The following is a 71,595-nucleotide window of genomic DNA, read 5'->3' as shown; positions in this document are numbered from 1 at the left end:
TCATCAGTCATTAGTTACTAGCAGTTCTTTGTCTGAAAATTGGTCCCCACAACATTTCCCCCTTCCATATTAGTATGTCTTTGGTGTTTTCATTGTTCACATCTTGTATAGGCAGCCATATTGTTGAGGTATCCTAGATACAGATCATCAGCCCTGAAATCAAATGCACACAAGCAACACTAACAATAATAATCAAAGAAAAAGAGGTAAAGTCATGAATTTGAGAAAGTGATGGGAAGGACATAGAAGGAGTTGGAGAGAGGAAAGGGGAAGGAGCATGATATGATTATATTTTAATTGAAATAAAATGTAACAAAGAGAAAAAGAGGATTCTGAAAACTAGTAAGAACATAGTTGGGTGGGAAAAAAAGTTAATGATCGCACCAGAGGAACTGCAAATGTCAAAGGATAGAAGTTTTAAATAATTGGATGGACTTAAAGCAGATGTTTGCCATTGCATAGATGAATAGGATATAAAGGTGTGAGGGTGTGAGTATTCAAGAAAGCAAAGCAGAGTGATACACCTTACTGCAGAGGTAGTATTTGGGCAAACAGAGATGGTGTCATGATCTTTATACTGAGATGGTGTAGTGGACAGTGTTTTAGTTTCCTTCTGTTGTCGTGATAATTATGACTAAAACAACTTAAGGAAGAAAGTATTTATTTGGCCTCCACTCCTATGATCCATCACTGAAGAAAGGGCATGAACTCAAGGCAGGAATCTGGAGACAAGAGCCATGAAAAAATTGTCTCTCTCTCTCTCTCTCTCTCTCTCTCTCTCTCTCTCTCTCTCTCTCTCTGTGTGTGTGTGTGTGTGTGTGTGTGTGTGTGTGTGACTCATAGGTTCACACTTATCCATCCAAGGATCACCCACATAGGAATAATGCCACCCACAGTTGGCTGGATCTTCTGAATTGATTAACAACCAAGACATGACCACAGACTAACGTGAAAAAGACAATTATCAACTTGAGGTATTTTCAAGTGATCTAGATGGTATCCAGTTGACAGTACTAAACAGGAAAAATTGTATAATAGCTTCTGAAGATTTTTATTGTCCCAACCTCTGTTATTGGGGAATGTTACTGTATATACCCCAAAGGACTTTTAATACCTGATTATGTTAAGAACCGTGGGATGAAAAGTTATTATGTTTCATGTAGTTGAGCCCCAAAATATGCTCACAAATAACCATACAGAAGAGAAGTAAAGGACTGAGGACACAGTTCAAAGGTAAAGAACTTGACTAGCATATGCAAAGTCATGTATTTGATTACCAGAATCTGGGAGTGAAGGTTGACTATAGAATGAGGAATTTGATATAATGAGGAAAGCATATTTTGAATGTATATGCTTTGAAGATGGAGAAATGGGTCTCTAGCTATGGAATATTGGAGTAAAATGCGTTTTCTCCTTTACGGTCTCCAGAAGGAACTAGCTGTTCCTGACATCTTTACTGTAGCTCCATAAGATTCTGGGGTTCTGGAGCTTGAGTAATTCATGGCATCATAAGCCACTGTTTGAAGTTGATTTTTACCATAGCAATAGGAAACTCATATAAAGTATATAACTCTGAGAATATAGAATTGAAATCCTTGCTCACTATGGTGTAGTTCCAGGAAGTTGATTAAAAATTAATATTTTTCTCAAGGGTTGAGAAATATACCAAAACCCCACTAGTAGAAATAAATGTATGACTTGTAAATTTATCTCAGATAAAATTTTGATGCACACATCTTGGGCTCACATCATCTGTAACTTGCTAGATGCTATGTGACCTGGGTCCATTACTGAACCTTTCATTTGGAGAAATATTAACTATTACATATACTTCCCTGAGTTGGTTTTAGGGTCCAGTATGCAGAAGGACAGGGACAGGGCCCTGTCTGCTAAGGTCTTAGAACACAGCACACATCTAACCACACAGGACAAGGCCAACAGGGAAACAGAAAATACCTTTGTGGTTATTGGTTTGAAATGAAGCTCAGACAATGGAGCTATACAAAGACAAGGTCGCCTGGAAAAGAAAGGTAATGAGAGCTGGAACAACTAGAATGGGGTGGGGACAATGCATTCCCAACAGAGATGGCAGCACTCATGAAGGAAGCAAATCCTTCAGAAGTTGGGGAGGCCACGAGAACAACAAGCAAGAAACTTTCTTCTAAAAGTTTGTTCTAGAATGGAGCTGAATGGCTCAGAGTGAGGTAGGACTAGGCTATTTCATTTCCCTAGAGTACACAGCAGGGCCATTGTGTGAGACGGGGCTGAGGGCGGTGGAGGCATGGTCCTAGCTTTAATTCCAGAAAGGCAGGACAGTAACTACTCAGACCCCGAGAAAGCACTCACTGGATATGCCTCTGAAGAAACAACCTCATTTCTTCCTTCACCTTGACCTTCCTCACTGTAAGAGCCACAGATGACCCGAGATAGCCCAGACCTCCAGATACCCCAGACCTCCAGATACTCCAGACTTCCAGATACCCCAGACCTCCAGACACCCCAGACTTCCAGATACCCCAGACTCCAAGCATGTTGAGCACTAGAACTCCCTAAGTGGGGAGATGGAGAAGTTAGAAGACCAGAGCTAGGAAATTGTGTGTTGACCCTTAGGTTCAAAACTCCTCTTTCTTATAACTCAAATTGGAGAAAGTTCCAGCACTGGAATAATCTGTCAGGAAACCTACATGCTCCATGTTCCTTCTCTGGAGGCCTTTGGATTCTGAGTCACCACCTCCCATTTCTGAATTCTAGGATGAGCAGGCATTTCCCACTTAGTATATAGAGAAGTCTCTGGATGACCAGAAAACTACACCTCACACACTTGCACACACAGGGGATAAGATAGGGGAGGGAAGCTATCTGACTCAGCTGTGGCTAGACGCTGGGCAGCCTGTGCTTCCCACATTATCGTACATCTGGCTTTTTGAAAAAGAAAAGGGCATTTCCTCCTTGTGCCGATGTTGGAGATTTCTTCCTGTTCTCCAGCAATATAAAAGGATCGAGTGGCCATCCTTTACAATACCTCAAGCCACCATCTATCATCCAACATGAATCTAGCAGCAAAAATCGGCACACTGCTCATCGTGACCTTATCCCTTCTCATCTCCGTGGAGGGTGAGTTTCCACCGTGGGAGTGGAGGGAGGTCTTAAGGTGCTATTATCTAAACCATTGTCCTCCAGGCACACTCAGGCATTGCAGCTCAAATTTGAAGACTGAAGTTCTAAGCATTAGGGAGATCTTGTGATATACTAACCAAGAAGAAAATAGAAGAATCACAGAGAAACAGGACAGCAATTTTCAGACCTCCAGTTTTTGAGATTTTATTCATAGCTTTCCACTTTATTTCCCCCTTTCTTGAAACACTGCTGTCTGTGTCTACTCAACACGCTCCTCCGTCCCTTTCTTTTCTCCTGTGACTCCTCCATGTATTGAGCAGGTGTTCGGTCAGCAGGGATCTTTATTTACCTCTTTATGAATCTCAGGCTCACAAAGCTCAATACTGCTCACATAGACCGCCCCCCTCCCTCTCCCAAGGCTCTATTTACCATGTATAGCTGAAAAGAGCAAGCTTCCCTCCTCAGGCAGATCTCTGCTGAGCCTGGGTCTTATACTAGTGAATGCACACTCTGCTTCAGACTTGGCCTTGACACATAGCTCTCCCTCATGACTAAATGAAAATTAATGACTAATCCCCACTATTTCTACTTATTAAATGTATCCAAGGTACAATGCTGCTTCTATTTTGTTCCTTTTTACTACTAAGAGATGCTAAACCACAAAATATTAGAGAAAATGTAGGATTATTCTTTTACCAATTTGGAAAAGACCTTTCCAACTATAACTGAAAACCCAAAAGTTCTTAAAAGAAAGAACACATGAATTTGAAAGAGAGCAAGGAGGGGCTGTGTGGGAAAGTTCAAAGGTGGAAAAGGGAGTAATCTCAAGAAATAAAAATAATATAAAGAAAGAAAAATCAAAAAATTTCCTCATAGCAAAAAGCACAAAGTCAGTTCATGTCATGAGCAATTGTCCCTAATATGTAATGACTTTCAATTAAAAAAATTAAAAATACACTAACAATCTAACAGAAAAATAAGTCAAAGCATCAAAAGTTCACCACACAGTAACTACAAATGACTATTAAATATAGAAAAATGTGCTTATTCTCACTCCTTATATAGAAGAAATAATATTAAAAAGAACCTATCAGATTGTCAGCATTCAGAAACTAAATAACATGCTTCAGTGTCCTAGCTGTAGTGAGATAAGAATTGCCTAAAAATTAATAGCAAGAGTATCGTTTCATTTCATTTAAAGTGCATTTTGCAAATCTATGAAAATAATAGTTTAATTTTTATCCAGCAATTCTGATTATATGAAATTATCTTATAGATATAATCACATGCAAATGAAATTATATACTAACAACCTCAATATATTGTAATTAATAGTGTTCAGGATTGTTTACTGTGGCAAGTAATATCAAAAAGTAGAAATAAATGTACATAAGGAATTGATTGATTAAAGCTACAAATTGATTGATTAAATGCTACAAAGCTGCAATGAAATATTTTACTATATTATATATTGCTCAAAAGAAATCAAAGTGGAGATTATGTATAGTGTATATCCATCTCACTGAATTATAAAAGTGAACTCACTCCAGGTCTGCTCCTGATACCAAAATCCATTAATGTTCAAGTCCCTGACATAAAATTTGCACCATGTTTGCCTCTAACCTGTGCACATCTTCCCATATGCTTTTAATCATCATTACTTATAAGTGGACAAGCTCTTGGGTCGATCAAAGACAATTAGATTTGTCATTGGGTATTACTAGCAACATTCGTACAGGCAGTTTTAGTGAAGCAGTGAGTGTGCAAAATAGAAGACAGATGTTGTGACTCTGTCTTAGGAACTGGATGTAAGTCAATGGCATGCAGGAACTCTTTGGCTCCACATAGATTCAGACTCAATAATCTTGGAATATCTGACATGAAAAGTTGAAATAATGTACTCCCTTTTCTCTCCACAAATATTGCTTGATCCTAAAAGCTAAAGTTGTCACAGTTTGACGTCATCTCCACGTCCTGCTTCTCCTGCCCTTTACTACCTGATCACAGAGATTCCTGAATCATTTCTCTGCTTGGTGACATTCAATGAAAAGAGAGAAAGTAGGACTGAGCTAGGTGAAGTCATCAGCAGAAAATGTAACCTCAGTCTGCTCTGAACATTTCACTGTTATTCCAGTCTCAAAGTTCTTCCTGATAAGACCCTCCAGATCTAACCTACATCTCTTTATCTCCAATAGTCAACTCAAGTTGAATCTGTTTGTTACTATACTCAAATTGCATTGTACAATTTATCCAACTGAATATATATATATGCATACATATGCATATATACATATATATAATCTTTGATACTTATTTTTATCTCATCTTCAAATATAAGTAGGTACTAACCAGGTAACAGAAATAATGTCATCATTACTTTAATCCACCCCTTAACTCACAAAGCTGTGTTTAATACTAGCTGATGGAGTAAACAGACAGTGTAGTCCATGTATAGCACTGAAGCTTCTCTTTGATCTTGTACTCACTCATTCCCATAGCCTTACAGTTTATCCTGAATATCCTATTCTCTCCTTACTCAGCAAATACAGGTCTGACCTGTAATGTTTGTGAGTTCTCAAAAAATTCAAGATGTAGAAGTGGCCAAGATAGATGCCATGCAAAACATGGTCAGTCATGTGCTACCATTTCACAATTTTATGGTAAGTGGGGTTGACGGAGACTCCAAAAAAATGCCTTCTAAAGACTCTTACTCCTACTAGTACCTCAGATAAAGAACTTAACTTTGTTGAGCCTTGCTAAGTGGTAAGGCAATGAGTAAAATGTGGGGAGGAGGGAAAAGAGTACTTTCTAATTTATCATTGGGGGTGGAGGAACTTGACATCCAGAGTCAGAGTCAACATGGGAATGTGACCCCAAGGAGTCAGAGAAGGGGATCCAGTGTGAAGGAGTTTTCCTCTTAGCAGTGACTTTTAGGAAGCTGTATTAAGATAATCTCCACAAGCATGTGTAACAGGCTTCTTCTTTATTTTTAGGATCAAGGCATCTGTCCTCCAAGCAATTGTGTATGTTTAACTGCAAGGAAAGACAGATTTACCATAAAAAGAAATTAACTTACTATATGTGCTGTGACAAAAACTTGTGTAATAGTTTCTAGATGAAGAAGAGTCTCTTGAAGATCACCTTCTATTCAAGATCCAAAATTGCATACCAAGCATATGAGGAACTTGCTTTCCTACACTGTTCCCACACTGGCCTGAGATTCCTGAGATAGCAACAGGGGCTGTGTCTTCATTTGAGTGAAGGGCTCCTAGCCATGCCATTAGACCCTTAAAATCATGACCATTGCAAAATGACCCCATGCTTATCATGTTATTTTTCTCTTCCAGTTTGCAATTTCTAGCCCTGTGATAGTCTCCCAAGGATTTTTATTTTAATATCTAGAATCTGTGAATGCTGCTGTAGATAGCACAAGAGACATTGAAAATGTGATTTAAAATCTTATTAATGGAAGGTTATTTTTAGATTGTCTGGGTGTGTCCTAACTGAAAGTACAAATGTCCTTATAAGATGGGGCAGGAGTGAGTTGACTGTAGCATGGGATCGTATGATGGTGGAGGCAGTAATTGGAGTTATATCCCTTGAAGATGGAGAAAAGATTCATGAGCCGAGAAATACAGAAGGCCACTAGAAGCTAAGAAGGACCGTGAAATTAATTTTCGTTGGTGCCATGCTGATACTTGATTTTATCCCTATAACATTTATTTCTGACTTCAGAGTTCTACAAATTGAATAAATGTGTGTTATTTTAAGCAACTAAGTTTGTAGTAATTTATGATCTCAATAACAGGAAGTTAAAACAATCCAAATAAGTGTCTGTGAATTAAAAGAATTGGTAATCCTGATCCCCTACTCAATAAGGCAATAGAGAATTCTTTGTTCCAGGTTTAGAGTAGCCTGTAAGAGGACAGGTGTCTTAGTTTCTATTGCTGTGGAATGACACCTTGACCATGGCAACTCATGAATTTTTAGAGGTGTAGTCCATTATCGCCGTGGTGAGAACTGGCATGCAGGCAGACATGGTGCTAGAACAGGAGCTGAGAGTTCTTACATCTTGACTCACAGGCAACAGGATGTGGTCTAAGACACTGTGTGTATAGCTTGAAAATGGGAGATCTCAAAGGCCATCTCCACAGTTACACATGTCCTCTAACATACCTACTCCTACAAATAGTGCTGTAGTCCTGTGGGGGTCATTTTCTTTCAAACCATCACAAAAGGAATGCAGAGTAAGTGCTATGGGTGAATGAAAGGTGAGTCCTTTAGAGTTCAATCTCACCACATGCTGCAGGTAATTCTTCAGAAACTTTGAAACTAATAGTATTCTACCACTTTCTAAAGCAATCAAACATATGTTGCAACAGATTAACTTATAGCTTCTCACTGGTTCATATACTGACTGCACCTTTCTAGCTCTTCTGGTTGTTAGGTTCTGTACACATACTTTTGGTTTGCTTTCATTATGCTGATATTTTTATATTCAAGTCCCTAATCTATTGCGGGAAGCCACTCACAATACACTGTTGAGGAGAAATATCAATAATTATTTTTCTTCATAGAGTAAACTTTCCTGATATGCTTTGCTACAAAAAGAAGTGAACCTTTCATTTGTGTTATTGTTTTATAATATATTGAAAAGGGAAAATCATTGTTCTTCCTCTCTTTCACACACAAAATTTCTGATATCAAAGGTATGAGCATCCCCACACAAATAAATCACCTGCATCTCCAATGGACACTGGCAGAGTGTCCTACAATTTAACTAAGCTCTGCCATGAACTGCCAGCTTCTGTTCCAACAGAATGTGAGCAAAGCCACTTTCCCAGCACACAAGTACGTTCTTTTTTTATGATAATATTTTTTATTTAAATTTGAAACAAACTTATTTTTTCATGTTAATCCTAGTTAGTTCACCATCCTCTCCTCTCCTGTTCCCAACCCCAACCCCCAACCCATCCCTTTTCTGCACCTCAAGGAGGGTGAGGCCATCCATGGGGGATATTCAAAGCCTGTCATATCATTGGAGCAGGGCCTATGCCCTCCCCCCCCCCCCATGTGTCTAGGCTAAGAGACTATCCCTCTATGTGGAATGGGCCCCCAAAGTCCATTCATATACTAGGGATAAATATTGATCCACTATCAGAGGCCCCATAGAATTCACAGTCCTCATAACTAACACCCACATTCAGGGGATCTGGGTCTGCCCTGTGCTGGTTTCCCAGCAATCAGACTGGAATCCATGAGCTACCCATTGTTCAGGTCAGCTGTTTCTGTGGGTTTCTCCAGCCTGGCCTTGATCCCTTTGCTCATCACTCCTCTTGTTTGGTGACTTAATTCAACCTCCAGCCCCTCTCCTATCTTCCCAGAGATTGGGGAGGGAGGAAGGAGGCTGAAAGTTCTGACTCTTAATCACATTGGTTGGTTCCCCCATGACCAATCCCAATTCTGTAGCTATCTAAGTGATTTCCCCCAAACCATCTCCCCAGTATGAAGTTGAGTGCACCTGAAGTTTGTTATCAACAGTGAAAGACACGGAGATATTTCAGGAGCTGAGAACAGAAGGCCAGATACTCCAACACAAGGTGTTCCTGTTACTTTTACCACTTAGGAAGTCACAGTGAGTTTACTGCCAGAAGCCATGCACAAATACAACTGCTCTCCAACTTATGGGGGTAAATACCCCCACCTCACCCACTGCACACTGGAACTATCATGCAGATAAAACTAAATTTAATATACTTATCCTGAGCAACTTAGCTCAGCAACACAGTGCATTAAAGGGTGTTCAACATTTGCCTTCTGAATGTGGTGCTAACTGGGGGGGCCACAATTCCCTGCTACAGTTTAGTATTACAAAACAGTATTAAACTTTGTGTCATTGACCCAGAAAAAAAATATTCAAAATTCAATGTTTGATGTCTATCAAATAGCATCCTCTGACATTGTCATAAAGTCAGAAATTGAGCGATAATGCATGAAAAACTATTTGCATGAATTTTGTGTGATATCACTAGACACACCATTCTACTTGGTTGTTTATTTGTGTTATGGTATGAATGTGTCAAAATTCATATGTTGAAACCTAGTTTTCAATATAATAATAGTTGACAAGGTGACTATACCTTGAGAATGCTCATGAATAGGAATGGTGACCTTATAAGAGAATCCATAGGAGTTTCTGCCCTTTCCAACATGGCAGAATTCAGCAACAAAGCACCACCTGTGGTTTAAAAAAAAAAAATTAAAAAAAAAAAAGGCAAGCAGGGAGAAGCCTTGAATCCTAATCTTTGGCTACCCAACCTTCAGAATTCAGAGCAACAAATGTATGTTGTCTATACTACATATGCTCTGATGTTCTTGTGATAGCAATACAAAGTTTAAGATAATTTTATTTTTGAATGATTACTATAACATTTTATCACTAGGATCTTCTATGTCTAATTAGAAATGCCCACTCATTGTGACATTTTTTTGTCTACTATCAGTCAGTTCCAGTGTTACTGTTTTCAACATGCATGAAAGAAACTTCAAAGTGAAAAGACTTATTTTAGCTCACACTTTCAGAGCCATGGTCCCTTGGATCTAGTGATATGGGGACCATATAAAGCAACAGCATCATGGCAGCATGAGTTATGGGGTAGCAGGAATCCATTTAATCTCATTGCAGACAGGAAGCAGAGCAAGAGACAGGAAGAATCAAGATTCAAGTTATCCCCAAGACCCTCTCCTGCTAACCTCATCTCTAGAACCTCTTAAATACCACTCATTGGCTAAGAGCACTTGTTGCTCTTGCAGAGGACATGTGTTTGAATCCCAGCATCCATATGAAGGTTCACAACCATCTGTAACTCCAGTTCCAGGGATCCCAACACCCAACATCCTCTTCTGTCCACTGTGGACACCAGGTAGACATGTGGTGCACAGACAGACACACAAGCAAACCATCTATATACATAAAATGTTTTTTAACCTAGGTTTGAATATATCTGTCTTTGTAAGACATTTTCTATGAAAACCATAACAGTTCTCTTCCTGTCCGTTATTGCTGTCTTCTTAATTACAGAGCATTGATGGCCTTACAGATGCATTTCCTCTAGGGAGAAACAACTAACATGAAAGGCCTTTAAAAAGTCATATAGGAATCTATTAATGAAGAGGATTCTTTAAAATAAATGAGTACACATATATATACATACATACACACATTTAAACTATATATCTCTATTATATATGTACATATATACATACACATTTAAACTCTAACTCTATTATATATAATTTACATATATATACATGTACATTTAATTCTGTCTCTGTCTTTCAAAGAGAGAGAGAGAGAGTTTAAATGGAGTTACAAGTTGTGAGTTGTCCTATAATGGGCCAACAATGCCCTTACTAGAAACAACAGACTAACAAACAAAAATATTGATAAATAAGAAGTCAGGTTTGGTTAATCTCATAGGAGCAGTCTCTGTTGGGGAGCAGTCTTCAGGCTGTAAATATCCTGAGGAAGTAAGCAATGGTGGAGATTTTCTGCATATACTATCAGCATCCACATATGGACCAGAGGAAGGCTTTGTCATCCTTCTGAGACTCACCCTGAGTGTCTTAGGATTTCTACTGCTGGGTAAAGAGACACCATGACCACAGGCAACTCTTATGAAAGAAAGCATTTAACTGTTTCAGTGGTTTAGTCCATTGCAATCATGGCAGGGATCATGACAGCATGCAGGCAGACATGGTACTAGAGAAGTAGCTGAGAGTTCTACATTCAAATTCGAAAGTAGGAGGAAGAGAGATATACTTCCTTCAACAATCCTTTCCAATAGTACCAATCCCTGGTGACCAAGTATTCACATCTATGAACTTATAGGGGTCATTCTCACTCAAACCACTACACTGGGGTAGTGAGGCTTTGCCATTTTCCCATAGGTCTGGGGCTAAGGTCCTTAACATGGTCTGCTCATGTCAACAGCGCACATTCATTCAGGTCTTCATGTGCTCAGGTCTTTCTCTACTCTCCTCAAAAGAGATTTTTTTTTTAATCTTTTGGGGCTGGAGAGATGGTTCATTGGTTAAGAGCACTTGTTGCTCTTGCAGAGGACCTGTGGTTGAATTCCAGCTTCCACATGAAGACTCACAACCATCTGTAACTCCTGTTCCAGAGGACCCAACACCCAACACTCTCTTCTGCCTACTGTGGGCACCAGGCACAAATGTGGTGCACAGATAGACACACAGGCAAACCATCTATATACATAAAATGTTTATAATCAAAATTACATGTTAAAAAACAACTTGTGGTATGAATTAGAGCCACCATTGAAAGATGCTTACAGTGTAAAAGAAAGGATGAAAAAGCAGTGACTTAAGGATCCTTAAATTAAATGTAAAGAAAGTAGAAAAGGGGGCACACAAAGAATAGAGATAGACCTGGGGAAATGGCTCTGTAGGTAATGAACCTGAGTTCAGTTCCCTAGAACCTCTGTAAAAAGCCAAGCATCATGGTATGTCTGTGACCCTAGGGTTTGGGTGTAGAATCAGGCAGATCCTGGGAGCTCTCTGGCCAGCTGTTCCAACTGAATGTGGGAATGCAAGTTCAATGAGAGACCCTATTTCAAAATCTAAGGTGGAAAGCCAGGTGTGTGGTGGTACACGCCTTTAATCCCAACACTAAGGAAGCAGAGGCAGGTGGATCTATGAGTTCAAGGCCAACCTGATATACAGAGATAGTTTCAGGACAGACAGGATTACACAAAGAAACCCTATGGGGGTGGGGGGCATGGGGAGTTATCAAGGAATATGAGGTTGAAAACCAACATAAACCTCTGGCTGCAGAGGCATGTGAACACATTTGTACACATACATGTGCATGCACACACATTTACACACAGACAGAGAAAAGTACAAATAAATAAATAAAATGGAGTGATAAATTAATTTTAAACTAGATAGAAAATTACATTGAATGGATGAGGTTGAAGTCAGGAAATTTTAAAGACTAATACATCCAACACATTTCTCATGAGAGTAATCAAGAAGGGAAGAAGGTTTAAAAAAAAAAAAAAATACCTGTGGATGAGACCTGTTTTGTGGCAAAGGGAGAGTTAACATTCCAAGTAGATGTGAAATTACTAGTCAGCTGACTTGGAAGGTAGATTAGGTGGGACTACATGGGCCGTCCCAATGTTATCACAAGCAAGAGACACAGTGTGGGAGTGACACACTGTAAAGAGGCACAACCTTTACTGGGTTTGAAAATAATAAGAAACTGTTAACATAAACTGTCTTGAGAAACCAAGTTTGTAGAATCCGTCCTTGATTCCCTCCCCAGTTTCACCCTTTTACTGTGTAGACTCATAGCACCATCTCCTGGAAACTCTGGCCCTCACAATTCTGTTGCACAGAAACTTCAGAGAGTGGGGAAGAAATAAACGGTAGAGTGAATTGAGATAAATGTATTACTGTATCTTGTAAATGGCACTTTATTTGGGAAGGAAAGAGTGTCTTTGCAGAAGTGATTAACTGGGTGGGCCTTTAATGTAATAACAAATGTCCTTAAAATGATTAGAAAGAACATACATCTCTTTGACAGACCAGGAAACCATCTACTGACAAACTTTGTGCTATATATGCAAATATTCTAATTAACCTGCCTGCCTCCCTCTCTCCCTCCCCTCCCCCCTCCCTTTCTCTCCACCCATCAGCCCTGGCTTCATGACAAGGGTCTATCACAAGTTAGGCGACTTCTCTAGCACCTTATAGCACCCCAAACCTGTTTTGGTACTTTTTGACTAGCTCAGGGGTTATCAGTCTGTGGGTTGGGCCCCCTTGTTGGGGGGAGGGGGTAAGATTGAACGACCATTTCACCAGAGTCACATATCAGGTATCCTGCACCTCATATATTTTTTTTTTGTTTTGTTGTTGTTTTGCCTTTTGTTCTTTTTATTTTAGTCTATTTCTTTTCTTTTTTATATTTTATTATAAAATGTCTTATTTTACATATGAATCCCAGTTCCCTCTCCCTCCCCTCCTCCCATATCCCCCACAAACTCCCCCATCCCATCCCCCATCCACTCCCCAGAGAGGGAGAGGCCTTCCTTGAGGGATCATCAAATCTGTCAAGTTATTTGGGGTAGTGCCTAGGCCCTTCCCCATGTATCTAGGCTGAAAAAGTATCCCTCCATAAGGATTGGGCTCCTGAAGTCCCTTCATGCACTAGGTTTCATCCTGGTTTCACTGCCAGAGGCCCCATGACTGCCCAGTCCTCCTTGCTGACACCCACATTAATGGGATCTGGTTTGGTACAAGGTTGGTTTCCCGGCTGTCAGACTGGGGTTCATAAGTTCCTGATTGCGCAGGTCAGCTGTTTCTGTAGAATTTCCCAGCATGGTCTTGACCCCTTTCTTCATCACTCCTCCCTCTCTGAAACTGGCTTCCAGGAGTTTGGCTCAGTGCTTACCTGTAGATCTCTCCTGTTTTCATCAGCTACTGGATGAAGGCTCTAGAATGGCATTTAAGGTAGTCATCATTCTCGTTATTGGGAAAAGTCATTTAAGGTAGCCTCCCCACTACTATTAAAATTCCTAATTGGGGTCATCCTTGTGGATCTCTGTACAATTCCCTAGTGCCAAATTTCCCTTTAAACCTATAATGGCTCCCTCTATTGATGTGTCTGTTTTCTCATTCTCCTCTATTCATCTCCCCACTCAATCTTTCTGATCCCTCATGTTCTCCTCCCCTCCTCTTCTCCCCTCCTCTTCTTCCTACCTCTCTCCCCCTAGCCCCCATGTTCCCAATTTGTTCAGGAGTTCTTGTCCCTTCCCCCTTCACCAGGGGACCTTGTATGTCTCTCTTATGGTCCACTTTGTTTCCTGGCTTTTCTGGCAGTGTGGATTGTAGGCTGGTGATCCTTTGCTCTATGTCTAAAATCCACATATGAGTGAGTATGTACCATGTTTGTCTTTTTGTGACTGGGTTACCTCATTCAGGATGGTTTCTTCTTGTTCCATCCATTTGTCTACAATTTCAAGATTCCATTGTTGTTATTGTTTCCACTGAGTAGTACTCCATTTTCTGTATCAATTCTTTGGTTGAGTGGCATCTAGGTTACTTCCAGTTCTGGCTATTACAAATAATGCTGCAATAAACATAGCTGAACAGATGTTCTTGTTATATGAATGTATATCCTTTGGGTATATGCCTAAGAATGGAATTGCTGGATCTTGAGGTAGATGGATTACCATTTTCTGAAGAAACCACCATACTGATTTCCAAAGTGGTTGTACAAGTTTACACTCCCACCAGCAATGGAGGAGTGTTCCCCTTTCTGCACACCCTCTCCAGCATAAACTGTCATTGGTGTTTTTCATTTTAGCCATTCTGACAGGAGTAAGATGGTATCTCAGAGTTTTTTTGATTTGCATTTCCCTGATGAGCAATTTCTTAAGTATCTTTCAGACATTTTAGACTTCTCTATTGAGAATTCTCTATTTAGTTTTGTAGCCACTTTTTAATTAGATTATTTGGTGTTTTGGTAACTAGCTTCTTGAGTTCTTTGTATATTTCGGAAATCAGCCCTCTGTCAGATATAGAGTTGGTGAAGATCTTTTCCCATTCTGTGAGCTGTGTTTTATCTTGTTGACTGTGTCCTTTGTCTTACAGAAGCTTCTCAGTTTCAGGAGGTCCCATTTATTAAATGTTGATGTCAGTATCTGTGCTACTGGTGTTATGTTTAGGAAGTGGTCTCCTGTGCCAATTCATTCCAGAGTACCTCTCACTTTCTCTTCCAAGAGGTTCAGTGTGGCTGGATTTATGTTGAGGTCTTTGATCCATTTGGACTTAAGTTCCAAAAGTTCCTTTATTGTACAGGGTTATTTTGGTTATTCTGAGTTTTTTGTTTTTCCATATAAAGTTTTAAGGTCTGTGAAGAATTGTGCTGGGATTTGGATGTGGATTGCATTGAATCTGTACAGTGCTTTTAGTAAGATTGCCATTTTTACTATGTTTATCCTACCTATCCAAGAGCATATGAGATCTTTCCATTTTCTGGTATCTTCTTTAATTTCTTCCTTTAATGACTCAAAAGTTCTTGTCAGGTCTTTCACCTGTCTGGTTAGAGTTACCCCAAGATATTTTATGTTGTTTGTGGCTATTGTAAAGGGTGATGTTTCTCTGATTTCTTTCTCAGCCCCTTTATTGTCTATATATAGTAGGACTTCTGTGTTTTGTTGTGTTTTGTTTTGTTTTTAGTTAATCTTGATGGGAGATATCATTCTGTATATGTTTCTCATACTGGTTAATGAATAAAGCACTGTTGGCCAATAGGAAAGGAAGATAGGAGGGACTAGGAGACAAGGAGGAAGAGGAAGTGGTAAGGAGGAGTCAGCATGGAGAGACCGGGGAGACCAGATGCCTGCCCCACTCCCCGGTAAGGAAACCACGTGGAAATACATAGAAATGGGTTAATAATGAAGACAGAGCTATCCAATAAGAAACAAGTAACTGGCCAACAGAATTGTATCTAATACAGAGTCTCAGTATGTTATTTGGGGCTGGCGTGGCGGCGGGACAAGACCTACTCTTTACATAATCTCATATCCTGCCACTTTGCTAAAGGTGTTTATCAGTTGTAGGAGTTCCCTGGTAGAATTCTTTGTGTCACTTATGTAAACTATCATATCATCTACAAACAGTGAAAGTTTGACTTCTTCCTTTCCAATTTGTATCCCCTTGATCTCCTGTTGATGTCTTATTGTTCTAGCAAGAACTTCAAGTTCAATATTGAAGAGATATAGAGAGTGGATATCCTTGTCTTATTCTGGATTTTAGAGAATCACGTTGAGTTTCTCTCCATTTAGTTTGATGTTGGCTGTTGGTTTGCTGTATATTGCTTTTATTTTGTTTAGGTATGTTCCTGTTATCCCTGATCTCTCCAAGACCTTTATCATGAAGAAGTGTTGGATTTTTGTCAAAGGCTTTTTCATCATCTAGTGAGATGATTATGTGATTTATCTTTTTCATTTTGTTTATGTGGTGGACTACATTGATGAATTTTCATATGTTGAACCATCCCTGCATCCCTGGGATGAAGCCTAATTGATCATGGCGGATGATTATTCTGATGTGTTCTTGGATTTAATTTGCCAGTATTCTATTGTGTATTTTTGCATCAATGTTCATAAGGGAGATTGGTCTGTAGTTCTCTATCTTAGTTGTGTCTTTGCAGGGTTTGGGTACCAATGTAATTGTAGTTTTTTAAGAAGAGTTTGGCAATGATCCATCTGTTTCTATTGTGTGGAACAATTTGAGGAATATTGGTATTAGTTCTTCTTTGAATGGTAGAATTCTGCACTGAAACCATCTGGCCCTGGGTTTTTATTTTTGGTGAGGAGACTTTTGATGACTGCTATTATTTCATTAGGGGTTATAGGTCTATTTAAGTTGTTTATCTATTCTTGATTTAATTTTGGTAAGTGATATCTACCCAGAAAATTGTCCATTTCCTTAAATTTTCAAATTTTGTGGAGTACAGGTTTTCAAAGCATGACCTTATGATTCTCTGGATTTCCTCAGTTATCTGTTGTTATGCCCCTCTTTTTATTTCTGATTTTGTTAATTTGCATGTTCTCTCTCTGCCTTTTGATTAGTTTGGATAAAGTTTTGTCTATCTAGTTGATTTTCTCAAAGAACCAACTCTTTGTTTCATTGATTCTTTGTATTGTTTTCTTTGTTTATACTTTATTGATTTCAGTTCTCAATTTGATTATTTTGGCATCTGCCCCTTTTGGGTGAGTTTGCTTCCTTTTGTTCTAGAGCTTTCAGGTGTTCTGTTAATTCTCTGGTATAGTTATTTTTCAGTGTCTTCATATGGGCATTTAGTGCTAAGAACTTTTCTCTTTGCACTGCTTTTAGAGTATCCCATAGGTTTGGGTATGTTTTGCCTTCATTTTCATTGAATTCTATTCATTGAATTCAATGAATTCATATTCATTGAAGTCTTTAATTTCTTTCTTTATTTCTTCCATGACCCAGGAGTGGTGCAGTTGAGCATTGTTCAATTTTTAAGAGTTTGTAGGGTTTCTGCAATGTGATGTTGCTGAATTCTAATTTTAAGCCATGGTGGTTCAATAAGGTACAGGAGTTACTCCAATTTTTCTTTTTTATCTGTTGAGGTTTGTTTTATTGCCAAGTATGTGCTCAATTTTAAGAACGGTGATGCTGAGAAGAAGGTATATTCTTTTGTGTTTGGGTGGAATGTTCTATAGATGTCGTTAAGCCCAATTGTGTCATAACTTCTATTAGTTCCTTTGTTTCTTTGTTAAGTTTCTGTCTGGTAGTCCTGTCCAAGGAAATTTGTAAGCATTCTGCTTAATATTTAGAGAATTTGTTTATGCATTGAAGAACTGTCACTTAAAAAGGTGTCATATGCAATAACATGCTGCCAAATTTGGTGGATATCAAAGGCTGTGTCATAAGGACAAAGTAACAGAACTATAAAGTAAATTTGTCTTCCCAATAACAATAATCTTTAAAAAGGGAGTTCCAATTAAGATTCTAATTATTCAATTCAGATTATAGAAGCTAGTTGTGTAGGAGCATATTTAATAGGAAGAAAATCAAGTCATACTGATGGTGAGTTTATTAAGCAATGTATGGAAAGCATAACAGATATAACATTATACAAAGATATATATATATATATATATATATATATATATATATATATATATATATATAAATGAAGTAATACTTGGGAAAAAAGGCACTTAGGTCATCAGATGTCATATAGCTGATGGTGGAAAGGCACCTGGTGACAGGTGATGATATAACTGCTTTGGCAGCAGAGGCAGGCTGCTGCTGCAGCAGCAAAAACTAACATTCCTCTTTTTTATTATACAAAGGTCAGGAACCTGGTGACAGGTGATGATGTAGCTGCTTTGGTAACAGAGGCTGGCTGCTGCTGTGGCAGCAGAAACTAACAGAGACACACTGTGACCAAGGCAACTCTTATAAAAGAAAGAACGTAATTGGGGCTTGCTTACAGTTTCATAAGTTTTTCCATTATTGTCATGGTGGCATGAAGGCAGACAGGGTGCTGGAGAAGTAGCTGAGAGATTCATCCTGATCTGTAGGCAAAAAAGAGAAATGCCAAACCTGGTATAGGCTTTTGAAACCTCAACGTCAATACCCAATGACACATTTCCTTCAGTAAGGTCACAACTACTCCAACAAAGCCAGAACTCCTAATCCTTTCCAAATAGCATCACTCCCTAGTGACTAAGCATTCAAATATATGAGCCATTTCTGTTCATATCACCAACATTGATCCAGAGACAGAATTTATTCTGCAGGTATGTAAGCAGAGTGACTTACTGTCATTTTAGGAAACCTCATCTGGCAATGATATTAGGACAGATCGATTCATATAAGGAAAGGCATGGAGCCATTATCTAATGAGAATAAAAATAACGTATCATATCTATAATATGTTGAGTTATTTGGTAGGTACTATGCTAGTATGTATTTGTCTCTTACTGAGCACTCCAAGTTTACAAAAAAAGAAGATTGTTGTGTAGAACAAAACTTTTCCCTTACTTCTCACATATCACTTAATACACTTCTTATTTTATTGTACTGTGTGTGTGTGTGTGTGTGTGTGTGTTGTGTGTGCGTATGTTTTGCCTGATGTATGTATGTGCACCATGTGCATGCCTAGTGCCTGTGGAGGTCAGAAGGCATTGGGTTCCCTGAGCCTGGAGTTACAGAGGGTTGAAAGTTGGCACACAGAAACTAGGGATCAAACATAAGTCCTCTGCTAGAGCAACAAGTGCTCCTAACCATTGAGACAATTCTCCATCAACACAACAAACTTTTGTAATCTAACTGCTTACTCTCATCTCCTCAGAACATCTCAAAGCATCTTCTGGATGCATAGCATCCCATAAGCTCAATGGTTTGAAGGACTGGGTGAATCTACTCATTGGAAGGTGATTAGATCAGAGGGCTCCAACCTTGTCAGTTGATTAACCCAGTAAAGGTTCACAGTTTGGTGGTATTATTAGGAGGTGGGACCTGGTTAGAAGAAGTAGGTAACCAGGGTATGCCCCAGACCCTTCTTATCTCCCTCTCAGTCTCTTTGCTTCCCAACTTCCATAAGATGAGCAGCTCTGTTCTGCTACATGTACCCACCATGATATTCTGCCTCACCACCTCAGAACCAGAGCTAAGTGAGCAAGAACACAACCTTTGAAGCACAATAAATCTTTCCTCCATTTAAATTTCTCTGTTAAGTCACAGAAACAATGCAGACTAACCCACATCTCAAATTCAATATGCTCAAAAACTAACTCTACCTCCCCCAAGGTTACAGCATTCATCTGTACAGACAAGAAACTTATGAACTAAGAAAGCATGCCTGCCCTCTCATGTCTCAACCTCAGAAAAATCTATGCTCTGGTCATACACACAAAATACATCTACCAGTACCTTTCTTAATATTCTGGCCATTACCATCGCAGCCTAAAGTACCACAACTCACACCTGGAATATGTACTTATCTCCATTTAGATTTTACATAGAATTGTGCACTCTTTAATCCAGTCTTCTCAGTGAAGAGAAAATAATTTCAAGTGTAAGCCTAAGTATTTCATAGCTTACCCCAATTCTACTTCAGACACCCAGTTTCCTGTAACTCTTTGGATAAAATCAGAATCCTTCCCATTGACTTACATGAACTACCTGTTAATTTCATCTCTACCACCTACCGTTTTCCTAGTTCTCTTTCACTTTCTCAAAGCTGTCTCCCCTCTGCCTGGAACTTTGCATATGCTTTCCGACTACCTAGAACATATCTTTCACTGCATCTCTGCCCTTCATGTCCTTTCACTTATCTTTCAGTTCTTGGCTCATGACCTAATACTGTGTGTCCTTTTTATTAGAAGTTCTCTCTGAATAATTTGCCACCCATTAGTGCTGACAGGCCATGATTTTATTTTGTGATTGATCAATGTCAATTACTCCTAAATGACAAGAAGTGTCACAAGGGCTGATTGTGTCTTTTAGTTTTGGTACTAAGGATTAAACCCAGAATCCTGTACATGCTAGGCAAGTGGTTTACCATGAGTTACATCCCCAGCCTCTTGTGTTTTGAGACAGTTTCATTATATAGCCCAGGCTTGCCTCAAACTCAAGATCCTGCATTTCCAGCCTCCCACTTGCTGGAATTTTTATTCAATTATCAAATCAGTCCACAGTAAACTGCATGAGTGCCCAATAAATATTTATTGGATGAATTATCAAATGCTTGTAGGACTGAGCAAGACAATTGAAGTTGATGACTTTTGATCACTGGAGACTGTAAAAAGTAGCCTGAGTTTACAGATGAGGCAAAACTCAGAAGCCACTGAGCAAGAGAGTGAAGATGAACAAACAAGCTGAAAGAAGAGCAGCCATGTCAAAAGAAAGGTGCTTATTTTCATTTTGCTGTTGTCATTATTATTATTCCCCTATACTGAGAAGACAAAGAAGAAAAAAATGACAGAGACGGGATATAATCTGAGAACTACAGCTAAGGAGATTTTAAAATGTTAACAAGGGGGTAAGGTAAGCAAAGATATCATAAGGATTGGTTAGTTTAAGCATGGCCATATAACCAGTTCAAAATATTTGACTCTATAAAGATGCTGGTGGGCTAAAATCAGCTATGAATTGTGTCAGAAGCTAAGGAAGACACTCACTAGAGGGATTCATCAAAATCAGTAACTTGGAGGGAAATGGAGACATTTCTATACTAAAAGAAACAAGATAAACTGACCAATCACAATGTGCAAATCTAACTGAATTCTGACTTGATGAAGAAGCAAGTGAAAAGTTAAACATGGATACTAAAACATCTGAGCTATCGTGTATGTTACAGTACTGTGGTTACGTACTATAATTGCAGTACTAGTAGAAACAGACAGAAGATCTTGAGATCAAGGCCAGCCTGGGCTGCACCAAAAGCTCCTAGCTTGAAATATAGGGATAAAGCTGAATGTAGTCAAAAGTGGGTAAGAATATAGATCATCTACACTTCTGTTTGAGACATGTTAACTGGAGGTTCTATGAAAAAAACAAACAGCTGTAGTATAACATGAAGACAGGATATTTGTTCCTGAGGAAACAATGTGTGCACTAGAGAAATGTTTCAATCAAGCGGCAGTCGCTAAAAACTCCCCAGTCTACTTCTGCCATTATCCCGATTTCATTCACTCAGTTTTCTTAAATAAGTCCTCAAGTGCCTCAGAAGTAGAGCAAGGGCACTGAGAAAAAGTGAGCTAGGTAAAAGACAGGATGAGTGTTTGGAAAAGTTAATCAATCATTCTAGATTTTAAGAAATAATGTGTTCCCTGCTTATTTGTGTTAGCAAATACAACCGTTAGGATTTGGACAAAACTCTTTAGATTCGATGCATTCCAATGACTAGAACTATGGGCGCGCGCGCGTGCGCGCGCGCACACACACACACACACACACACACACACACACACACAGAGAGAGAGAGAGAGAGAGAGAGAGAGAGAGAGAGAGAGAGAGAGAGAGAGAGAGAGAACGTCAGGTAATAATTTATTGTGCCGCGGGAACCCACACACACACAGAGAATGTCAGGTAATAATTTATTGTGCCGCGGGAACCCTGTGGCTGGCTTTGGTCTGGACGTCCTACAGCGGGTTGCAGAGGAGGCCGACCCACAAGCCGGGCCAGCTGCGCTCCAGAACACTCCCGTCCGCTCCCCTCCGCCGCCGCCGACTGCGGCCGAGGGCAGCTGGGGCACCGCGCAGGGCCAGCGTCTTGTTCCTCCAGGCCCCTGTCCCTCCGCCACCACACTAACGCCCACGGAACCAAGGCCAAGGATTCGGCGCCACTGCCCGGCGGGTTCCCACTTCAGCTCCACGCCCCATACCCCGCTTCCGGGCCTGCGGGGAGGGACGAAAGAAAACGCGCACCAATCTTTGCGTGAGTTTGGAGGACGTCTGGCTTCTAAGCCAATGAGAGAGGTGGGGCGGGGTCAAGGGCGTGGGCTCTCTCCGGGATTTAAATTTGAACGGCCGACCGTTAACGACTGCCTTGAGCGTGGGCGAGTGGTACTCCTGCGTGAGTGGGAAGCGGAGGTCGGCAGTGAGCGGCGACGAGAAGACTAAACGGCGGTGGCGGCGGCGGCTGGTGACGTGCGCGCAGCCGGGCAGCGGGGGACACTTCCTGGGACTGGGTGCGGCGGGGCCCGTGCTCCTTCTTCCCTGGACCGCTGCGCGTGGATTGCGTTCTCCTGTCTGGCACGGCTCTTCCGTTCAAGGTAAAGACAGGCGTGCGCTGCCTGAGTCGTCCTTAGCCGGCTGCCGGGGCACAGGTCACCCAAGATCCTCCAGGTCACAATGTGCACCCTGTGTGCGCCACTCTTGCCTGGAGGCCGAGCCGACTGAGCCCTCGGGGCCAGCGTGGAGGCTGGGGACGGGTCCCTGGAGAAGGAGCCAGGCTCCCGGCACGCCCACCGCCAGATGGTGCGACCGGTGTTTTTATTGTTCGAAGAGCAGGGAAGTCTTCTCTTGTTTGGGTTACACCTTTCCGTGGGTGCATCCTACATCCAGCCCTCCATAGTGCGCTTAGGGCTTAGGATAGCGGGTAAAACTGAAAGAACGACTGTGTGACCCTTTCCTGGGCAGAGATAAACCCTAAAAAAGCTGTACAGTAATAACGCAGACAAAAATATTACAGTGACCTTTCAAGTTTGTTAAGTTTTCAATACCCAATGCTAGTCTGTCATTTGACTTAGAAGTTAAATTGCACCGTAATTTCAGTTATATCCGCACCCAGGAATTTGAGTTTAAAATCCCACCCATCCTTTAAGCTGTAACTATGGTAACGATTACACAGCTTAAGGTGTTTTTATTGTTTTGGTCAATATTAACCATATTGGTGGGTTAGCTTCTGTGTACGTTTCTCTCTAACCGTTGAGATTGTTGTGTTTTATTAGAAACCAAAGGAATTGACTATAACCTTGTGAAAAGTTGCATTTCACTCTGTAAGCATCAACACATTTGAGGGGTAAAATGAAGGGGTCATAATTTGAACACAAAGAGACAATACTTTATGGATGTCTTGTAAAACATGCTGTTAAAAATCCTCTTGGCTTTGGTGTCCAAAGTCGGCCCAGGCCAACTCCAGAATACAGACAAACACACTGAGACATATTTCAATTAAACTTCAAAACCTATTTAAATAATTCTGCTTTTTAAATGGAGAGGGTAAACCTTAAGCTCTTCTTTAAATTTTCCTAGCATCAGTCCTTACCTTGGAGTTTGTATAATTACCTCAGTGATTTTGCAAAAAGTACATTTGGGGGCTTCTCATTTGCTTCTCATGTGATGACTACCAAACATAAGGCCACTGAATCCATTCTCTTAGATTCATTCCTAGGCGATCTCCTGAAAGGATTTTACTCACATCTAAAGCCTTGAACTCTTGCTTCAATTGAATAGAACACCTTTTAGTTAGGGTGTTGAACATGACTTTAAATAAGGACTATTTCTTAAAGTCTTGTTTTTCTTTTCTAGGTTTTCCTTTTTCTTAAATACTGCCAGTCAAGGCAACCAAAATAAGGTAAGAAATTACTTTATCAGAGGACCAGAGCTGGAATCCCAGCACCCAGTAGATGGCTCACAAAGGCCAAATTCCAGCTCCAAGGAATCTTAAGATGCTTTATCCCAACCTCTGTGGACACCCATGTGATACACACAGATATTAAGGTTTAAAAATCAAGGACAAAGCAATCCTTTTTAGAATGTTACATTTACCCTGGCTCCTCTGCTAGGTTGTGAAAGCTGTTTTAATGTTATTAATATTGTGCCCCTTCTTCTGCACAAGTCACCACACTTTTCTAGCCACTTTATCTTCTAAATGTGGAATTCTCTCAAGTCTGTGATTATATACTGTATTCCTAGGAAATATAGCATTCAGACAATACCAAGTTAAATATTGTCTCTAATTGTCCATGTGTTCTTATATTTAGCAGTTTCCAGATGCAGTCCCTATGTTTTGAATCGTGAACGTAAGCAAAACTAGTTACTGGTCAGTTGCCAAACATTTGGGTATTGTAAACATGTCTGGTAAATGTGTTTAACACTATTAGAGTGGCAGTTACTAAAGTAGGAATCAAAGTTCATTTGCTATGGTATTGTTACAAAGGACAATGAGTTAACAATTTCATGTTGGAATAAATATTTGTAGTGCTTTTGCTACATAATTTTCTTGCTTTTAAAACATCTAAGTGGCTCTTAAAGATATAAATTGGCACACTAGCCTACATAAATTAAACTTTTGTCACTTTGTAGTCACATTAGTCTATGCTAACTTTAAAGCACTTGTATTTTCTACCATAAACTCAATGCTTTTTGTTGTTTGGTTGTTGAGTAGTAGTTTCATATAGCCTAGCTTGGCCTTGAACTCACTATATAGTGAAGACATGACCTTGAACTCCTATCCTGCCTCCACCCAAAGTCTGGGATTATAGATGTATGCCAGTACACCTTACTGGCTCAAATCACACACCCACCCACCCCTACACTGTTTCCCATTTCAGCAAAGTTGAACCTTCCAGAATTGGGCTAACAAAAAAATGAAAAATGTTTTACATCTCTAAAGGGTCATAAGAGTGCAATATAGAATTTTTTCAGAACCTAAAATATTTGTTCTTACCCTTGGCAGAAAAAAAATTGCCAGCCTCTGCACTTAGCTGCCTCATTAAAGACATACTATGCTACACTGAGTTAGGTAGATCCCACTAGCTTCACACCTGTCACTAAATCCCTCTATCCACTCTTTAATTGTTGGAATTCAGGAAGAAAGTAAGATATTCTGGCAAAGGTCTCTGAGATCAGTGGTTATCACTTTTGCCTAGAAAAGAACGATGTGAGGTGCTGCTGACTTAGCCAATAAGAAAAGGAACAACAAATGGTATTTGTGGGATCAGGCTTTAATGAATTTGAACACAAGGCACAGATTTCCAGGGGCGAATAGCTCACAGGTGCTTTTTGCTTCTTTCATTTCATAATTCTTTTGGATAGGGACTAGAGAACATGTAGACCCGACCCTTTATTGTTTAAGACTTGTTAGGTCTTTTTAAGAGCCAATCATTAGAATTTTAGCTGGTTGTTGTTCTTGGATCCTGGCAGAGATCCTAGCTTACTGGGATTATACAATACTGTTAATTTCTGCCTCTATTTTACAGACCCTCTTCGTTGGATTCTCTAAAACAGTATTTTCTTCTTCTGTGTCAGCACAGTCCCTTTTGACCTTTGTTTCTTCCCTACAGAGTAAATGTGGGTGCTCAATGCGTCCTCTACGCACAAAGTGCTGGATCCGAGATTCCAGTCCTTGGCATTTAGGACGATCCATGAGCGGCTTATATGTGCGCATTTTCACTCCTTCCACAAAGGCACTACTTTGTTTTATGACCGAGGGCTTAATGTTTCTCCATTCTGTTGCTTCATCCATGTTTGCTCCTGCCCCATGTGTTATCATGACAGAGTCTAGTCCTTGCAGCATACTGTACAGTATGTGGGTTTTAACAGCATGATTAGCCCATAGCTGTTGTAGGTGGGTAACATTGAACTCTTGAACCTCGTGATCATAAATCCATTTGGTATTTTCAAATTTACAGTCATATAAGACTAGAGGAAATTCAACAGCCATGCTAAAGAGAAACAATGAGAATGCACAGGAGTTAGACAATAGTTCTTTTTCTTTTTTAAACACTGAGCTTTAGTTGAGATTAAGGGGCAAACAAGATTACTAATGTCAATGGTTAGTAACATATAATATACAACACTGTTTTAATCTAGAGTGACTTTATAACTCCTTTTTGAAAGAAAAAAATTGATCAATTTGATCAGTATTAAGTTAATGCCAGTGGTAACAAATCAAGATATGAACTGATAAGAAAGTAAGACATTTTGGCTCCCCATCATACCATAAAATTTAGAACAAGTTACTTATCCAGATTTGTTCATGACATTCTCACAACCTAGGAATGAACTACTGGTGTCATTTAGCCACAGCCTGTTCACAAAAGAAAAACCTCTTTTCTACTTTCCCTACAATTTCAGAAGCTGGGAATTAGAAGCCCAGTCCAAATACCTATTTTGTTATTAATGGGAAAGAACAATGAGGGAACTAGTAGATAGCATCCCCTCTAACATGTTCATAACATTCTACAAGTCAGAAGTTTGTGAAGGGAGCTGGGGAGATGGCTCAGTGGTTAAAAGCATTCACTGTTCAATTCCCAGTACATAGTAGGCCACAACCTTCTGCAACCCCAATTCCAAAATACCTGACACCTTTTTTTATGGTTACCTTACCAAGCACACAAGTGGTATGCAGGCAAAATACCCATACACATAAAATAAAGTCTTCTAAATATAATATTTAATGAAAGCAGAGTCAGTTATTTCAATAATCATGAGAGAAAGGATGTACTAGTTTAGTTTAACTTACCTATACTGAGGTTTCTGGGGATTTTTTTCTATGTTTAGCAGTTCATCAATAATCTCTGGCTTCTCCATTCCTTGGCCAATCAGAAAGAGGATAGCCATCATACACCGAACTTGATGATACAGGAATGCCTGACCTATCACTTCAAACTGACATAACTGGAAAGGTTCTTGCCTTCTGTCCTCACCCAGGCTCCAAGCTACTAGTTGTACTTGGGCAGACAGAATAGTCCTCTGAAAATTAATCACTCCATTGGCCACATCCATTTTACACAAGTTTCTGAAATCATGAGTGCCAACATACTTCTGAGCTGCATAATTCATGGTTACAATATCTAAATCAGCACGAGGGAAAAAATAGCGGTAAGTCCGCTCAAGACAATTAAACCTAGCACTGAAGCTAGGCTCTACTGGGGCCCAGGCCAGTACTCGGATGTCTGTAGGGAGCACCCGATTGAGAATGTGGGTATAACGGATCTCTTTAGCAGTATCATCGGCTTCATCTTTTAAATCAGAATCATCTGATTCCCTGCCCCTTGGAAATTGAGAACGTAGGTCCAGAGAAATCACCTGTGGAATTACAGAGAAAAACTGTTTCAGAAATAATCTCAAGACTCAGTATGTACACTCAGATTTTCTTTATTACTTGCTTTGAGAAACAAGGTATTGGCCCTTACCTGACCAAAGGCACTAACTCCTTTGTCTGTTCGACCACACCGGTGATAGTTGGATGTCTGTCTGCTTTCTACTAATCGGGTCTTGGTTAAAGCTTCAAACAGTTTCTCTTCAATGGTATTGCTTGTGTTTTCCTGACTGGCAAAGCCCTGGTATCCCCAGCCTAAGTAGGCTATTTTTAGAGCTACATGTCTTCTGCCATGAGCACTGAAATCAAATGCACGCTTAGCTTTTCCAGAACCTAAAGAATTTTCTTTGATGCTTGAGTCTTTGACACTGTTGGTCTTTTCTTTTTTAAGTCTTTTCACCTCCTGCTCCAGTTCCTTTACTCTGTTTAGGAGTTCCTCAATCTGGTTTCTGTCTGTGTTTTCAGCCATGACAGCCGTAGAAAGGAATCATACAGGTTGACCCTGTGGGAAGAGAGTGAAGTGGTGATTCGTCAGTCTCAGTGCTAGCTCCTTTCCTTTGGATATGCCAGTGTCACATGCTAGCTGGGCATGGTAATACAGTCTTATAGTCCCAGTACTTGGGAGGCACAAACAGGACCAGAAATTCCAGGCCAACCAGAGGTACAGAAAACAAGAAAACAAAACACTGAGATTTAATTTGATGTTAAAAGTGTAGGGTTTATTATTATATACAGTGTTCTGTCTGCATGTGTGCCTGCAAACCAGAAGAGGGCACCAGCTCCCATTACAGATGGTTGTGAGCCACCATGTGGTTGCTGAGTACTCTGTGCTCTCAACCTCTGAGCCATCTCTCCAGCCCAAAAGTGAAAGTTTTGATTGCCCAAAGGTACAATGGATTCATCACTTAGATACTGTTCTTTTATTTTCTATCTGGCTACATCACAAAGAAAATGGGTAAAGTTCACCAGGTTTTTAAAATTGAGTGAAATGCCTCAATTTCATTTCTGTCTTCCTCACTAACCAAGACTCAAGTTAAGTGGCCTGTATATTGTTATCTAATATTCTGTTTTGTTTTCAAGGTGGCACAATAGAAGCTAATAATTGAAGAACTGCAATCAATGATTATATTTCACACTGGAAGTTGAACCTGGAGGAAAAAAAATCTTATTTTAAACAGTTATAATGGCAGAAAAAAGGTAATTAATAATTACTGGTTTTTAAAAAAAATGTCATGTGTTTACAAAAAGATTTCTATAACAGTTATACAAGAGTTAGTCTGACATAATTTGGACCTGGAAGTTGATTATTTCTTATATATTCCAGGAGGCTGTCAAAGGGCAACAATACTACAGTCTCAACACTGTGGTGGTTCTAACTCTCCTGTCACTGTAGTTACTTGGTTAGCATTTCTATGTCTGTTCTAAGACTGACTGTGACTAAATGGTTCCCTTTTAATCTTTGGAGTGTATTTATGATAGAAGATTAAACATTTAAATCTTATAAATGAAACTAAAGTTACTAGAATATGGAAAAATGCCTTTTCTTATTAAATTATCAGAGAAGGGAGGGGGGAGATAACACTAGGAATTGGATTGAAGAGCCTCCTCCTATATGCTAGGCAATCAGTCACTAGGGGAAAGGCATTGCTAAGTAAAACATATTCAAGTATTTGAGAACAGTTAATTCTGGAACAGTCTACAAGGATGGGAAAGTTTGATGGCATACCATTGTGGAGGGGTGTAAAACTCACTTCGAAGTAATCCCATGCTGGAAATTGAACCCGTGCTACATGCTTATGCAAGTGTGTAAAAGCTTATAAGACATTCAGTGTTCATAACAAGTGATTGTAAGTCTAGATAATGTCAGTAAGGGACTGGATAACTCTGACACCACATTAAATGGTAAAGTAAGTTTTTATGTGCTGACAAAGCTGAATCACAACAACTCTTCAAATTCAGAGAGGTTTTGTACCATGTTTCTTTATAGTGTGGAAAAATTTAGTGTGAATACAGAAAATTCTAGAAAACTGCTAAGAGACTGTCTTTTAGAGAGAAATTTCATCAGAGAGGGGAAATCTTTTAAAATTATAAGCATATACTTTTCAATTTCAAGAGAAAGAGTAGGGAAACAAAGTATTAGGCAGTAGCTAATTACCTTAAACCCAGTCAGGAAACCAACTACTAGGTGTTTAGGTGGTAGATTTGGATACTTGTTATTTTTATTAGGATAGATTTGTCTTGGAATATATCCACACCCATGTGTGTGTATACCCCACCTCGTTGCTTTTTTTGATGTCTAGACCATTATCAAGGACTCAGTCTGATTCAGATTGCTGAGGTGCGATTCCAGCTCCACTATTTACTAGCTGTGTACCTTTGGGCAAGTTAACTTCTTGAAGCTTCCTGTGAAAAAGAACTAATCCTAGAATGTAAGACATATAGATTAATAAACACAAGAGTAATGTCATATACATAAAGCATCCTCTAAACATGTTATATAATGTTCACTGGTCACCATGGTCCATTTCATGTAATATTCAGCCCACATTATGGGAACCACTAAATGTGACAAGGCAATAGAAAGTGTAAGAAAAAGAGTAGAAATGAAGGCAAGTAATGGCTGTATCTCTGCCGCAGCTACTGAATTTATTAATGCTTTGCATTTTCCATTTGTCTATAAAATTGAGACATGAACAAGCAATTATTGAGGTGGAAACTGACCAGTGTTTATCTCTTACAGACAGCCTTATAATGTAGAGGAAGCAATGGAGCAACTGATAGGACCTGGTGGACAAAAATGGGCCACTATGGATCCAGAAGAACGAATGTTAGCTGCTGCTACAGCTTTTACACATATCTGTGCAGGGCGGGGCGAAGGAGATATTAGGAGAGAAGCTCAGGCTAGCCAGTATGATCCCTACAGTAAAGCCTCAGTGACACCAGGAAACAGACCTGCCCTTCCTATGCAGCTGCACTACCCACATATAAGAAGCCGTGTAACTTCATCAACAGTCTCAGAGGCTTCCCAAAAATGCAGGAAGCCAGTGATGAAGAGAAAGGTTCTGCGCAGAAAGCCAGATGGGGAAGTACTGGTGACAGATGAGTCTGTTATCAGTGAATCTGAATCTGGTACAGAAAGTGATTTGGATCTCTGGGACTTAAGACACAGGCTGATGAACCTGCAATTTCAAGAAGGCACAGAATCTCCAAGTGATGCTTCACAAAAATTTAACATACCACATGACTATCAAGGAATTTCACAAGAAAATCAGCTCATTTGCTATCTACAAAGAGAAGAAATGGGCCCTCCTGTTTATGAACAAGACTTGATTGTAGCCAGCAGACCAAAGTCCTTTATTCTCCCCAGGCTAGATCAGTTAAGCCGGAACCGGGGCAAGATAGACCGAGTAGCCAGATATTTTGAGTACAAAAGGGATTGGGATTCAATGCGGTTTCCTGGGGAAGATCACAGAAAAGAGCTACGCTGGAATGTCCGAGGACAGATGCTTTCCAGAACAGAACCCCAGTCCAAGCCTCAACATGTATATGTTCCAAACAATTACTTAGTACCAACTGAGAAGAAACGATCTGCCCTTCGGTGGGGTGTCCGTTGTGACCTTGCAAATGGTGTCATGCCCAAGAAGTTTCCTTTCCCCCTTTCTCCTTCTTAAGTCTTTTTAACACGGGATTTAGCATAGCCTAGTTCTTTATCTCTCTCCTTTCAAATACAACTGACTTGGAAGGCCTGCAGAACACAGAGTAGGGACTTCATTGGCCCTCCCTAACTTTATTATGTCACATCAGGTATCATACACCATTTAAATTTCTAAATTGCTGTTCTCAAATGCAGCAATTGGGGGGGGGGGAGCAAACTATCTGAAATGTGGATTTTGTCAATAATAAGTGCCATTTTGAAAAGACTTGCAAACTGTGGTGATTTTTTAATTAGTGGGCATTAAGCTCAACTATTAAAGAATTTGGAACATGATGAATATGAACCTTGTTTTAAGTACTTCCCAGTATAAGAAGACCTCCGCTCTAAGCTATGATTCTCCCGCTGGTCATCTAATGATATTCAAAGTTTATATAGCTTGACATGAAGACACAAAAATAGATTTCTGGGTACAGATCAAAATACTAGTTCTGTTGTTCTGTTTTTTTTTTTTTTTTTTTTGCTAGAACTTAACATTCTTAATAGATAACCTTGACAATCCAGTAAGGACTGAGATCAGAGTTGTCTTTCAAGCACTAAACTTAGGCCTGAAAGGTGACAGCACAGTGCTTGCTGGAGAAGGAAACACTGCAAACACGAATAGCCCTGCCATTGCTAGTTGCTGAAACTCTGAACAATATTTGAGGCTATCAATACACTTACCCAGTGCCACCCACAACTACACAGGTTATTAGGAAGCAAGATAATCAGTGACTCCAAGAAAGTAAAAACTGCAAACTCCAGTGGTGTATCTGAGACAGAACAATGACACAAACCCAAATGCCTGGGAATACAAATTACATGTTGTCACTCAAACAAAATCTGTCATACATGCAGAGCATGAGGAAAAGCTTAAACTCTAGGTATAGGACTAAGTTTAACAGCTTTTAAAAAATAAAAGTTTTCCTTTCCCTGTACCTCAAAGTTCAAACTCCCAAAATAGGGTTTTCAAGTTAAGTATCCCAGTTAGCTCCTAAGCATGAGATCAACCCAGTCATGAGGCCGATTTGTTTTCAAAATGATGACCCCAAGACTCGGCCTGGCACACTAGGTTTATCAGTGAAATCCAGTGACCAAATAACCACAAAGGGAATTCCTGGGTGCATTATGCAGCCACCCTAAAATAGCAAGCCTCGAAAGTACAAATCTTTTTGAAATTTGGGGGTGGGGGAGAGAGAGGCGGAACAGACATTTCCTCCTGATAGAGTTCAAGACTGAACTGAAATGTGTCGCGTAAAAGCAAAACCCAAAATAAACTGCTGGTTTGCGCCACACCTGCCCCCCCCCCAATACAATCTTTACTGGGCTACTACCGTTTGCATTTGAGCAATTCTGGTGCAGCAGAGGCCCTCTAAGCCAGTTGCAGAACCTAAGCCCAGCTGGTGGGACTTTCTTAGCTCCAAGTCCCAGGCACGACACAACACGCGATGTCCTAAGCCCTACTTCATACGCCAGCGCCGCCTTGAAGCCCTTACGTACCAGGGCAGGAGGTATCCATTTACCCTCCCCTAGCTTGCTCATTCCTCTTTAGGATTCAAAGCAGCCCACCTGGGAGAACCAACACTTACCTTCCGGTCAGCGGCGCTCGGCCACGCGACTAGCAGTAAGTGTGGCTTCCTGTCTCCAGTAAGCATGCGCGGACTCACGGGAGGCACGACTGGGGTTCTGGGAAATGTAGTTCCGAGACCCGGGTGTCGGCTTTTAAGCCAAAACCCATCGTAAGTGCAAGATTCTGATGCAGCCCTGTCTTCACCCCAAGGCACAATCAACACAAGAACAAATGGCGAAATTATAATCCTGGTCTAAAATAGATTTTAAATGCTGGCTATCCTGTATGAAAACTAAGAGATTGAAGATCGTGTCCCAATCTTGCGCATCGTTTAATTAACAGAAATTTAACATTGAGAGTCAAAAAACATTTACATTAGAATGCTAATGTTAAGGCTAAAGGGAAATGCTATAGCCTGAATGAAAAGATTGTGACAGTGCAGGGCAAAGCTTCAGCACCACGGAGAGCTCATGGCGACACTAATGCTGCTTTTCTATTTTTTCTGATTCTGGAAATGTTGCCACGACTCTTAAAATTCCAGTCGGAAAACAGAAAATCGTGGTGCTTTGGTCCAAACTTAACATAGGGGATCTACCCCCGAGCTGTGCAATGTATCATGTAGGTAGTGGCTGTCGGGGTTGCTTTAACAAGGAGCTACGCCTTAGAATAAAAATTAAAATGCATGTGTATGTGAGCACATCAGAAATACCAGGACTGAGACAGATGTCTCCGATCAAGCCCATCTGTCCCTCCACTGTCCTGTGCAATCTCACACCGTTAATGCCCAGGCGGAGCTGTCCGGGTAGACACCAGCACGAGGGCCTGCAGCGCGGTGTGGGTACGGCCTTCGTGCCCAGTTTCTCTCAGCTGTGCGGATGGCCGGCTGGCCAAACGGAAAGCTCGCGGGTGCCCCGCACGGCTGCGCCCCGCACCTCGCTCTCCCTCCTCCCGCCCGGCGCTGGGCCCGCGCCTGCGCACTGCTCCGCGCCACGGGTGGTCGCGAGGCTGACGCCGGTCCGGGAGCCCGACCATTGGCCACTGAGCCGAGCCGGCGCTGCCCCGCGCGGGGGTGGCAGCACGTGCCGGGGGCGAGAGCGGAGACCGCAGCTATGGCGTCGTTACTTTGGGGAGGCGACGCTGGGGCGGCAGAGAGCGAGCGGCTGAACAGCCACGTAACCGCCGCTGAACAGGGGAGGGCCCACGGGCGGGAGCTAGAACAAGGACTCCCGAGGGAAGTCCCCGGGGGAGGGCTGCGCCCCTCGGGCGTTTGGAGTGGGTGTCAAGTGATGGGGGAGGTGTGGGCAGGAGTGGAAGGGCCATGGAAAGGGAGACACCCAGAGGGAGTGCAGACCTTTGATTTGAAAGGGCAAAGACCCCTGGAAATCCAGATAGAGAACGCAGCTGCTAGTCCTAGTTCTACTGAGTCTTCTCTCCTAATTTTGATCATTTAGCAGGTTTCCTATCTCTGTAGCCACCTTTCCCCTGTAGGTAGTGTAAACCCCCTTTCACCCAGGTGCTGCCCATATTCAGACCAAGAGACTGTGGAAACTGCCATCCTTTTATAGAATAATTCATACAGTGGACCGATTAATGAAATCGTTAATCCTTAACATTTGCAAAGGAAGCAGTTTGGGGTAGTCTTCCCTGCCCCTGCTGTAGGATAGCACCAGGCTTCCTGCTTCATGTCCTGCTTCCTAACATTGCTTGAAATTTGTGCCTTTCAATAGTTTTCAAATCTCGTCCACCCCAGGAAGAACCTCCGTGGTATTAGGAGTACCACAGTCCCAAACATAGGTGAGTGCGGCTAGGCTGATTCAGACTGGCTTAATTAAACATCTTTGCTTTCACCCGGTATCTGCTAGCTGAAATAGCTTTGGGTCCTTTTAATTTACATGCACGATCCTCTACCACCTTCCCAATCGGTAAAAACCTGTGAGAAATTTTAAGGGTGCACTATATTTTTTTTCTTTACAATTATTTCTCTTTTACCTTTTAGACGGCTCTCTTAACACCGAAGATGATGATGATGAAGACGATGTAGGTAAGAGACATTTGTTTGCATGTAGTTTTCTAGTATTACTTAGTTTATTATCACTTTAACAATATTACTGAATGTGACTGCACTGGGAAAGCACTATCTTTACTTTCTTTTTGAATGAATACTTTGAGACAAAAATACTAAATTAGGAGGGGGTATATTTCTTTAGACAAAATGGAAACTGCAAGAATTTTCAAATTTTACAGGGAAGAATTAGGTTCTGTCATGATTAAATGTTGGTTTGCTCAAGGTCAGGAGTTGGTGCAACAGACATGAGAAACTGGAACTTTGTAAAAGAGGGACTTCTCAGTGCTATGGTATTCCTTCTAGAACTTTCTTTTAGAAGAAAGATGAGAATAAGTTGCAGTTGTTGTGTATACTTCTACTGAGTATACAACTAATTAGATGCCATTTAGGAAGCTTGATGTCCCCTTTTGTTTTTGCTTTTCTAGTGGATTTGGCAGCCAATTCACTCTTAAACAAGTTAATCCGTCAGTCCTTAGTAGAATCCAGCCACCGTGTGGAAGTCTTACAGAAAGATCCCAGCTCTCCACTCTACTCGGTGAAAACATTTGAAGAATTACGGCTGTGAGTATCTTAACTCTTGGCATGTAAGAATGCTTATGCTAGCAAGCACTAGCTAGTATGCTGGTACTAAAAAACATCGGAACTCCCTTTATTTTCTAGTATGTTGTATTAAAATAGATTGTATATATTACATGCAATTAAACTCAAGCTTGGATACCCAAGTTGCCTAGCATACCTAGCATATTTTGGTAAAGGTAAATATTTTAATCTTACAGGAGTCAGAAGGATACCAAACCAAGCACAGCCATATTGTCACTCTCCATATCAGAATCAACACAGGCATTGATGACACAAATAATACCCTTAGCCACCTTTTCAAAAGTATAAGCCTACTTTACTAATCATAATGAGTTTTCATCCCCTAGGGCTGAAATCAGTATGAAGAAAATATATTCTAATAAAAAAAGGAAAGATAACAGATGCACGTGGCCAAACCAGGCTTATTTTGCCTGCCATACACAGTAGGCAGAATGGACCTGGTTAGGTAGCAGTTTGGCCAACCTCCAAAAGGCAAATCTAGACACACCTTTTGCTCATGCCTCAGGAACCCCATTGCTTGAATTTAGGGCCTGTGAGTGAGTGTGAACAGCTGCTGTATCCCTCATCCCAGGACTTGCTGTAGCTTGATGTTGCTTATATTTAGCAGGAAATTTTTACTTTGTAGTATAGAAATGGTTTGTGGATCTGGAAGATATCTTACTTGATTGCAGAGGATTAGATTCCTGTTTCTCATTTGGCCTTTGTTGCCAGGGTCCCAATTGGGAACACCCAATATGTGGTTTCCAAGAGAAAGATGTAGTAACCTATGAACTTATATAAAGGAAAATATCCAGCATCCTGATGCCCAGACATGTTCTAAGTGGTAGAGTCCTATTTGCGGTTAAAATGTGGCTGCCAGTCATCCACCATATAATGTAGTACATTAAGAACATCCAAATGTAGTCAGGAGACAGAGGTGGGTGATCGCTGAGTCTGAGGCCAGCCTGGTCTACAGAGAGAGTGCCAGGAAATCCAGGGCTACATAGTGAAACACTGTCTTGAAAAAAAAAAAAAAGACAAAAAAGAAAAGGACATTCAAAAGTATGAGTAAGTCACGAAAGGTGTCAACATTCCAGCCCACTCGTGTTGCTCTCATTCTGACATTTTGCAGAAAAGTATAGGAAAGATATATTTAAAGTTCTTATGTCAGCAAGGTGAGAGAAATGATTTCACCCCAGTAAAATGTTTTGTTTTCTGAAAATTTCTATCATTCTAAATTCCGTTTTGTTTCCCAGTTCATGGAAAAATAACACTTGTAGTAAATGGCTATACTCCTTTTACCCAGTGAATCTTCACCCACAGCCATCTCCCTAACAGAAAATTTGGCTGTAGGCCTTTCCCACATCCCTTAACATGGCCTTCCAGCCTAGATTATTATCTTAGTGGTTATTAACTTGGAGGCACGTTTGTATATAGTTAGGCAGGCAGGGGTGAGATATAGATAATGTATTTCTAAGTATTGTTTTCAGAGCTTGTAGATGATAAGTCTTCACTGCCAGCTTAACTGGATTTGGAATGACCTAGGTCATACATATATGGGGGTGTCTCTGAGGGTGTTTCCGGTGGGGTTTAGGTGAAGAGGAAAGAACACCACGCTTGTGGCACTGGGATCTGAGAGAAATGCAAGCCGAGCATCAGCTTGTATCTCTCTGTTTTCTGACTGCAGACACACTAAAAAGACACAGTGAAAACAGCAGCCTCACACTCGAACCAGCATGCCCTCCCCCACCACCAAAGTGGACTCTATCCCTTCTTAAACCCTGGGCCAAAATAAGCCCTTCTTAAGCTGCCTCTGTCGGGCACCATGTCATAGAAAAGTGACAATGCTCAATTTCAGTTTGGCTTGCCTCCAAAGTGCATCTTTGAAGTGTACAGTTCTAAAGACTGCTAACCAGCAGAGGCTTTGCATGTTTGAGAATTTTGTTTATTTATTTATTTAGCTATCTACCTGTGTTTCTATTTATCATTTTACAGAAAGGAAGAGTTGTTAAAAGGGATTTATGCAATGGGATTTAACAGACCATCCAAAATCCAAGAGATGGCCCTCCCTATGATGCTTGCACATCCGTGAGTTTACAGGGTAGTGGTCTTCCAAGTTGGTTGTTTTTTGGTTTCTTCTATTTATACCCAGGGTCTCATGTTCAATTTATACCCAGCCCTCTCCTCTTTTTCACAGTCCCCAGAACCTCATAGCACAAAGCCAGTCTGGAACCGGGAAAACTGCTGCCTTTGTCTTAGCAATGCTAAGCAGAGTGAACGCCTTGGAATTGTTTCCACAGGTAAGAAAATAATTGTAACTTGGATGCCAACAGTGTTTCAACAATGCCTGGTCTTTCTGCAAATATCTGATTACTGCAGTAAAATGAAGAGTAGGCAGGCATTCCTTCATAATATCCCAGAGTAATACACAGCACCAGCTATAGAGACCAGCTGCCTCCAGTCCCAGCCTTGCCCCCACTGCGCGCACCTAGCTGAGTGTCAGGGGCAAGTTAGTAAACTTCCTTGAAGCCTGCTTCCTTTCTGTAAAGTCAGCACTCTGAAAGGTATGGAGCAGCATTGGTCTGTCCACACTTGACTCCTCCATCCAGCCACCCATCCTAGTGCCTGGCTCATAGAGACGCTTCATTAAGCACTGGATGATGAATGAATGTGTGAGTAAGTGTTTTTCTCCTAAAGTCGTCATGTGGAGTCAGTGAAGTGACCTACATTTTTAGCACTGTGCTTGGAATAAATGAGCATATAGTGATGGTGGCTGCTTAGTGGTAGGGTCAAAAGGGCATACAGTTCACTCATTTACCAGAGGCTTTTGGGGGGCGGGGTGGAAACGTGTCACAGAGTGGCTGGTTGAGGCACCCAGCTCACAGTTCTGACCTCATCTCTTTTCACAAAAAAGAATCTGGTACTGTTGCCCTCTTTCCTCCAAAGGGAACTCACAGAGTTCTTTTACAGGCTGACTTCCCAAATGTGCTAAAAGCTTTTCTCAGCCAGCTGCCAGCGATCCCTATACATTGTAGGTGCATGGGATGGAGGCCAAGCACAGGAAGTATGCTTTCCAGATATGGGTACTGAAATTGATATTGAAACTAGTATCCATTAAATTATTCTAAGGAGCCATGCTTGGGCCTGTGTGTTGAAACCATGTATGGAAACTATTTTTAGCGCTTTGGTAGCTATGGTAGCCTTCTCTACCATAGATCCTGCATACGAGCACATTAAATATCACCAGTTTCTTCCATCAGCATCTTCATCCAACAGTCACCACTTCTATGTGAGATGAACTAACAAATGGGAGTAGGGGGATGTTATTCCTGCAGGATTATGCACTTATAATGTGGATTGAACAGAGCACACTGGGAACAGGCAGATTCTTAAGAGCAAGTAAAAAGGGATAGCTCTTGTACAAGCTGTGGTCTGTCTTGCCTTCTTCATGGATTCCCAGCTCCCTGCATCCCATCCCTTTCTCCCTCCATCAAAAGACAGTGACCAGTAACTTGTGTTTCTAAATAGCCCTTTAGAGAGGAATATATAAAGTAACTATATATATATATATTTTTTTTTTGCCCTTCAGCTCCCGCCCCTGCCGCCAGTATCAGCTACTTATTATCTGTCAAACTGTATTCAATTTTAAATATTTCATTCATCTAAAATCTTGTGTCATTTCTATGCCTCTTCCCATACAACTTTTAATTGTGGTTCAAATTTGAACAGTGGCTTGTATGAACCCTCCCCCTCCCCTCTTCTGTCTCACAGTGCCTCTGCCTGGCTCCTACCTATGAACTGGCTCTGCAGACTGGCCGTGTGGTTGAAAGGATGGGGAAATTCTGTGTGGATGTTGAAGTGATGTATGCCATTCGAGGAAATCGAAGTATGTACCCATCAGCCTGCCTTGGCAATCTGTTAAATCCTGGCTTCACACCTAAGTCCTCTGCTTTCTAGTCTCTAAAGTGGGGAAAACACCACTAAACGGAGCAGTGTAGACTTAAGCATTGGCGCAGCCTGGCATATAACGAGGATACAGCAAACAGTACATTATTCTCCCCTCTTGTAAAAGGATGCCTTTTGTTTTGTTTTGTTTTTTGTTTGTTTGTTTTTTAATAGTCTGCTTTTCAAGTCTTGGTGATTTTGTGCCAAGAAAGTTTTATTGGAGAGTTTTCATTGAAGTACTACATGCTTATCATGGAAACTGAACCTTTAAAGGATGAAGATTAGGAGATGGAAGTGTGCCCCTCTTTGCCCCAGGAAAAGGGCAGGAAGCCAGCTTTGCTCTCCTTGAGCCCTCCCACTCAGAGGAACCTGCACATTGGCTTCATTGAGTACTCACACCACCCTCTGACTGGCTTCACAGTATCATCCCATAGTTTTTACATCTAGACTTAGTGGACACTTTTGTTGTTGCCCGTTTGGAAAGGCTTTGTGGTTTGGAGGGTTTGGTTTTGTTTGGGGTGTACCAGAGATCGACACTGGGGCCTTGTGCATGCCAGCTGAATTCTCTCTCCTGAGTGTACCCCAGTTCCTGTGCCTGAGATGGGGTCTCGGCTCCCGCAGTGGTACACTGGCCATAACCTCACCCCAACTGCAGTCTCCAAAGCTTCCCTGCCCATAGTACCATACCTAACCAGTTTCTTCACCACCATGCCATTATTTCCACAGTACAGCAGAAATGCAGAATATGGTTTTGTTTGTTTGCTTTGCTTTGGATTTTGTTCTTTTGTTTTTTGTGGGCTTTATTGTTGCCGTTTGTTTGTTTGTTTGTTTTTGAGACATTGTCTCACTGTGTTGCCCAGGCTGGTCTTGAACTTACGTAAGCAAGTGATCATCTCACTTCAGCTTCCTGAGTAGCTAGGCCTATGGGATGCCACAGTATCCATTTTATCCCAGCATAGTTTCCTAAATGACCATGGAGCACAATCAAATAGACCTAGAACTCTGGAATCCATCCTAAAATTATGCAGACTCTAAATACACCCATGACCCTCAGGATTTGCCCTTGAAAACTGATAATGTGTCATCTTCTTACCACCAAGAACTTGTCACATCACCCTGGCTTGTGTCCTGTTAGAGTAAGTCTAGCTACTGTTTATATCTACAGGAACTTAAAACCCTTTTCTCCACAGTTCCTAGGGGCACTGAAGTCACCAAGCAGATTATAATTGGTACTCCTGGGACTGTCCTAGACTGGTGTTTCAAGCGAAAATTGATTGATTTGACTAAGATCCGTGTATTTGTCCTGGATGAAGCAGATGTGATGATTGACACCCAAGGATTCTCAGATCAGAGTATTCGTATCCAAAGGTAATCTTCACATTCATCCTTTCTCCTGGATTTTCAGTCTGAATGATGGATTTAGTTTGTCTACTCTTCCTAATGACTTTCATTTCTTCATTCCTTGCTCTCTTCACCTCCTGATTGACTTTGGGTTTTCACCAGCTCAGGGACCCTCAGACTGTTATATGCCCTCAGTGTGTGCTGTACTTTTGCAGTACAGGCCTCCAGGTGAAGCGTGTGTCCTGGAGTCACACCAGACTGGGTTACGACAGTTATGTTTTATATTCTGAGCAGAATCCTGAAGGAATCTGCTGAAGGCTGCCTTGAAGATGTGATGGCTAAGGGGCTAGAATAGAAAACATGTGGTCTTGGAGCAAGTCTAGTCCTGCTTCTAATTTGTAAGTAAATTGTACCATTTCCCCAGATTACTCTAGCAAATCACCAGAAGGGCTTCTGATAACACTTTTGGGCTTTTCCTCACACTCACTGCATTGAGATTTCTTTTTTGTTTTTCTTTCTTTTAATGAAGTTAAGGTGGTGGTGAACACCTTAAATCCTAGCACTCGGGAGGCAGGCAGAGGCAGGTGGATCTCTGTGAGTTGGAGGCCATCCTAATTGGCAAAGCAAGTTCCAGATAGCCAGAAGCTATTACACAGAGAAACCCTGTCTCAAGGGTAGGGTGGGGGGGGGAGTAGTATTCACTCAACTTTAAATTCAATAGTATTTCCTTGTGGTGGCGCTCATTTTTAATCCTAGCACTCAGGAGGCAGAGGCAGGTGGATTTCTGTGAGTTCGAGGCCAGCCTTGTTTACATAGTGAATTCCAAGAAACCCTGTCTCAAAAAAGGAAAGGAAAGGAAAGGAAAGGAAAGGAAAGGAAAGGAAAGGAAAGGAAAGGAAAGGAAAGGAAAGGAAATTCAATAGTATTTAAAATCTTATAGTAAGGAATAATAGTCTCCTGTCTGCTCAGTTCCAATAACATGCCTGTCTTTCCTGATGCCAACCTTCAGATCTTAAACACTGTACTCACATTACTGGTTCCTGATGTAAAGTCATTGTCTCCTTACTTCACAGTGTAGAAAGTAGACCTGAATTCTTTTAAACTACTACCGTTGCCCGTTCTCCCTGTCTCCTCTCCGTGGTTAAATCATGAGAGTTTGATTATGCCAGCACTGTTTATGTTGTTCTGAGTACACACATATGCATGCACCAACTGTTTGCTGCTGGGTTCAGCAGTGTAATGTTATTATTTTGTTTTTATTACACAGCTTTTCCTTTGGAGTTGATTATTGCCCTTTTCCCATGGCATTATCCCTGTGTAGGGATCTTTAGCTTTTCCCTATTTATTCCATCATGTGTGTCATATGCAAGTGGTTTCTTCCCATAGTCAAATCATGCTTTTTATGTTTATAACTTGTAATTATTTCTTTTATTTTTGAGAGTATAGTTATATTGTTTTTTCCTTTTCTTTCCTCCCTCCAACCATCCTATGTACCCCTCTTTGCTCTCTTTCAAATTCATGACCTCTTTTTGAAATTATTGTTACATACATATATGTATATGTTTGTACATACATTCCTTAGTAAATCCTGCTTGGTCTGCATAATGTTACTGTATGTGTGTTTCCAGGGATGGCCATTTGGTACTGGGCAAGCCATTAGTGTTCTCTGCCCTAGGGAAAGACTGTTTCTCTTGTTCTCAGCATTTTGTTTTGCCTGTAGTATTTTGTGTAGGGTTGAAGCCCACAGATAAATGTAGTCTTAACCTCAGGAAACTTCTCTTTATAGAAGAGACTATTAACACACACACACACACACACACACACACACACACACACACACACAACCAATCAACCAATCAAAATGCTGTTGTGGAGCCAAGTCTCATTGGATACATCTACAGAAATCTCCCCCACCTATGGCTCAGAGATCATTGAGGAAGAGGGGGAGAGAGACTGTAAGAGCCCAGGGGACAGGTGGTCTACTGTGATACTGTGTTTCCTGGTAATGTCAAAAGCTACATCCATAAAGAGTCAGTGACATGGCTGCCTAAACTTGCGATAAGCAAGGACAACAGCAGTAGACACACCAGAGTGGATGAAGGAAAGACCATGATGTCTCAAACCCTGTTTTTAACTTACTGGCTTGTATTTACCCTGGAGGTCTCTCAGGTCTCTCTTCCGCCTCTCTGGGTGTCCAGCCTGTGGTGTAGTTGAATCACAGCTGTGTTGTTTGCTCATTTGCTGTTGTGCCTTGCCCAGTTCCTGGATTCTTGTGTATTTCCTTAATGTTCTGGGTTGTATTTTCTGATCTCTTCTTTATAGCAAATAAGAAGTTCCTAGGCTTATTTTTTGTTTCTTTGTTTGTTTGTGTTTGTTTAGCTTTATGTATCTCACCATATTTTATTGTCATGTAAGTCTGATTTTTTGACTGGTGTTTATTGCATAGGAATCCTGCATTGAAAACTATTCTTCCTTCAATTTCAGATGTATGTTGAAGACAGAACAGTTTTCCCTAGGTAACTTTATACATAATCGACGTCACCCTGCTGTCCCAGACTTTGTTCTTAACCTACCGTTGGAGTCCCCTGCCACCTCTGTACCCTGATACATCTCACTGGAGTTTTTTGACTTTCATTATCAAAACTTGTGCCTGCAAGTTCTGGAAATTCTCTGAAGTTGTTTCTTTTCCTAGAATGACCAGCTATCAGAAAGCCAATACAGGACACAGTCATTGCAAACAATTATTAAAAATGGAAATAATTATATGCTGTGTCACTAAAGCAGGGTACCATTTCTGTTTCCTGGTGAGCCCTTCTCTGTCCCCCTTCTCACTGTGTTTACAGTTTGGAGAAGGACATCTGTTTACATTCATAGTTCATCTTTCCAGAGCTACCAACTGTGTAGTCAACATATGAGCTTGTCTTCATAGTTGACGATCTTAGCTAAGTGTAGACATTAAACTGAAAAGTGGCCCAAAATGTTGATAACAAAAGGCTCAATATCATGGTCAGGTATTACATGTTTTCTAAGATATCAAGTGCGAAGAATGTAAGAGATGTACCTGTTAGGATCATTTCTGGTTTGTTGATAAGGAATTTTGGGGGATGAATAGAATTTGCCAGAATTTATATTTACACTCTACTGCTAGTTTATCTTTGGATAACATACGCTCAAACCTGTCTTTTATTTTCTTAGTTTTATGTAAAGTTCGTATACATCTCCATTTTAGACTCTGTGTGTGTGTGTTTTGTGTGTGTGTGTGTGTGTGTGTGTGTGTTTTTGTGTGTGTGTGTGTGTGTGTGTACGTGCGCACGTGCATGTATGTTGAGAAAAACTTTTTTTGTAGCCCAGGCTGATCTGGGACTCACTATATGGTCTCGCTTGTCCTCAAACTCATACAGTCCTACCTCAGCCTCTTAAATGCTGAGATTTACAGGTGTGAGCCAACGTGCTTGACAGGGGACATGTTTTTGTTGCTGGGATGTGGTGTAGTGTGGGATTACAAGTCTGAAGCAGATTTAGAAGAGTCAGTTCTCATACCGAAAGCTGTGTCATCTGTTTCCAGCTCTTCTTCCTTTCCTTACGCACAGAACCTTTTATTTAGGCCGCAAACCAGGTCTCCCCTCACCCCTCCTTGAAATCAGACTCTTTTCTCATACAGTATGTCCAGATTATAGTTTTCCCTTTCTTCACTCCTCCAAGTGCCTCCCCACCTCCCCTCCCTTCTCCTCCAGATCTACTCCTTTTCTGTCTCTCATTAGAAAAGAGCAGGCTTCTAGGAGATAACAACCAACGATGATAAAATATAACAAGATGAAGCAAAAACTTTCATATCGAAGTTGAACACAGCAACCAAACAGGAGAAGAGTCGTCCCAAGAGCAGGCACAAGAGTCAGAGACCCACCCGTTCTTACACGAGGAGTCCCGTAAGAATATTAAGCTGAAAGCTGTAACATATACTCAGACCCATGTGGGCGCTGTGTCCGCTGCTTCATTCAGTCTGTGAGTTCACACAAGCCTTGCTCCAGGGACAGCCTTATTCTCCTGTCCTCTATTACCTCTGCCTCTTACACTCCTCCTTTCCCCTCTCCTGTGGGATTCCCTGAGCTCTGGGGTGAAGGATGTGGTGGAGACATCCCACTAAGTTTTGTATAAACCAGGCCTGGAATTCTCTCTACTTAAGACTCATTTTCACTGGAGAAATTTTTACATGACTCATAAGTATACATATCCAGTTTTTACTGAAAATGAGTCAGAAACAAAATTATTTAAAACATTAAAACATAAAGCATATAATTTTATCATTAATGATAAAATCAAACTTGCAGAATGATGAAATGGATGTGCCTTTTATCAAGAACTAAACATTGTCTGAAACAAAACGTATTAAGTATTTTCTAGAGTTGATTGATATTTTTAAATTGCCAATGTTGGGAATACCACTATGCATTAGTATTTAATAAAAATAGCAGAAATATGTTTCACACCATTTTGGAAATTGTTAGAATTTTTTAGAATTTTTTTTTCCTAACCCCCAATCCATCGTTAATGAAACTTTTTTTTTTTTAATGAAACTCAAGTCAACAACTCAGCAGTTTTTAAAATCAAATAGCCCAGCAATTATACCATACTAATTTGAGAAGAACATGCTAAGGACTATTTCTATGAGAGCAGAAAGCTTTGTAGGGAGCTCACACACATACAGTAGTGATCAGTCTGAACTGAGTGTCTCAAGCAGTGTTTGTTGATATTTTGTATGGCTTTGATGGCAGTCATGGCACAGAGTGAACCTGCCAAGTACTCAGAACCAAGACTTGGGGAAGTCACACTTTGCGACCCAGGCAAGCTCTCCTAGAAACACCTCCTGTTCGTTTTGAATTAATTGTTGGCCTGCCCTCAAATGCCTTTTACTCAGTCGCAGACTGTTTCACAGTCCCCACAGTACCCAGATGGGGTCAAAGCCCACAGTTTAAGATGCTGTGCTGTAAACCATGAGCTGCAGCTACTCCAGGTCATGGAGATAGATAACTGAGAGGCTACTGCTGTCACCTCAGCACTGGCTCTTGAGGAATCCAAATGTAGAAATTTGTAAGCATTGCCTTTCTCCCTGAACTCACAACTCTGTCTCTACACTGGCCTCTCATGCCCATGCCCATGCCCCCATCACCCAGTCTAAAGGCTTTCCTCTGGGTGCTGTGTTAATTTGTGTTTTGTTGTTGTGCATGTCCTTCCTTCTGAGGTTAAAATGGCAGCCTTTGGCTTTCTTTTTCTGTCTCGATCATACTGGTGGTGTTTTCTGGTTGTTTCTTTTCCATCTCTTTTCTTTTTTCTAAAAGATTTATTACATAAAGTGTTCTGCCTGCATGTATTCCTGCAGGCCAGAAGAGAGCACCAGATCTCATTACAGATGATTGTGGTTGCTGGGAATTGAACTCAGAACCTCTGCAAGAGCAGCCCATGCATGCTCTTAACTGCTGAGCCATCTCTCCAGCCCCCACTTCCTTTTCTTGTGTTATGGATGCAGCATCCACTTTGTCTCTGAGGGTGCTGATTTCAGTATTTTTGCAGGATATTGTTGCTGCTGCTTTGGGTTTTTTTTGGTCTGTTGCCGGTTTCAGCATCTTCTCTGAACTGGCCAGCTCCACTGTTTTGTTTGTTTGCTGCATCTGTCTTTCACAAAAGGGTGGACCTTTCTTCTCCCTTTCTGGCAAACCTTGCCTATTCTTTCACAATTTGAGAAACTAAAATTCCAGTAGACAGTGTACTTCTATTTTGGAAGCTTTACTTTAGGGTGGTTATCATTTGGGAACATTAGACTAGAACTATGTGATGCTCCAGTCTCCTTCCAGGTGGTAGAACTTGGCTATAGGCAGAAGTTTCTGTCCTGCAGCACCTCCCAAATAAACACACTGAGGTATATTAATTACAAATGCTTGGCTAATAGCTCAGGCTTGTTACTAGCTAACTTTTACCTTTAAATTTACCCATATTTCTTATCTACTCTTTGCCATGTGGCTTGGTATCTTTTCTCAGTCCAGAATGGCCATCTTGCTTTGCTCTGCATCTGCTGGAAGCTCTTCTGACTCTGCGCTTCCTCATCCCATCATTCTTGGTCTGGCATTCCCGCCTAACTTTATCCTGTTCAGCTATTGGCCAGGGGGCTTCTTTACTAAACCAATCACAGTGACATATATTCACACAGTGTAAAAGAATATTCCACACTTGGCTGCTGGCAGTCTGTGTGAGAAGAGGCTATCAGGAATTATGCATGTTTTCATTTATTTTGTTCCCTTGAGCCATGTGACTTATGTCCACCTACCATTAAGGCTCATTGTTCTAGATGTGGCATTTCTGCACAAGTCTCCTGGTAGTAAGTGCTTAGCTGCTGGAGTAAGGGATCCAACTGTTCGTTATGGCTAGAGGCCAAGGGACCCCCCCCCCCTTGCTATCCTCTATCACCAGTAAGTTAGTGTGTTTATGTTGTGGATTAGCGATGGAACTCAAGATTTAGAAGTCAAAGGGGGCTTCTGAAAAGGCCCCTTTGTTTCCTGCTCAGGAGAATACTAATAACAATTAGAGCCCTTGTGGTGGTTGCTCACCACCCCCCAATCTGTTTTCCTTTCTTTCGGTTGTTAAAACAGTTAAGTGATTCACTTCATTCCCCTTAGATGTGTATCCTGTGTGAGACTGCTGCATGTCACGTAGGAGGGGATTGACGTGAGTGACTGCTGGCCCTCCAGAATGTATACCTAAACTTATTCCATATATATTGTTCCCAATTCTTGGTGGCAGACAGGGACAGGGTGTTTGACTTACTGCATGATGGTGGAGCTGATGACAGCACAGAGCAGCTGAGGCCAGGCCTTGAAGAGTGACAGGCTGCTATCTGGGTGACGGCCATCTTCCTTTCTCTTTCAGAGCTTTACCCTCCGAATGCCAGATGCTCCTCTTCTCGGCAACCTTTGAGGACTCAGTATGGCAGTTTGCTGAACGAATCATTCCTGACCCCAATGTTATCAAGTTACGAAAAGAGGAACTGACCCTGAACAACATCCGACAGTATTATGTGTTGTGTGAAAACAGAAAAGACAAATATCAAGCCCTGTGTAACATCTATGGTGGCATCACCATTGGCCAGGCCATCATCTTCTGCCAGGCAAGCCTGCTGACTGTGTCTTTGCCACGGACAGATTCCGTGCAAGTGGACGGGGATACTGTGAACAAATCCAGTCTAGCCAGGCTGGCACTGTGTTCAGTTTAACCCTCAGATCAGCTTTGAATAGAATCTCCCATTTCAGGGCAGAACTTAGGAAGCTTGGCTGATGGATTAGGATCGTAAATAAAGGTCCCTTTTTGGAAGCCCTGCCGCTAACACATCCTAACACATGAGGTTTCCTGTAGCTTTTCCAAGTCTATGATGTTATGTATACTGATGCCCAGCTATGTGGGCTGCGTTGGGGGAAGTTGTGTTGTGTTTGCTTTTTGTTGTCTGACCTTTTTCATGCTCATGTGTTTTATTTTTGTCCCTACCATGTGAACATTGTATGAGCAGAGATACATCCCCTACTCTAGCCTGGCATCTGCTGGCATGTGGGCAGAACTGAAATCCTCTGTAGAATGAGACAAGTTCAGCTCTGCCCCAGGATAGCCATGCACACTGGGCAAGTTACTTAGCTTTGGAATTGTTTCCTTTTGGGGCCATCTAACAAAAATAATGGTGATGATGAAGCAGACATGGGGTAGCTGTTTCACTGTGTACATAAAGATGGTTAATTACATGGCTCCTGCAAAGAACTCTTGTAGTACTTGTTGGTTTTGTCATCTGTTTGTGGAAAGGAAGGGCAAAGCTTGGCCAGGTTGACTATGATTCTTAGAATTGCAGAGACTGCCATGTCACAGTCTAGGGCTTCTTGGAAGACTGAGAGAGGAAGGAATCAAAATCCCTGTGCAGCTCTCACCCTGCACCCATGGGCACCACAGGGATAGCTGGTCTGCTTTGACCCACTGCTTTCGTTTCTCTCATAGACACGTCGAAATGCCAAGTGGCTGACTGTGGAGATGATGCAAGATGGCCACCAGGTGTCCTTGCTAAGTGGGGAACTCACAGTGGAACAGCGAGCTTCCATCATCCAGAGGTTCCGAGATGGGAAAGAGAAAGTTCTTATAACAACCAACGTCTGTGCTCGAGGTTCGTGCAAATTGAGTGTTACTGTGAAATTTCTACAGCCATGTAAACACCACTGTAACCAAAATCAGAATCAGAACCTGCACCTCTCTAACATTGCCCTATCTTTCTCTGCACTTAATCTCCTCCCAGCACATAGCCTCTGGCAACTGCTGATAAGATTTCTCTGCCAGACTGCCGCCCAAGTTGACTCATATAGTGTGTATAGCCTTTGCTTCTGACTTTGTCCGCCTAACATGCGTGGTGCTGCTGAATTTCCCCAGCTTTGTTTGCTACCTGCAACAGCAGTTTCGTTCCTTTTCATTGGCAATAGTATTCCACCGATAGTTCAGTCACTTGCCAGTTGGGTATTTGAATTGCTTACAGCTAGGGGTTACTTTGAATGCATCTGTAATAAAAACTCACGGGTAGGTCTTTGCATGCACATGCATCTTCATTTCTCTTGGGTACATTCCTGGCAGTGGAACTGCTTTCTAGGAAACTGCAGCTCTTCCACTGTGTCTCAAGCATTGTGCTCGCCCACCAACAGGGTGCACTCCCATTCCGTTGATCCACATCCTTGTTCATTAATCTTGTCAGTTTCTTGTTTCTGCCATTCAGGATGGACATGTATAGCATCTCCATGTGGCTTTCATTTGCATTGCCCTAATAACTAATAATGTCAGCGTTATTAGTATCTCTTGTGTTTCGAGTTTTAAATCTACAGTTTTGGGCTCAGGGGTGTTAAGAAAGGGAACTACCTATTTTCTTTATTCCCACATCCTTGCTTGGACCCTATACGCAAACCATGTTCTCTAGGTCAGCCTATACACAAACCATGTGGCCACTAACTATATCAGCTCCTGAGCACTGGAAACACCACAGTATGACTGAGGAACTGGATTTTATTTTTTAATTTAGCTCATTTAAATGTGAATAGTCAGTGTAGTGAATATCTCACTACAAGTCAGATGAAGTTTCTTGGTTTCCTTTTTGGACAGAACAGTCTCGGGAAAGGGGCACAGAAAACTCCAGGCGAAGGCTCAGCAGAGAAGGCAGATCATGATATGGCCAGCCTGTCAGTGTGGGGATGGAAGGCCCAGAGAGTATAGAGGTATCCTAGGCAGCACTAGGGTTGAAAAGTATTGAAGGAAGGAAAGAAGGAAGAGAGGGAAAGAGAGAGGAAGGGAGGGGAAGGGAGGGAGGGAAGGAAGGGGGAGGCAGGCAGTTTCAATTATTTTTTAATGCTGGGGATTGAACCCAGGCCCTCATGCTTGCAAAGTAGGCAAGCTACACTGAGCCACACCACTTGCCTATTGGGTAGGAAGATACAGTGGCTTTGGGAAATGGCTGTGCCTTGTGCTGGAACTGCAGATGAAGATGAGATGAGCTCATAGGTGGTTTGAGGGCTTGAGGAGGATATTCTTGGCTATGAGCACAAGTGTCGTGGATGTTGCTGTGGTGACCATCCTGTGAGATGCTGAAGAGTGGGAGAAGAGATAGAGGAAAAAGCACTATATCATGGAATGCAAAGTGCTAGCTGTAACAGTTGAGGCAAGGGATGCAAAAAAGAGCTGATGAGAACATAGCCATGGGATAGAGTTGAGCCGCATCCCACAATGAGCAAGAAGACCCTGCACCTATGAGCCTGCAGGGGACTTGGCTCCACAAGTAGGGAGGAGCTTGGTCGTGTATGCTCGGTGAGGGCCCCTGTCTCCAGCCACATATACGTATACACGCCTTGTGCCTGCTTAGATTTCTGCAGAATTAGCCTTGATTATCATCACAGACACTGCAGTTTGCAAGCAAACTGGCCTATTCTCTGACCCACTGGTGAGAATTCCTTTGGCAAATACAGTTCTTGATGGATTTGTCCCAAAGAAATTATCACAGGACCCTATAGTATCTTTCTTCTCCTAGGAATTGATGTGAAACAGGTCACCATTGTTGTGAACTTTGACCTTCCTGTAAACCAATCAGAGGAGCCAGACTATGAAACCTACCTCCACCGTATAGGGCGGACAGGACGCTTTGGGAAGAAAGGTCTCGCCTTCAACATGATTGAAGTGGATAAGCTGCCCCTGCTTATGAAAATTCAGGACCATTTCAGTAAGTAGCAGGCTTCCATGTGCTCAGTGGGAGCCACAGACTTGCTTATACTGGCCATGAGGGCAGAGAGGGGTTGTGTGAAGCAAAAGCCAAGAGGAAATAGCTTCTAATTCATAGGACAAGAGTCATAGCAAACGCCAAGTGATTAATAATTGCGTTATGGCTAAACAGAAGTTTAAGCATCAAGTAGAATTTACATGAGCTCATTCTGCAGTCTGTAGAGTTGTATAAGCCCATAGAGCAAGACCACAAAGTTATGACACCCTTTAGGATACATTGTGTGTCAGTTTCCTCTTTATAGTTTCTCCCTCTTGTCTCACTCTCTTACACAGAACAGTCCTGACTTTGAGCTTTGTGACCCTTTCCCTGCCCCACACCTAAACAAGCAGGCTCAGCTAGTCTGCTGGGGTCTGGAACTGAGAGAATGCACTCATGGGAGCCCCAGGAGTTACATCACCTAGTAGCTGTACCCCCTCCTGCAAAAGCCAAGTGTAGTGGCACACGCCTTTAATACCAACACTCAGGAGGCAGAGGCAGTAGGATCTCTGAGTTCAAGGCAGCCTGGTCCATAGGTAGTTCCAGAACAGGCAGAGCCACATAGTAAGAATCTGTCTTGAAGAAACAAACAAACAAACAAAATTACCCTAAGCCCAAGAGAGTGTAGATGTGGGTGGGGAACATGGAAATAAGGCATTAGGTACCATCTTCTTGGACTGGACTTGTTGGAAGTAGTGGGCACACTCTCCAGGAAGTGGACTCACAGAAGAACATTTGGAATGGAATTTGTAAAGGTTTTCAGGCTGCTGCACAGCCCAAGGACCCATTAAATAATTGCTTAGGCACTAGCTTCAGTGGATAGGAGAGAGGCACAGTGCAGGCTATGCTGGACTCTTGGGAAGTAACTACAGGGAGACTTGGCCCTCCCTGGCTTTGCTCGCTGTCAGCATAGCCTCTTTTTGCTCAAGCTATCCAGACTCGTACATTCTGGATCCAGTCCATTTGCTGCTGTTCTAGCTTTGTGGGTCAGCTGTTTGGTAAGTGTCTGTTACTTACTTTGAGCTTTCTATGCAGAATTCCACAAGAGCAGGGTGTTTGTTCTTTTGTTTGTTAGTTGAGACAGGGTCTTACTATGTAGCCCTGCTGTCCTGGAACTCACTCTGTAGACCAAGCTGTCCTCGAACTCACAGAGTTCGACCTGCCTATGCCCCCTTAGTGCTGAGATTAAAGGTGTGCTCCACCACACCCTGCTTAGAAACACGTATTTTCAAAGGTGTCACTGTTTTCGAAAAGTTTTGCTGGCTGGAATGAACTTGCATTTAGGACGTGGGATGAGACTGGTCCTTTCTCTTTCGTTCTTTCAGATAGCAATATTAAGCAGCTCGACCCAGAAGACATGGATGAGATTGAAAAGATCGAATATTGAAGAGAGAGGCCTTTGTTGTTTGTGGGAGAATGTTCCAGCAGGGCTTGAAGATAATTTTCTGTTGAGGCTTTGTCAAGGTGAAACTGTCACAGATGAGAAAATAAATGTCATGGTACTTACTCTTCATTCTAAGACCTGAGGTCTTTTTGAACCAAATTAATTCAAAACATGTTATTGTTTTAAAATGAGAATGCAAGATTCCTTCTAATCCTTTTTACAGTCTCCCTGAGCTGCATATAGATGGTATTTAGATTTTACAACAGTAACTATTTATAAACCTGGCCACGAGAGGGCAGTAGAACATCACTGAATTTAGAATTTAAGCTGGCAGGACAGAGAAAATCCACCCATTTTCAGTTCTAGCTCACAGACTGCCCTTTCTCCATATTGATTTCCCCATTCCCACCCCATGCTCTCGGGTGAAAGTATACTTTATAACTTTGGAAGAAAGAGCATTTTGCCTTTTTATATTTAAGGTGACATCCAGAATTTCTGACTGTTTCCCTGTCTTCAAATCAGAAAAGGTTTATTCTGTCATGTTATTTCACAATCTTTAAAAATGTGGCTTTATTATAGACATTTCAAAAAAAAAATGGGCAGTGGAGATTTCAAAAACAACAAGCCAGCACCTGGGGAGATGTGGCTCAGCAGGTACAGTGTTGACTGTGCTGGCTGTGCAAGCCTGAGGATCTGAGTTCACATCCCCGCACAGAGCTGGAGTCAGAGACACAGATCCAGGAGCTCACAGGCCGATTCAGTCTAACTGAAATGGCAAGCTCTTGCTTCAGGCACTGTCTTGGAAACCAGGTAGAAAGCAGAGATGTCAGCCTCTATCCTTCACATGCCCACAAACATCCGCCCTCACACACGTATGCATGTACACACGCACACACATGCTTGCATCACATGAATCCACCAAAAAATTAAGACCCAACTAAGCCCAGAAGTAACATGTCAGGGAGTCACAGGTTTTGTTCCTAAGAGCTTCATGTAGCAGAGTATGGCGGCACATACCTGCAATGCCAGCATTCAGGAAGCAGAGTCAGGTGGATCCCCACAAGTCTGGGGCCAGCCTAGTCAACACAGCAAGACCCTGAGTTCCAAGGGAAATTTTAAATCTTCACGAGAATCCAGACATTTCTCTGCAAGCAAAATTGTTCTTAATTACCACATTTGCTACTAGAAATTAAATCATAAGCTTGAAAAAAAAAAAAGGTTAAAGGTTAGATTCTCACAGAGCTGGTTCTCTTGTGCCAGAAGCCTACAGCTCTGCCATTCTCCAAACTACCGGTGGCATCTCCAGTGAGTGGCTACCACACTGCTGTGGATGAGCTCTGGGGCTTATCTGTTTTGATGGGGCACTTAGATATCACTGTGCCCATGTTTACCCCTAAGTGCAGGGCTCAGAAATGGGTGAATCAGTAGGCTCCCTCGTGCAGTGCTGGGTATTTATCCTGGCAGCCTCGTGCTAAGCAGCATGGAATGGGGAGATCATAAGATTCGAGACTCCTCAGCAGAGACCCAGTATAAGCCAGCATCAAAACAGCTAATGGGGAAGAACAAATGTATCTAGTGTCACACAGATGGGTCCCTGATGGCCTCTAGGATACACCAAGCCTCCCACAGGCAGTGGGGCATTCTTAGCACCAGGGCAGTCTCATAACATGAATCCTCAGGGACAGTGTTCCACACCCAGCTCATCCTGGGAGTTACCTAGAGAGCCATTCCCTTGCCCGGCTAGACAAAGCCAGCTGCTCTGAGGATAGAATCCAGAGTTCTTAGGTAGAGCGCTCAGAGTGTCAGAGGAACAGTAGAGAGAAACAGTTAGATACTGTCTCGTCTAACAAGATGCTGAGGCAGGGAGGTTCTCTGAGACAGTTTTCCCAAAGGAGCTGTCATTTGAGAATATCTGCTCCATCATTCACGCTGCATCTGCTTTCCTGTCTGTGACTGAGAACTGTCAGTCTTGTGTCATCAGTACACAGGACGAATGATAGCAACCCCATGCATACTTACTCTCCTAGCAAGTAAAAATTTGTTTTTGCTGTCTCCTCATCCATTCGCATTTCCTCTAGTTTTGGACCCCAATCATGAGACCTAGGATAAGCAAGTGTGAGAGATATAATAAGATCTCTTTGTCTCACCATTTGAGAAATGAGTTGGGCTCCATCCTGCTCAGCTCAGCCTTGGTGTCCTAAGTGGAACCTCCCACACACCATTTCCAGTGCAAGGCCTCAGTAGGTCACTACCGCCACAAGAGCCGCTGGTAGGCTCCACCTGCAGCTCTTACCAAGGCCCCTGCAAACACTAGACATTCTTCTGCCTTGTCCTTTGCCCCTCTCCTCCTATCCCTTTGTCTCACCACCTAGGAGGCAGCGAGGTCACAGCTGTATTAAACTGTTGTCACAGGTTGGTAAGTTGGCAATCTTGAGACTGTTTTGCAGGGGCAGCTCCTTGCTCAGAACTGTGATTGTGGAGACGACCTGGCCGGGGTCATCTTTCTGAGTGCTGGCTGAAGGAAGGAATAAATGGAAAGGTGAGCAAAGCCAGATGGTTTCAGAGCATCTGTGAGCTGCCCTCATCAGCTGTGTGTTACTTGGCACCAGAGACTAAACCAACTCCAGGAGGTTTGTATTGGCCAGCTCCACACTGTTAGCGTACTGAACCTGGTGATTACGTGTGGGCAGGGCTGTGATTTGCACGGGACGTGTGAGTGATCACCTCGCTCTCTGTGATGTCAGGTGCGGGATCTAAGGCAGCTATTCATAACTGGGAAGGTGAAGGAGTTGCTCATAGTCTGGTAAGGTAAGATGTCTGACAGCTCAAGGGATGTTATTATGTTTAGAGAAGGTGTTGTTCCTCCTCAGTAGAGCTTGGTCACCATGAGAGTCACTGGCAGGCTATACATATGAGCAATGATGCAAGTCTTAGAGGATGGCAGGAGTGGGTAAGGAAGTGAGGAAGGTCGATTGTGACAAACCTGCATTTGGATCTTGGGCCTCTTAGTTAATGCAGGCGTCCAGATTAGAAACAAACAAACAAAACAAAACAAAACAAAAAACAAACAAAACAAGAAAAACCCAAGTAGAGACATCCCTGTTGCTGGGCTGGTAACAGAAGTACAGGTCCAGACCTAGGGCTTCTCTGGCTGGGCCTGCACCTTTTTTCCCACTGGAACTTTGTCCGGCACCATTGAACAGTCACGCACACTGACCCCAGTGGGCCTCCCAGAGCCAGCACTGCTTGTATTTTAATCTGTCAAGGGAGCACAGAAGTTTCAGTTCTTTTCAATGCTGACCACTCTAGCCATCAGCCGCTTCCAGAGAAGAAGCAGGAATATCTATGTCATTTTGCCCCACAACCCATGAAAGATGGCCCAGCTGTATGCTTCGAGGAATGCTAACCTTTTAAAATCCACCATTGGGAGAATTGGGTATCACCCTACCCCATCATGCCGGACTGCTGGTTCCTTCCCCTCCTACTCCTGCCCCTCCCTTCCCGGATAATGTTCTCACATACACTCTGCCTTCTCATTTGCCATGGGCATCCCAGAAGAACAGTTAGGTGAGCCATGCTCTGGCCTGATCATATAGCGTGGTCTCTAGACATGGTTCTGACTTCCCTGCTGCTTTTTAAAGTCGTGTTTATAAATGGGTGGGGCTGAAGCACCTCTCACGGTTCTTGTTTGTTTGTTTGTTTGTTTGTTTGTTTGTTTTGAGACAGGATTTCCCTGTGCCTTTGGAGCCTCTCTTGGAACTTGCTCTGTAGACCAGGCTGGCCTCGAACTCACAGATATCTGCCTGCCTTTGCCTCCCAAGTGCTGGGATCAAAGGTGTACTCCACAGTTCTTAGTTGTTTTTTACATTGCTGTGGAAGGGGCTGTGTGCATGCCACAGCACACGTGTCAGAGGGCAACTTTCACGGTTGCTTCTCTCCTACCACCATATTGGTTCTGGCACGGAACTCGGGCTGTCAGGCTTAGAGGCAATTGACTTTACCAGTGAGCAACCTCACTGGCCCCCATTCATCTCCCTCTCTCCCCCTGTAGTTTTGTTTTTCCGTTGTTGTTGTTGTTGTCTTTGAGACAAAGTCTCATTATGCAGCCTTGGCTGGTCTAGAGCTAGCTATTTAACCCAGGCTGGGCCTCAATCTCATAAAAATCCAGCTGCCTCTGCCTCCTGAGTAGGATTAAGGCATGGGCCCATTCTCCATTTTTAATGTAGAGTTTCTGCTTCAGACACAACTAGTAAAATAATAGGAAACACACATGAAGTGTGCTGGGACCTGATGAGAAAGTAACTATCTGGACATCCCACAGAAGGTCCCAAGCCCAGCTCTGTAAGTCCGCAGCCCCCTTGGTCCATGTTCCGTCTTCTACTTCTGGGGAAGTTATGAAGAAGACAAGCCCCAGGGAGGCTCTGTCCACCATTTAATGGCAAACCCAGGTCTCTACTGTTCTTCTTGATCAGAACAACTATGTCTTCATTTCAGTTTTGAGAATATATTGTCACTGTGTAGGGATGCTCTTTTATCTTGAACTTAATAATTTCCTAAGCTAGAACCAATAGATAGTCTCACTCTGGGGTCTTGGTTTGTGGTCTGTGGCTGGAAATCTTGGTTGGAATTAAGGGCTTCACTAGGAAGCCCAGCTATGAGTGAAGTGCAGAGGTCCAGTCACGTATAAAAGCCTCTGATGTTATTAGAAGACACGCTAAACAGCCCATTTTGTAAAGTGGTGAGCATTCGTGGGAGTTCCTAGACAGAGAGCAGACAGTTACTTGAAATACACGTGTAGAATATGCGAATTTGGCATTAAATGTCCTGTGAGGCTCTGCCCAGTCTAAGACACCATGTTTCCATAACAAAGCAGCAACACACAAGAAGAATATAAGCCCTGGGGGCTTTAGACAGGCCACAAATGAGAGGAATGGATGGGTGTTAGCTTCTAATTGCACCATCCTCGCTTTCAGATCCTCTAGCTTCTTCCTCATGTGATCATGCCTTTACACCATGCTCCATTGGCTTATGTAGAATATAGGCTATTTTAGCTTAATATTTCTATTAAAACAATAAAGGCAATCAAACAGCAAGTGCTAATGACAAAACCCTCCCCAGCTGTGGCAGTTGCTGTCTTGATATACCCCTTTCATTTTGATAAAATCACAGTTCATCATAGTGCATGTCTGGTAGTGAAATAACTGTGTGTTTATCTGTTGTTATCAGTCTTTGGGATTATGATTTAATATAACAATTGGCCAGATTATCCTGTCAAGAAATATGCACATAAGTCTTTGTTCATAATCGTGTGGTATCCAGCTTTCCAGCATTGTAAGTATGCTGCACAATGTTTGGGTTGTTTATTAGGATTAAAGATATTAAATGCCGAACTGTCAGTAGACAGCAGCAAACTTTTTCCTTCTTGCAGACTTTCAGGTTGCATGCTTACATGGTTTGATTTACATTTCGTCCATGAAACAGGACTGCTTCTTTGTATGTGATTCCCCATTTGAAAAGTATCTGTAGTGTCATTTGTCTTGTAAGATCATGTTATCAAGTTGTATGAAATACGTGTGTGGGTTTCTTCCAGATATAATAAAGATAATAACCTTTTTATTGAGAATATATTTTCTCCACATGCCTGCCTTTTAAATTTTAGCTTACAGTCCCACATAAAGGTATGTGGCTCAGAGGTTAAGAGCATACACTGCTCTTGCAGAGGGCCTGAGTTCGATTCTCAGCACCCACATCATGTAGCTCCTGACTGTCTTTCGATGCCTCTGGCCTCCTAAGGCACCCACACTCAAGTATACAAACTACTCACATACATATAAACACACACACACTTAAAAATAACTTTTAATCTTATAATGAAATATGTTCATAATCTTTTTCATTTTTTTGGTTCTAAATGTTAACACTACTCTAGAAACATTTCAATTTTATGCTACATTATTTTGTGATTTTAACATTTGATTACCTTTATTGATTTAGTGTTTGTGTGTATCCATGCCATGGTATGAATGTGGAGGTCAAAAGAAAGTCTTCAGTAGTCAGTTCTCTCCTTAGCCAGGTGGGATCCAGGCATCAAGCTGATGTGACCAGCTTGGTAGCCAGTGCCTTCACTCAACTTCAATCCATTGAAACGTATTCCAGTATGAGGCATATCAAACTGATCCCACTTCCCCCCTTAAATAGTCACCATAAGGCTACAGATTCAGTGGTACAGTAATTGCCTACCATGTCTGAAGCTTTTGATTCACCATCCTGCAGCATGGGGCAGGGTGGGGGTGGTAATTCTAACACCTGCTGTTGAGAAATCTGTTCTGCACGTTCTTCTGCTATCTCCTTTTTTATAATGTTTCTAGATCCTGAACACATAGGATTCTGGGATCAATGATTTTTTTTTTCTAGTACCAGCTGAAAGGCTAACTGTTACAGATTTATTTTAAATATTATTCTCTCTCTCTCTCTCTGTCATTCTGTCTCTCTCTCCCTCTTGTTATGAGTAGTTTTTCCCTCTGGTCAGGTCGCACAGCCGTGCCTGATCCAACCCCAAATAACACACAGAGATGCTGTATTAGATATAGAGCTGTTGGCTAAGTACTTCCACGTGATCTTATCTTACCGGAGAGAGGTGCTGGCGTTCTTCTCTCCATCCTCCATCCTGGATCTTCCCCCTACTCCTTCCAGAATCCTCCTTGTCTCCTAGTCCCACCTATCTTGTTTTCCTATTGGCCAACAGTACTTTATTCATTAACCAATAAGAGAAACATATTTACAGAATGACATCTGCTATCATCTCCTCTTTTCTGTCTAAAATAAAAAGGGTTTTAACCTTAACATAGTAAAATATATATTAAAAAAACGGTTATCAAATAAGAACCATAGTTAACAGAGATAGCAGAAGAAAGTCCATTAACATTTAGTAAGATTTAAAGAAAATATTCTATCATCTATCCTATTTTTGTGAGTCTAAAGTATTATATGTAACTTATCTTTAATCCTAACTAAGGAAAACTGTAACCATAACTATCTGTCTTCAACTCCATCAAAGACCACAGAAGGATAGTATATAAACTCTAGAAATGACAGAGAAAACTCACTGCCTGGTCAGTCACCCGAAGTTCTTCTGTAATGTTCCATCTTTAGCCTGGCAGACTCCTCAACAAAGCAGGAAACTTTAAACTGTCCATCTGTATTGGCAGTTCGTCAGTCACTTTTCTCTGTGTCCTGCAGACTGTCTGGCAGACTCTTCCATGAAGCAGGAACCCTGTAGCAATGTACATCATGTATCAGCAGTCACATTCCTGGGGTCCTGCATGTCCAGTTTATACAGCATGAAGTCAGTCTGGACAAGAGCAGTATTTTGCTCAAATGGCTAGTCTTGCCATATTGAAAGCAAACTTCATAACACATTTCTTCAAGGTCCATCTTCCTTTCTGATGCAAGTGGTGTTGCCAGGAGCAGTTGTGCCTCACTGTTAAGAAAAACCCTAAACCATTTTAAATGCCATATTCTGTAGGTCTTTGAAATGTTTGAAGAATGCCTATCCATCTCAAATAAATCTTGAAAACCTAACTAACTTAACTCTAAGTTTTAGACTATCATAGGTAACTATAATATGTACTAAATTATACATTACATTTCTAAATGAACTATATAAACACAATACCTAAACAAGAGGAGAAATATCACAAAATTGACCTTAAATTTGTATCAATAAATGAAAAACCATTTTAAAGTAAAATGTTCATAGCTATACCATAATCCCTTTTTACCTTTAAAAAGATTGGTTGTGGTCATTAACCATTTATAACCAACCCCATTTAAATTAAAACAAACATTTATAAATGATATTTGGGAATTTGGGTGCCATTCCTTCCAAACTGCTTCCTGCTGGTAGGGGGCACTGTCATGGGGATCCTAAGAAGATGCAGAAATCCTGGCTGTAATGATCTGCAAGGCTGTCTTATCCCAACTGTTTTGAATGTCGGATTACCTGGGACACTGTTTCATGGGATCTGGCCGGATCAAACCATGTTAGTCTGGAAGGAATCCAGCTTTTTATTTTCTGTGGAAACAAAAATAGAAACCCTTTCCCCCAGTAACCTGTCCTTAGATTTAAATTTTGGAGTCAAAACATTTTTAAAATATGTAAATTGGGTAAATCCAGCAGCATTTGTTTTAACAGTTGTTGCTGTTTCCTCAGCAGTCAAATAATTTAAAGATAACAACATATGGTATCCACACTCTGTTTTTGCTTCCCATCTTTAAGTGGCTTTTTTTTATTACTCTATTTCTTTTAATTTTTCATTTTTTGAGACAGGGTTTCTCTGTGTAACTTTTATCTGTCCTGGAATTGACTCTGTATACCAGGTTTACTTTGAAATCACAGAGATCTGCTTGCCTTTGTCTCCAGCATGCTGGAATTAAAGGCATGTGCCACCACACCTAGCTCCTCTCTGTCTTTTTAAAACCATTTTATTCTTTTTCTCTCCCAAGCCTACATGTATTTTAAAACACACTGTAAACCTTTAGCAGATTTTTCTTAATGTGAATCTGTCTTTACTGTAAATCTTTATCTTTTTCGGTCCACAAGTCTTTTATCTTGTAAAGAACAACATTGCTAAAATGAAAGCCATAGATGTATTAGCCGTGGTCTGTCAAAGATGGCTGCCGGTACTTTTATCGCCAGAACTGAGAGCTGTGCTCACTGCCTTGGTCTACGCTGCCATCCAGCAGCATGCTGCCGGCTTGGAGATGTGGTCACTGCCATTGTCAGCTCTCCTACACACCATTAAGTTGTTAGCAGAGCTCTTTAAAAGCCTTGTTTTTTTTTTTTTTAACCGCAAATGCTGAGTCAGGAAATCTCCCCTAAAGGAGCAAATCGGTTTGTCTCTAGCAGAGTCCAAAAGAGAAAAACGCTGCTACCAAGAAGACTTGTTTGTCTCTGTTATCTTGTTTCTAAAAATCCCTCTTTCGTCAGGTTTTAAGTGGAAGTTCTCAGGTTCACGTTCGACGCCATAATGTTATGAGTATGTTTTTCCCTCTGGTCTGGTCCATCTGCCGTGCCAGCCACAGATAACACACTGAGATGCTGTATTTGATATAAAGCTGTTGGCCAGTTACTGATTTCTTATTGGCTAGATCTGTCTTAAATATTAACCCATTTCTATTAATCTAAGTACTTCCACGTGGTCTTATCTTACTGGAGGGAGGGGCTGGTGTTCTCTCCGTCCTCCATCTTGGATCTTCCCCCTACTCCTTCCAGAATCATCCTTGTTTCCTAGCCCCACCTATCTTGTTTTCCTATTCATTAACCAATAAGAGAAACATATTTACAGAATGACATCTCCCAACACCCTCTCTCTTAGAAAAATCCTCATTCTTCAAGATTAAATTTAGAACTTTTTAATCAAATGCTCAGGTTTTGGCTGAGCCCATTTGGCTATAATGATTAATGTAGTCTGCATATTACTTTGGCTATAATAATATAGTTCATATATTACTTTGGCTATAATAATTAATGTAGTCTATATATTACTTTGGCTATAATAATTAATGTCTGTATATTACTTTAGCTATAATAATTAATGTAGTCTATATATTACTTGGCAGAGAATTTGCTTCTTATTGCTTCTGGGTTTTTATTTTGGGTTTTGAGATGGTCTCAGTACATAGATACAGTTGGTCTCACACTGGTAATCCTCCTGCTTCAGCCTCCCAAGCTGCTGAGGTTACAGCCACATACCACTGCATTTTGATTTCTTTACAAGTTTTGACCATGTATCAGTCCATCCTGTCTTGAGAAAAACATCAGGAGCCATGCTAGGTGTAAAAACACACAGACACCCAGGCCAAGAAGCCTGGGATGTTGATGGGAGGGGTGCTGGGGTACAGTAGTCCTCAGAGGGCAAGCAGTAGGCTTGATGAAGCCTCTTTACCTGACGTGGCATCTCTTCAAGGTCCTGGCCAGCTTTGCAATCCTTTTCATAAGTAATGACTCTGCACCATGAGCTTCAGCGTCTGCTTTGGCTTCCCTGACTTAGAGACAGCAGTCTATGGTATTTCCTTCTCTTTGGGACCAATGCCCTACCTAGAGCTGGGCACCCAACATGTATTCCCCACACATGGAACAAGAGTGGAAAAGGGGAATGCAGGCAGCCTCTGTGCGTAGAAGGGCTTTGTGTGGGCCAGTATATTTTGCAGCCCTGACCTGACTTCAATGTAAAAACAGGTCTCTTGGGGTTGTGTCAGCTTCTGGACCACACTTCAGTGTCAGAATGCTTACCAAGGTAAGCCTGCAAAAGAAAGAAGGGGCTACAGTGCAAGCCACAGCTATACTCTAAGCCTATACATACATTTGGGTATAGACAAGCTTGGAAACACAAAAACTATTTGACACATTATGGGAGTCGTAAAGCTATGGGTGACTTCCTATATATTTGTTGCTGTCTACCGCAAAGAGCAGAAACTTTGGAGAAAGCCTTTGTCAAGGGGAGGAAAGCAGTAGATCCTACATCATCTCGAAGCCTGTGTGCACAGCACTCACCAGCCTGTTCTGAGCTGCTCTGTGCTCCTGGGGACAAGACTCTCTCCATCTATGAAGACTTTCAAAAAGGTTATGACTAGCATGCATGACTTTTACTATAGCTTAGAAACATTAAGACTATGATCACAGTGGGATATGCTAGTATGAACCTTTAATCCCAGCACTGGGAGGCAGAGGCAAGAGGATTTCTGTGAGTTCGAGGCCAGTGTGATCTACGTAGACTCTGACTCAAGCAAAACAAAACAAAAACAAGACTATGATCACAGTCCAGAGGGTGACATGTGACAATATGTCCTACTAGCACAAAAAGCCTGAAGAGAGGAAAAACATAGTCAGACCAGCTGGCCTGATGCCCTGACACCTTTCAACAGCATTATTTTAAAAGGAAGGGAGGAAGGGAAGGAAGAAAAGAAAAGAAAGAAAACTGACAGCTAGGCCTGTTAATGCAGGCCTAAATCCTAGCGACTCAAGAGCCTGAGGCAGGAGGAGCACAAGTTCAATGCCAACCTGGGCAGTTAATGAGAGTTTGTCCCAAAGGACACACACAAAGGACTAAAAGAAGAGCTAGAGATTAGCTCAGGTAGAGCCTATCATGTGTGATGCTCTACCTACAATATCCAGGAACACACACACACACACCTCTAAATTCAGCATGGTAGCACACACTTGTAATCCCAACACTTGGGATCCTGAGGCAGGAGGACCTTGAGTTTGAGGCCAGCCTGGGCTACATAGAGAGACCTTGTCAAAAAGAGAACGCCCTCTGAGGAGTGGGGTTCAGTGGTAGAGGGCTAAGAGTAAAGCCCTGGAGTTGATCCCCAGCACCACGAGAAAAAATACTTTTTCCTTTCTTACTGGAAGAATTTTTACAAGACTCAAGTGTTGACAGCTGTGTCATTCCCTGAGCTTGCTAGCACCACTCCACCCCTTCCCCATTGCCTTAGCATTTTACTATGTTTCCCTCCTCCACTTTTGGGGGTGGGAAAACTGTCTCCAGCAAGCAGAAAGTTTTATCCAAGGTGTTTGGCAATGAATCTGGGTTCTAGGAAAGATTTATGTCTTGGTCGTCTGGCACTGCATCGAGTTAGCTCACTTAAAATAACTGAATAAATGAGTTCACTTTATCCTGTCAAAGTGGAGCCTAGGGCGGCTTGGTACCCAGCTGGGGTCCACAGGGACCTGAGGCTATGTTCATGTCTCAGTCACTTACTCTGAGCTCAGCCAGTTTTATGTCTGAGATCATTAAATTGAGGTGGGCAGGGGGGCAGAGAGACCTAGGAATGAATGGAGTGATGGAAACTCCAGCTGGAGTCAAGGGGACACAGGCAAGACCATGGATATGGGGGTTCACTTAGAAGGCTGTTTGCCCCTACCCTGTCTCTCCCAGTCATGAGTGTTTAGGACAGGAGCAAGGCTGGTTGCTTTGAGTTTTAGCTACAGGAAAGCTCTTCTAGAAAGTTCTTCCCAGCTGGGCACTGGGGCACACATTTAGAGTTACAGCAGGTGGAATGCAGAGGCAAGGGGACCTGCACAAGTTCCAGGGCAGTCCAGTCTACATAGTAAGCTCCAGGCTGGCTAAGTCTTCATCGAGTGATCCTATCACAGGAAGAAAACAAAACAAGGAAGTTCTCTTCAGTTACTGATGCCTAGAGTGTGTAAGTTTCCCTTTCTTGGTGAGTGGTATCTTCTTTCTGCTGACTTGTTACCATTATATCACTGAACCCTGGGACGATGCGAGTCTCTTCACAAAGAAGAATATGAATCTTCCTGGATGGACTTTTAGGGGTTCACCAAGGCCCATCCCTCTCATGTGTGTTGGCAAGATGATTCCTGGGGGAAAAGTGCTTGCCACGAATTCAATCCCTGAGTTCAATTCCTGGGACCTCCAAGATAGGAGTGAAATGACTCCTGCAAGTTGTCCTCTGGCCCTCACTTGTTGGCAGTGGCATGGGTGAATCCATGTTTGCACACAGACACATATAGTAAGTAAATAAAAATGCAAATTAACAGAAAAGGGTTTACCAAGCAGCTTTGATTTCATCTTGAGGGAGCAGAACTAGAAAATCAGGAAGGAGGTTGGAGAGATGACTCATCAGTTAAAGAGCAGTGGCTGCTCTTCCAGAAGACCCGGAGTTGGTTCCTAGTACCCACATGGTGGTTCACACCCATCTATAACTCTAGTTCCTGGGATATCTGACGTTAGAACGAAGAGCAAGCGCTTGAGTCCAGGTTCTGTATCTGCCCATCCGAGAACACACCTGTATAACCTTCCACTCTTTCCCCAGGCTAACCCTGGCTCTCCCTTGCAGAATCCTCTGGAGGGGGAGGGCTGGAACTGTTACAGTTGTTTGCATTTGAGTAACTGAGCATTTACCCATGACCATCAGAAGTCCAAGAGAAAGGACCAGCTAAAAAGAAAATGAAAGAGCTCTGAGAAGGACTTTAGACACTCGTGACACTTTACAAATGAAGTTGAAGCAATGAGTGCCCCTCACGCAGCCTATGGCCTGCTCAGATCTCTCCGGCATCAGTGCTACCCAAACCTCCATCACTCCTCAGCTGCTTGGCTGTCTTTGCTGGTCTTCCCACTACGTGTCCAGGTAACACATCCTCACTGAGAAGGCCAGGAAAATATCATGACAGGCCCTCATAACTCAATTAAGAACTAGGCCTCAGTTTCTACAAGTACTGGGCCTGGGACACCCCACCCACACCCACATACAGGTGACAGCCAAATACGGACAAAGCCTGAGGCTTGTCTAGATTTACCCAAGAATGGAAAAACTATAGCCTCAGCCCACCCCTGCTAGCCTTAACCAATTAGAAATGTACTAATGATTGCCACTTGTATAAGCCCATGTGTAAGTAGAATGGTCACACAGCTTTCAAAATTCCTGTAGCTGTCCCTCTCAAGGTTGTCACCATTTTGCACAGTGTGTTAGCCCACTTGCATGTGGTATAGTAAAAATGCTCTTATCCTGACTGGTGACCTTTTGGGGACTTCTCAAGGGTCCTAACACTCACCTCAGCATGCATTAAACCCCATAGGATATAGAACTTCTTCTTTTGAGTGACCAGGTCCATGAACACAGGCCCCACTCCAGCAGTGTTTCTCTGTATGGACTCCAGAGCAGTAGCCTCAGGACCACCGGAGAATGTTCTAGAAATAGAAATTCTGGAACTGGAAAATGGCTCAGTGGTTAAAGTGCTTGCTGCACTGACATGATAATCTGAGTGCAGCCCTCCAAGCACTCATATTAGAGCTAGGAGTGGCTCCAAGCATTGGAATCCCAGCAACAAAGGAAAGAAACAGATCCTAGAGGCTGGAGATTGGGGCGGGTGGTGATGGGAGCTGGGGGCGGACCTCATTTACTTAGCCAGCTAAATGGAAATGGTGAACTGCTGGTTCAATGAAGAGATGCTATGGTCACTAAATTCAACTTGTAGCCTCCACATATGTACATGTGCGCACACACTCACACATACAGACACAGGAAATACAAATTCTTAAACCTAAATCAGAAGACCTGTATCGAGGTCTTACCTTTTCTCTCAAACCCTCCAGCTGACTGCTGTAGCCACAGAGAAACTCTTAGTCAGTATTGACCCCTTTAGAATGTTCTGGTTGTTTTCTCTGTGTGTCCCAGCAGCTCCAGCATTGCTCTGCTTATCCTCTCTCTGAGTCTTTGCCAAAGATGTCAACCTCTTCCTGCACCACTCAGACCCTGGCCCTTTCTCTCAGGACCATTATGAAGGCACAGCTCATGAAATCAGATGCAGCCTTTTATGGTTTGCCTGAGAAAGAGACAGTGCAATGTGCATTGGCCTCTGCATCAAGGCAATCTACACACTGCAGTGCAAAATACCTGCTTACTTTTCTTACTTACCTGTGACTTCTTGGCTCAGAATTCAGAAGTGAAAGGGGAACCCAGGAAATAAGTGAGCTCCCTACAACTAGATCAGCACTCTCAAGAATATTCTACAACGATGGGAAAGCTCTACACCTGCACTGTGTTGAGGAACAATTCCCTACTGGTCTCTAACATACCTACGATTTTTTAAAGCAGGAGCCTTGACTATATTCTGAATGCTTGAGGGAAAGATACTCTAACTGGCAACCATAGAAGACAAATCTCTCTTGTTAGTGTGCTAGCAGAGTGAAACAAGAAAGAGACCTTTCCTATTTCTCTTTTTGTTTGTTTGTTTTGATTTTTAAAGACAGGGTCTCACAATGTAGCCCTGGCTGTCCTGGAACTCACTATGTAGATGAGGCTGGGCCTTAGACTCACAAGCCCCTGCCTCCTGAGTGCTGGGACTAAAGGTGTGCACAACCACCATGCCCAGCTTCTATTTGTTGACTCGTCACTACACTGCAACAACTGAGCATTTGAAATGTGGTGATTATGATTTAAAAACTGGATTTCCCATTATCATTTTAAATGGCTGCATCTGAAGAGGGACTACCATGATATAAAAGCATGGCAAAGAATGCCCCTCACAAACTAGAGTAGCCACTGGTCAGGGCCACTGGTCATGGAACAGTCACTTTGAGATGCAGGTGTAATACAGGAACCATTGTCTGAAGGAATGCATTATTAGAATATATCTCCTGCTCAGGCCCCAATGTCTCCACAGTAGCCCTTCCCCTTTCATAGATACCATGATGGACACCCTACCAAAACATTCAGTGTGAATCTCTGGCTAGCACACGACCATGTGCCAAGATTTCTCACCCGGGCAAGTAAGTTTACACTAAAGGTTGTATTGGTGGACAACCCTCCTGTTCCCACCTTACCTGCTTCCTTCCTGGGAAGAAGAGAGCTTGGCTGTAAGTTTCTTTTCTGTTGTGAAACTACATCCATCCACAGAAAGATACCAGAACCCTCCCTTCTGATTTCCTCCATGCTGAGTCCCCTCCATGCTGCTGTCTGCCAGTCTGTGCCATTAGTAACTCTTCTAATGACCTCTATATTCCCAACATCTGGCCCACTGTCCCCTTGACCCTACATCCAAGACTTTTGACTGTCTAGGTTATTTTCAGCATATGAGTGGAATCATGAAGAGGTCAAGCAGAGAAATATGTCCTTTCTTATATGCCAACAAAGGTGTCCTGGCAGGGAATCATGCCGAAAACGAAGTGTAGTTGGTGGCTGTCTGGAAATGAAAGATGTTGCTGACATAGGAAATGCCCTTTTGAAAGAGGTTAGGAGGACAGAAGGCATGACCAGGAAGGAGAAGCCACCATGCGACGACCCTTGAATTGCCTCAGCCCCACCATGCCTTTCTCTTCTCAGTTCAAGAATGCCACCCATCCTCCCCTGGTTTCCTGGGACCCCTTTGGGGTTCTCTTCAGCTCCCCAGACTTCTGCCCCTCTCAGCTCCAGGCTCAGAACAATCTTCTCTTTGATTGCTGGTCCCGCCCACTGTTTGTCCGGTCATCTGCACCTAATCAGGAGGAGCTGGGCCTGAGGGATGATAAACGGGCTTCTCATTTCAATACAGTTTGTTTAGAATATTGGAAACAGCTGTGGGCCTCCACTGGCCCTGTAGAGCATGTGGGGGCCTAGCACGGGGGAGGAGGATTGAGATGAGGGAGCATCAGGGCAGGAGACTATTTTAAAAGGTGCTTAGCTACCAAAGCTAACAGAGCTAGCAAACTCTGAAGCCCCAAGCTGGGAGGCAAGTGGAGAGCACCCTGCTTTCCTCTGATTAGAAAAAAATCTTCAAGACTGACAGGTCTCCATTACCCAGCAGGCATTTACTTACATGTATTGTCTATTATTTTACAAATGCCACATAGTTGGTTTTCTCACCTAGCCAAAAAAAAAAAAAAAAAAAAAAAAAAAACACTTCAATTTGCTCTTTAAAAAAAATTTAATATGCATATAAAGTAAAATTTGCTATCTTACATATACTTTTGTTTGGAGACAGGACTGTTTTAAGTATAGACAGTCACGTGGTTGTATAACAAATCTCTAGGCTGTTTCCTTTTTGCAAAACTGAAATTTTCTCTCAGTTAAACAATTCCCTGCTGCCTCTTCTTCCCAGCCCTGGCATGATTGTGACTACTCCAGGGAATTCATATCAGGAAATCATATAGCATTTGCCGCTCTGTGACTTATTGTTTTAATAATTGCATTTCATATGGGGGCTAGAGAGATAGCATAATCAGTAAAACGCTTGCAGCACAAACATGAGAGCCTGAGATGGATGCCCGGAATCCATGGAAAAAACTGCACTTTTAATCCCACCGTTGGGATGAAAACAGACACGAATCCTTGCAGCTCCAAGACTGGACAGTCCAGCCTCCTTAGTGAGCCCCAGGCCGGTGAGAAATAATGCTTCACTAAACAAGGTGGATCTCACTTGAGACATCCACTGGCATGTGTTCACATGAGCACACCTGCACACACATGTATGCCCATGTGAACATGCATACACATCATTCTGCCATTATTATACTATAAAATATATGCACACACACACGTCGTATCTTGCTTCCCCCCCCCCATGTCTTAATTCCCAGACTTTGTATAAATTGCCACAGAGATTCACACTTTCAGTTTCCACATGCTTCTCAAAAGGCTGAGGCACTCCCCATAACTTCTGAGAGTGCAGTTTCTCCCTCAACTTCCCCAGCACCAGGTATGACCATTCTGAAGTTTGACTCTACTGATAATGAGAAAAGGTATCACTGTTTTTTTTTTTAAATTTGCGTGTCATTGACTATTCATGAGGCAAAGCACCATTTCATAAATTCACAAGCCATTTGTGTTTCCTTTTCTATAAATCACCTATTTGTGTCCTTTGCCCTTTTTTCCTGGTAGGTTATAGTTTTTTCTTACTGATGGATCCAAGGACTGCTTTGCGTAGGGCAGTTGTTAACCTGTTATCCATGATACATATTGAACTATTTCATCTGGCCTATTTATATCTGCTAACTACTTTTTGCTCTATAGAGTCCAGATTTTCTAGTTTGTTTAGAAAAAAAATCTCAAACTCTAGATTGTATAGTCACCTAACATCATTTTCTCATGAAAATGCTTTAAATGTTATGTTTCAAGCTTTCATCTCTTTAAAATAAGATGAGGCAGAAAGCTCAACTATTTTTTAAATGCAGATATGGTGAACGTGCTTGCATGATTTTTGAATAAGCTGTGGTGTTGGAATACCATCTTTCTTATTACCTATAATGTGTGTGCACTGGTATATATTTCTGGGCTTGGCTCTATTTCTACCCTGAGTTGGTATTTATCTTGTCTTTTTCTTTTCATCCTTTGTTTTTAATATATGATTTGTTTAAAGTATTTTTATTGCTTTCCTAAGGCCATTCTTGCTTCAGGAGAGAGTACCTGGCTGCTATTAATTTTATCATTAGTTTAAAAATTCTTGGACCGGAAAGATTGCTCAGAAGATAAGCTCACCAAGCCTGATAACTCAACTCCCAAACATCCTCTAAACTTCACACACCATGGTGCAGTGTGGGAACACATAGACACACATACACACAAACACATTTGATATATACAGGTGGGGCTAAGCCATCAATCTAAAGCAACTGACAATTTTTTTTATAACTTCAGTTCCAGGGGAACTGAGGGCACCTGTGGGCATGCTTCACACACACACTCTAAAATAAGTATAAAGACAGTTTAAATTCTTTCCAGCTTTCAGAGCCTGTGAATGCCAGTAACCCTGCAAAATGAGCCAGGCCAGGTAGGGCTTTTCACACCTCACGTGCTTCTTCAGGAATCAACACCTACAATGAACAGCATTGCGCTTTCTATAAGCAACAAGGCTGGAAGACCCCGCTTTCTGGCCCGTGGTAAATAATCCTCCAAGATTCCTGTTTCTCAACCCAAACTTATATTCTCTACACGAGGCCTTCTAAAACAAGCCTTAGGCCCTGAAAACCTAGTTCTGCTTTGCTTCGGCTCGTTATTGGTCTCAGCCACTAGGGGGAGTGAGTATGTAGGCTGCAGCGGAAGGCTGCACAAGCTCCTACTAGGGTTCCCAGAAAGGAGCACCCAAATGGCGCCTTCTTCATTTCAACAGCTGCAGGCCCACTCCACAGCATCAGGTGAATCCAGTTTGCAGATTTTCCACATCTGTGTCTTCATCATCTACCCCACCACCCACTACCACCCTATACTCCTGCCCAAGAAACTCCAGCGCCAGCTGGCAGCTACTCGAAGGTCTGGGCACGCGAGACCTTCCTTCTCACTCCAGGACCCCACCATCAACTGTGTGGAGAACCCTCTTCAGAGGCCCCTTTCTTGAGACCCTCTCATCTGGTTTCTCCAGTCCTGAGAGTGGGAGGTGTGCGTGCAGGTGTTGCTTTCCTATACCCAAGCCTTCTCTTGTTACCTCCCACCTTACCTAATTAACCTTAGGCCTCCTTATCAATTCCTTATGTTAAATGTTCTTTTTCAGCTAATGCATTGTTTCTGTCTCCCGACAGGACCCAATTGGCACAAGTAATAAGGACCTCAAGTTTTCTGGGACTGAAGGCTGCTTCTCTTGGCTGCCCTGCACGTAGCTCCCTTCCCTCCTCCATTCCCAGAATTATTTGGCTGCTAGTTGCCAAGGAGACGGCTGACAATTTCCAGTTGCCAAGCCTCCCCCTGAAGCCCACAGAGACATTCTGGGAACTCCCTAGTCTTTCCTGAGCCCTAGCCAGAAAACTTGGAACACCGGGCCAGGTTGGGGTGGGAGGGCTTTGGATGGAGAGGAGACTGGAGATTTACTGCGGACTCTGGTTTTCTCCACTGATCCCAGGTGACTGGCCTGCAACCAAAAGCTAAGGGCTGGTCTTTATGGATGCCCCCTCTGCTTTGTGTGGACAGATACTCTTCCTTTCAGTTCAGGTACTACTGTGTCTTCTAGACAGGCCTCTTACTACAAACGCCAAAA

General features: G+C 42.1%; 3 protein-coding genes across 5 annotated transcripts; 2 read left to right on the top strand and 1 right to left on the bottom strand.

Annotated features, from left to right (window-relative positions):
* Positions 1 to 22,355: 22,355 nt before the first annotated feature.
* On the top strand, positions 22,356 to 31,163 carry Hyls1 (HYLS1 centriolar and ciliogenesis associated). The gene is made up of 4 exons (XM_051197072.1): positions 22,356 to 22,468; positions 23,727 to 23,772; positions 28,324 to 28,440; positions 29,984 to 31,163. Exons 3-4 carry the CDS (start codon positions 28,427 to 28,429, stop codon positions 30,912 to 30,914), a joined length of 945 nt encoding a protein of 314 aa, XP_051053029.1. The 5' UTR covers positions 22,356 to 22,468; positions 23,727 to 23,772; positions 28,324 to 28,426; the 3' UTR covers positions 30,915 to 31,163.
* On the bottom strand, positions 25,127 to 33,437 carry Pus3 (pseudouridine synthase 3). 3 transcript variants are annotated; one of them, XM_051197070.1, is made up of 5 exons: positions 33,280 to 33,437; positions 32,524 to 32,698; positions 27,338 to 27,745; positions 26,665 to 27,230; positions 25,127 to 25,864 (listed from the first exon to the last, which is right to left on the bottom strand). In XM_051197070.1, exons 3-5 carry the CDS (start codon positions 27,710 to 27,712, stop codon positions 25,363 to 25,365), a joined length of 1,443 nt encoding a protein of 480 aa, XP_051053027.1. In that variant the 5' UTR covers positions 27,713 to 27,745; positions 32,524 to 32,698; positions 33,280 to 33,437; the 3' UTR covers positions 25,127 to 25,362. The 3 variants fall into 3 exon arrangements, with proteins under 3 accessions (XP_051053027.1, XP_051053028.1, XP_051053026.1); XM_051197071.1 differs by lacking the exon at positions 32,524 to 32,698 and having other exon boundaries at positions 33,280 to 33,432; XM_051197069.1 differs by lacking the exon at positions 33,280 to 33,437 and having other exon boundaries at positions 32,524 to 32,865.
* Positions 33,438 to 33,487: 50 nt separating this feature from the next.
* Ddx25 (DEAD-box helicase 25) lies at positions 33,488 to 52,262 on the top strand. Its single transcript, XM_051197068.1, has 12 exons — positions 33,488 to 33,676; positions 34,232 to 34,298; positions 34,501 to 34,545; positions 34,995 to 35,130; positions 37,144 to 37,236; positions 37,346 to 37,448; positions 38,920 to 39,034; positions 40,284 to 40,461; positions 47,353 to 47,590; positions 48,460 to 48,622; positions 50,519 to 50,707; positions 52,069 to 52,262. Exons 1-12 carry the CDS (start codon positions 33,614 to 33,616, stop codon positions 52,128 to 52,130), a joined length of 1,452 nt encoding a protein of 483 aa, XP_051053025.1. The 5' UTR covers positions 33,488 to 33,613; the 3' UTR covers positions 52,131 to 52,262.
* The last annotated feature ends 19,333 nt before the right edge of the window (positions 52,263 to 71,595 follow it).

Source organism: Phodopus roborovskii, unplaced genomic scaffold (genome assembly GCF_943737965.1).
Source record: "Phodopus roborovskii unplaced genomic scaffold, PHOROB, whole genome shotgun sequence".
In the NCBI taxonomy this organism is placed as follows: domain Eukaryota; kingdom Metazoa; phylum Chordata; class Mammalia; order Rodentia; family Cricetidae; genus Phodopus; species Phodopus roborovskii.
The sequence above is the reverse complement of the archived record's forward strand: the minus strand, read 5'-3'. Positions and strand labels throughout refer to the sequence as shown.

Excerpts from the sequence above, each read along its gene's own strand:
- Pus3 (XM_051197070.1), bottom strand. The coding sequence starts at position 27,712 with ATGGCTGAAAACACAGACAGAAACCAGATTGAGGAACTCCTAAACAGA. Across the intron at positions 27,231-27,337 it reads GAGTTAGTGCCTTTGGTCAG|GTGATTTCTCTGGACCTACG; the intron begins GTAAGGGCCAAT and ends GTAATTCCACAG. Across the intron at positions 25,865-26,664 it reads CCCCAGAAACCTCAGTATAG|CATGGCTGTTGAATTTCCTC; the intron begins GTAAGTTAAACT and ends GTTTCTCTTTAG.
- Ddx25 (XM_051197068.1), top strand. The coding sequence starts at position 33,614 with ATGGCGTCGTTACTTTGGGGAGGCGACGCTGGGGCGGCAGAGAGCGAG. Across the intron at positions 33,677-34,231 it reads GCGAGCGGCTGAACAGCCAC|TTTTCAAATCTCGTCCACCC; the intron begins GTAACCGCCGCT and ends GCCTTTCAATAG. Across the intron at positions 40,462-47,352 it reads CAGAGTATTCGTATCCAAAG|AGCTTTACCCTCCGAATGCC; the intron begins GTAATCTTCACA and ends TTTCTCTTTCAG.